The 66279-nt window shown below is 30.8% G+C and overlaps 6 protein-coding genes and 1 long non-coding RNA gene across 8 annotated transcripts in view; 5 read left to right on the plus strand and 2 right to left on the minus strand.

Annotated features, from left to right (window-relative positions):
* The window catches only part of LOC119662734, a 1865-nt gene extending 168 nt beyond the window's left edge, over positions 1 to 1697 (plus strand). Inside the window, exons 1-5 of the mRNA XM_038072471.1 lie at positions 1 to 131; positions 197 to 908; positions 996 to 1174; positions 1243 to 1433; positions 1498 to 1697. The exon at positions 1 to 131 is cut by the window's left edge and continues 168 nt beyond it. Coding sequence (XP_037928399.1) covers positions 1 to 131; positions 197 to 908; positions 996 to 1174; positions 1243 to 1433; positions 1498 to 1658 — 1374 coding nt within the window. The 3' untranslated portion in view covers positions 1659 to 1697. The remainder of the gene's footprint in view (positions 132 to 196; positions 909 to 995; positions 1175 to 1242; positions 1434 to 1497) is intronic.
* Positions 1698 to 7801: 6104 nt separating this feature from the next.
* Positions 7802 to 10459, plus strand: LOC119688299 (lipase 1-like). The gene is made up of 6 exons (XM_038102978.1): positions 7802 to 7930; positions 7977 to 8072; positions 8175 to 8352; positions 8447 to 8805; positions 9857 to 10000; positions 10070 to 10459. Exons 1-6 carry the CDS (start codon positions 7802 to 7804, stop codon positions 10457 to 10459), a joined length of 1296 nt encoding a protein of 431 aa, XP_037958906.1.
* A 560-nt stretch (positions 10460 to 11019) lies between these two features.
* On the plus strand, positions 11020 to 12702 carry LOC119690052. Its single transcript, XR_005253538.1, has 3 exons — positions 11020 to 11454; positions 11526 to 11591; positions 12661 to 12702. It is a non-coding gene; the product is annotated as an uncharacterized LOC119690052 (long non-coding RNA).
* A 10025-nt stretch (positions 12703 to 22727) lies between these two features.
* Positions 22728 to 23357, minus strand: LOC119690006 (acanthoscurrin-2-like). Of its 2 annotated transcripts, XM_038104979.1 has the most exons (2): positions 23108 to 23357; positions 22728 to 23074 (listed from the first exon to the last, which is right to left on the minus strand). In XM_038104979.1, the coding sequence occupies exons 1-2, from the start codon at positions 23340 to 23342 to the stop codon at positions 22785 to 22787; spliced, it is 525 nt and encodes a 174-aa protein (XP_037960907.1). In that variant the 5' UTR covers positions 23343 to 23357; the 3' UTR covers positions 22728 to 22784. The 2 variants fall into 2 exon arrangements, with proteins under 2 accessions (XP_037960907.1, XP_037960906.1); XM_038104978.1 differs by having other exon boundaries at positions 22728 to 23357.
* A 13219-nt stretch (positions 23358 to 36576) lies between these two features.
* On the minus strand, positions 36577 to 37587 carry LOC119689652 (RING-box protein 1b-like). Its single transcript, XM_038104526.1, has 2 exons — positions 36820 to 37587; positions 36577 to 36764 (listed from the first exon to the last, which is right to left on the minus strand). The coding sequence occupies exon 1, from the start codon at positions 37407 to 37409 to the stop codon at positions 36837 to 36839; it is 573 nt and encodes a 190-aa protein (XP_037960454.1). The 5' UTR covers positions 37410 to 37587; the 3' UTR covers positions 36577 to 36764; positions 36820 to 36836.
* An 11844-nt stretch (positions 37588 to 49431) lies between these two features.
* Positions 49432 to 52012, plus strand: LOC119688300 (lipase 1). The gene is made up of 6 exons (XM_038102979.1): positions 49432 to 49620; positions 49694 to 49871; positions 50079 to 50290; positions 50416 to 50565; positions 50684 to 50821; positions 51602 to 52012. The coding sequence occupies exons 1-6, from the start codon at positions 49432 to 49434 to the stop codon at positions 52010 to 52012; spliced, it is 1278 nt and encodes a 425-aa protein (XP_037958907.1).
* A 12056-nt stretch (positions 52013 to 64068) lies between these two features.
* LOC119688301 (lipase 1) overlaps positions 64069 to 66279 on the plus strand; it is a 4368-nt gene continuing 2157 nt past the window's right edge. Inside the window, exons 1-2 of the mRNA XM_038102980.1 lie at positions 64069 to 64251; positions 64619 to 64796. Of these exons, the coding sequence (XP_037958908.1) occupies positions 64069 to 64251; positions 64619 to 64796 (361 nt within the window). The remainder of the gene's footprint in view (positions 64252 to 64618; positions 64797 to 66279) is intronic.

A 66279-nucleotide genomic window follows, 5' to 3' on the forward strand; every position in this document is an offset into this window, starting at 1 on the left:
GAAAAGGTAAATTGTGTGAAATGTGGAAACGACGCTCCTTATGCTTGCGGCAATTGTGGCTCCTTTTATTGTTCGCTTTCATGTCAAAAAGTAGATTGGCATCATCATCGGAGTATTTGCTTCAGAACACCGTAAATAACATTTTATTTGCTTTAAATATTAAAGTAGTTATATATATGATTCTCTTAATTTATAGAAACTTGGTGCCGTTCGCAGAGCTTGATTACGCATCACAGCAAATGTCTAGAGCATTGCGAAATAATTACACGAAAGAAGATAATTTAACATTTGACAAAAATGACCGTAATGGCCAGTATATAAGTGCAAATGAAAATCAAAAGCGTTCTGACAATAGTTTTCAACAACAACAAGAACAAGAAATATGCTTGCCTTATGAAGGTAATAAACATGATAAGAAAAAGTCAAACCATTACTCTGGTAACATTGGTAACTATGGTAAAAACGGTCCTCAAATTACCAACAATGTTGGCAAAGACCAACACAACGCCAATATAGCTCAAGAAAACTATAAAAAGAAATCAAAACAAGATCGCAACAATGTACAGTCACGACGCAGCTCTGATTACCCTAAAAATCGTCAATACGGGGATCAACAGTATTGTAGTCAACAAGACCGAATTCAAGTAGTAGTTCAAAAGGTAAATCCTGATTCTAAAGAAAAAATGTGTGGTGTTCGGTTTTGTGATGAAGATCACCAGCAACAGCGTTCAGAAAATCAAAAGAGAAACCAGCAGAAGTATAATGATAATGAACAGATAAATAACGATGATCTCGCTCAGACTCAGGAAGTAAGTTTTGATAAAAAACAATTGAAGAGTCAATCGAATAGAACTGAATTAAAGTACCAAAATGATGAACAAAATTTTAATGCACGTGTACTTAATCCAGTAAGTTTAATGCAACAAACAAATTAGTTTAATTAATTTTTGTTTTTATTATTTAACATCTAATATTTATTGTTTGTTATTATTAAGCCTTTTGAAATAATCAAGTTCACTGAGAATCATACTAATTTTGAGGCGGTTATAATTGACAAAAGTTGTATTGGAGACGGAATGTTTGCTTGTATTCCTAATTTCTATTTTGAATCATTTATGGAAATGCAATCGTTTTTGGCTCAAATAAAAAAAGACGGGCCACCGTATAAACCAGTGTAAGGAATTTTTGAAAATGATTGGTATTCCAATATTATATAATGATGATTGTTATATGAAATCCTAGATTGCATGAATATTGTATCGCTTTGTTCGAAGGAGAATGGTATCGAGCTAAGGTAATAGCTGTTAAAGAAACAGAAATTCAGGTAGAATATATTGATTTTTGTAATGAGGATTGTGTTAAGCTGAATAACATTCGTCAATATCCTCTTGAATTAAAAGCCGTATGCTCTACAAATTTTTGTAAACTTGCAGGTAAATTTTCGTTATTTCACATATATATAAATTAGAATAATAAGTAAACATATGAACTTAACAGGTTTACCAAAGGTTCTTCATCCGCAGCTTTTAAATTACTTGGAGAAGATAATAGACGAGTTTCAAAAAGTATATGTAACAAGAGTAATAATGAGTGACAATATATGCGAAATAGAATGTCCAGTGCTACTAAAAGAACTTAAGGAGTTTGGTTTCATTTAAACCATATACGAGTGTGCTAAATTCTTTTTGAAGGAATTAGATATATACTTAAACAATTTTTAATTGTTTTTTTCTGTATTATTACTTGATTATTTCTTCTATATATAAGAAAGTTATAATGTTTGATATAATTTTTTATATAATATTTGATATAATTTTTTATATAATATTTGATATAATTTTTTTATAATATTTGATATAATATTATTATAAAATATTATTATATAATATTATTATATAACATTGTTATATAATATTATTGTATAATTTTTATACAATATTATATAAATATTTATATAACCCTGCTATGTAACTTTTTATATAATCTTAAATAATTTTTTATATAATTTTGATATATTATTTTTGAATTATAATTTACTATATTGCATTATTTTTTTTTTATATATTCTTATATAATATCTTATATTATATAAGAATTATTAATAATAAGTATGTACATATAAACATATATAATATAACTCGAACTATGAATATTTGAATTGAAAATAAATATCGAGAGACAATAATTCTCAAATAAACTGCAGAAAAATTATTAACTGTGAAATATTTTATTCTGGGTTGCCAATAATTTCTGGTTAGATGCAAATGATCAATTCATACATTTTTTTGATGTTTTGTCAAGAAAAGAATGTTATTTAAGATATAGTAGGCTGGTTATCGGGACCCTGCCTATTATCGTAAGCAGGGTTTACTTATCTGTATAAGTAGAACAGAAGCACGCTGAGCTAGGGCTCCGTATTTGAATTGTTAGATTGCAGAATAACATTTTAGTAAGAACAGAATTGTAATGAAAATATTTAAATAAATTGCTAATTGTTTATTTAATTAAAACTCCTGATATATAAGTATCAAGTTTTATGTATTCAAAAAAATACGACTGTTATTGTGTGTATTACATCTTTTCGATCATTTTCTTTCAGGGTACCGCAGTCTAGAGTTGTAGCGGTTAATCAGCATATGAATTTTGTGCCCTTTTTTACTAGGTTGTCTTTAAGTAATTCTTGTAGTTAATCCTTACATGTTGTCAAAAACGTCTAACGGTGCAGCAGAGCAAACTCGAATACTCGTGATAAGATGCATGCATTTAAAAATAGAAAGTAGAAAAAAATAAAAGCGAGAAGAACAACTTCTTGCATAAGAAAGCTAATTACCTATGAATGTGAAGAAAGTAGAATTGTTTGCAATATTGAACTGAAGCAATCGAAAAAGTTGAAGTATGAAATATGGAACTTGGGCAGCTGATGAGGTCGGAAGTATGACTTCTGGCACTAAGAGAATAACGCACAAAACTGATAACACAAGAAGTTCAACTTCTGGGAGATTTAGATACAATTTATAATACATAAAGGAGAGGTAAAACTTTTTGGTTGAGAAAACTAATTAAGCTATAAACGCGCGAAGGATAACTTCTTCCACTACGGAACTAAAGCAAATAAGGAAATTAAGTCAACAAGTTGGTTCTTGTACATTACATTGTCTCATTGAGTTTAACATATATTTGTTATTGTAGTTGACTTAGTTTGTATATATTTCCATGTTTCAAGATTATAGTGGGTCTGTTCCACAAGTTGCTTGTAGTGTCGTTGATTAGCTACGAGTACACACGAGTGCGTCTGGCGACTGTTGACACCAGACTGACTTAAGAGAAAGCTATGAAATTGCTGTGAAATTTTGTGTGAAGAGCGTTGCGATCTCAGTTGTATTTTATTCGTATTTTACTGCGAACAGTCCTCATGTTATCAGAAGTCAATATACGCCTAATAGAACGTATTCAATCTCATTCTATTGAATGCACTTTATTTCATATAATGTACCTATAAGCCTTCAGTCGTTCCTTCTAATATTAACAAAAAACTTTGGCTGTCAATAGAAATATATGTAATGAAAATGAAAGTAATATACAGCAACAGTTAGAATAAACCACTAAATCATTAAAGTTAGTCTATATCTCTGGTGTTAGCCGGAAATTTTACTCGATGTTATTTTAATCGCATTTTTAAGGTTTATCGTTTGTCACAATATTGATGTATCATTTATCACAGCAGAAAGCTCAAAAAAAGAATAAGATATGTTTCTAGATCAACGTTTTAAGGAATAAAAGACTTAAAAGATATTGCAAATGAAACGCGTTGGTTTTTGTTTTTTTATTATTTTTCATTTATTTTTTTTTTGTTTATTTCAAAATTTTAACTGAGATTTTAGTTATTAAAACTTGCTAAGGGTAACGAAATCCTTGAAATTCTTTGTAAAATTGTTATACTACCAGAAGATGATTGGTGATGTCATTTTTATCAAAGTCTTAGCCTAGTTAGGTAAAGTTGATTAGTTGCATATGTTACTGGTATTAATGGTTAGTCCAAAACATCTTTGTAAGGCGATCATGGTAGGCGTGGTAGGTCTATGGTAAATCAGATCTATCACGGTTGCTTGCATGACATTAAGTGGAAACAGTGTTTAGCAGATAATTCCATGCATTTTGAAGCTTAATTCGTATGCGTTTTGGAATTATAGCACTTATATCAAACAGATCATCCCCGCTGTTGGGTATATTTGTATGTTCCCACACAAAAGTTGCTTTCGTTGTATGAAAACGATCCCGATTGCGAAACTTACGAGCGAATTCAATGTGACGATTTGGTTTGGCTTTTCCATTTTCCATTTTTTTCAAGAAAATTTCTGAGAGTTGACTAAATAACGTCCTTCTTAAATATATTGTATCAAATATACTCGTATATATCGGTTTAGATTTTAGTTCCTCAAAAAAATATATAAACCGTCTTTAGAAGAATGCAGAATTGTAAAAGTAATTTTGGAAACTTATCGTTAATCCAAAATTTTATGCAGAAGAGAAATAAAACTTTTAATGAAGTTTCAAAAAAAAATAAATACTTTCAAATGTTTTTGAATTTTAATGTAAATAATTTTTTTTTTATACTGAATTACTGCACAAGTGAAAATAATTTAAAATGAATTTTCAATTATTATTGACTTAAGTGTCATGCTTTGAGTCTTAAACATTGAGTCTAAATTAAATCTACATATTATAAATTACATATATCATATATTTTACGTCTACTATATTAACTCTCAATTATAGTATTTCAACCTGTTTTTAAATAATTTTTAAACAACTTCTGAACTGGAGATTGTCGATTCTTACGAGATCGCCTTTAACTGTATACGATAAAATTAAACTAAAATTTGCTTTCCCTACGATTTATAAAATAAATTTTAGATTATTTAAAATAAATTGTCACCATATGGGTCTTTAACTTGAATAGAGTATGCAGTTTCTGAAGGTCATCGTTTGTAAATCAGCTTCGACATTTTCCGGTTATCTTGGTTGCTTTCTTTTTTTTTGTGGTATTTAAGTGCACTTTTGAAAAGCTCATTCTGACTACATATCCAATTTAGCTGAATCACTTCATTTTTAAAAAATGGAACATTGATTTTCTAGAAGATCCTCAATTACATCGTATATCTCAAGTATTATGTTATTTGTCCTTTATACAGTTTAGTTAAGCAGATGATAAGGTAATGTGGGAAGTGCTGTGTCAGAATTTTATTACTCTTACTATCATGCGGATGGTTTTTACATGATCAATACCGAACTTGCAGGGTATAATCCGGTTTGATAAGCTGAGATTGGAACCTTAGAGGGTCCGTAAGTGCACAAATTGATTTATATTGAATAATCATAATGCTTATAAGTTTGCGAATAAGCTACGCATACAGTTTTGTTTGTAGGCATAACCATATATTGAAAGTGGGAAATCTTCATCTGAATGTACCCAATCAGAGTACGTTCTATTAATTGAATAACCAATCGGTCTTAGTTTTTGTGTTAGCTGAATTTTGTAAGAATGGAAATGCAAATCCAATTGCAAATTATATTATATACTCTTAGACTAACTTTTTTTTCCGTGCTTTTATTTGACAGCTACCACAAACTTCGTGTCACTTCTGAGATTGACATAAAAATTTTGATGTAAATCAACAAAGGATCGCACTTATTGACGGATGTAATTGTAAAGTTATGACCTTAGTTAAATTGGGAAATACGCCGAGTAATAAAAACTAATTTTTTTCGAAAATTATATTTTATGTTTCAATATAGTTCCCTTTTAGCTCGACACACCAATTTCAACGATATTTCAATATTTAAATACCTTTTTATTAATACGATTTATCAAGTCATCCAAAATATACCTCAGTTTCATTAAAAAGAGATTTCACTTTATTCATACTCTTATTGTGATCATCAGTTGTATTGTCATTTGATTGCATATATAAATTCAGAATATTGAATGAGTTTTCTACTTCATTCTTAGCAGGCTGATGAACAAATACATCCACCGAACCCTCATCATTACTTTCCGTTACGCTTAAAATAAGATCCAGTAATTTAGAGCTATAGTGCTCAATAATATCGTTATCTGTAGGAAAACTCGATATATACAAATTTCATTGTCAAGCTCAATATAATCGTTAAGAGTAGCATTGGAAGTTATTATATTTACTTTAAACCACGCTACCAGCGACTGGCATTTGCACAAAGAAGCAACATTAGAAAGGAAAAATTAGACATTTGTTTTGGGACTTCCCCTTACAGCAAATTGCATTTATACTTAAAACAAAAATTCGATTTAAAGAAAGTACTTTACCACATTCCTATTGGCACGGAACAAAATTTTTGTTCGAGTTATAAAAGTTCATGCAGAATTGCATGTAATTTGCTTTCTAAAACCTTGGTGCACTGTTTTTGGTTCGAGTTATAGAAAATTCGAGTTATAGAAATTCAAGCTATGGAAGTTTGACTCTATTTGAGCAAAATATGTTATTTGATGGGTGATGCGAGTTCTATGAACGCTATTGGCAAAATATCTAACTTAATATCACAGTTTGCGTAAGCAACTTCATAATATGGGCGACGGATCTGTTTCGGATCTGTTCAGAGGTAAATGAGATTTCTGGTCATATTCTTTATGAATTTCTGGCTTTGATTTGGACTAGTAGAAGTTTATTAGGTTGGTAATTCTTATCTCAGTTTAATATTCGAAAATCCTGAAGAGTTGACATTTTGGGCTTTATTCGAAGAGCTGCGTGTCGTCTGTTCAGTTAGAGTCGGCTAACATTCCAAAGTCTTTTTGGAGATAATACTCTACAATATATTTCCGACAATATATAGTTTTTAGACTTTCCATTAAGATCTGATATATTGCATTGTACTATCTTTGGTTATAATGCAAAATCAATAACTGAACACTTAATGTTACTTAAGTAGGATAAATATTTTCTTTGAGTACTTTAATAAGAATCTATGTAATACTTTATCAATAATAAATTATAAAAGTTTTGTTATTTCTATTAATTATTTTTGTAATTATATTTTATTAAAATATTAAATTGAAAATTGTGCGGAGAGGTTTTCCATGGCAACGTTGCCAATAAATGAATTTAATTGAATATTTGTTTTAATTACTTTAATAAAACTATCAGAGTTATTGAATAATTAAATAAAAACAAATATTTATGTATGTATTTATTTCATAATTCATATATAGAAAAAGTAAACAGCAAATTAAAATTGTTTTAAGCAAAAAGTATTTACATTGTAGATCTGCTCATGTAGCCTCGCGAGTGCTTTTAATGCAAAATGTTTATTGAAATTAAAATTGGAATTATTTAAATGTGTTTTAATGAACTCGCGCAGTTAAAATGATTAAATGAAATAATTATGAATTTAAGCAAATAAATTGTTAATTACTCTGCGCAAATATGTTCATAAAATATTTTGAATATTTGTTTGCGAGCAGAAGTTTATTAACAACTCAGCGGAGATAAGTCTTCGGACCGCGGAATAATTTTTGCACAAATACTTGTCCACCAACGGCGAAGCGTAGCAATAATATTGCAACCTGCAAACCATTGGAATCGTCAATGTTTGTCCAACTAATGACCATTGTGCCTGGGTGTGCACCTTAAATAATTTCGATAAGTTTTGCTTTCATATTTTCCATTTAAACCGGATGCGTACAGGAGCAGCGCCGACCCTTACCAAAATCGCAGTGACCGTGATAAGGATGATAGTCTGGATGGTGATGAAGGTGATGTTGGTAATGATGGCAACGTTGTTGGCATTGCCATCGACAGGCAGCAAAATTGAATTACCTGCGAATTTGTTGCAAACGAGCAATTTAACAATGGCAGCGCTGATGCAGAATTTCGATATGGAAGAACTATGGACCACGGTGCGTTGGTATTGCTATTGCTATTGCTTTTGACCTTGGTATTAAGGTGCAAACTGTAATGATTCAGCAACGAGAGCTTGATGAATGGCTTACCGTTTTACTGATAATAGTGCCGTTATTGGATCATTGCTTTAATTTTTGTGTGAGTTAGTGTCTGTACTGTTCCAGATGCTCACTTCATCGCTGCTGTAACGAGCGTTGCATTTTAAATATTTTAAATTCAATTAATATTTTGAGCCCACAGGAAACGTTGATTGCACGTCAAGGCTACACCATGGAAACGCATCGTGTTGTTACGGAGGACAATTATATTTTAACAATGCATCGTTTGCCGCGTGCAGGACACCAGCCCGTGTTACTTGTGCATGGCTTATATGGTTCGGCCACTGATTTTATTATTATGGGTCGAAACATTAGTTTGGGTAAGTTGCACAATATTCGTCAATATTTTAAAAAATTTTTACTTGTTTTTTTTATTAGCAGTCTTTCATAATTTTTTTTTTTTTTATTTAACAGCATATTTACTTTGGGATGGGTATTACGACGTTTGGTTAGCAAATTGCCGTGGCAGCAATAACTCGCAGCAACACCAAAAGCTCACAGTTGATGAATTGCTGTATTGGAATTTCAGTTTTCAAGATATTGGCATGCAGGACTTGCCCGCCATAATCGATTACATACGCAGTAATACTTCTTTTCAGTATATGCATTATGTGGGTCATTCCCAAGGTGCAAGTGCATTTCTCGTACTGGCCTCAATGAAACCGGAGTATATTGAAAAGCTAGCGGTAGTCCAACTTTTATCACCAATGGCTTACTTTAAAAATATTCAGGTGGAGCAAATGTATTTACAGACAATTGCAGACTTCTTAAAGGTAAATTAATAACAATAGTGGCTACTCCTCTGTCAAAAAAGAAAAAATTAATCTATAATTTAAAGCTGTGTTAGAATTTAGGGAGGTTTCTTAAAAGAAAAAAAATTGTGCTGTTAGAATCAGGAACATGGATTAGCATCAAAACCAGAAAGTTTTTAGATTTCATTGAAAAAAGTATACTTTTGAAACTAGACAGGGGCCATAAAAGCGCATTATTATTATTATTTTTATTAAAACCATTGTCGTGAAATCGCACAACAACCGGTACTGCGGCCAAAATTGTCCTATTGTACCAAATTCACTTTTAATTACACACAGCCCTTTAAAGCTTTGTGAACAAAATCCGGAACTTAATCTGGAGAAGCCACAAAAATAGTGTTTGAGGAAATAGACTGTAGCCACAAAAATGATATGTCTACAGATATAAAATCTAAAAATTTATTAAATTCATAAATCTGGAGAGACATAGATAGGAGCAATAAAAACGCATTGAGAATGCAATTTTTTTATTTTATCTATATGGAATGTAAATAGACATATGATATCTGAATTTGTTAGATGTCTTACAGGAAATGGTCTTAGACCACAAAAGAAACTTATGAATAGGCATTAAAGCCCGAAATTTGTTAGACTTCACTTAAAAAATGGTACTTTGGAAAATGAACTGAAACCACAAAATTACATTATTAAAAGTTTTTAATGTAATGAACCGGAAATGTAAATAGACTTCAGATACAGGAATACAGGAGTATTACTAAGAATCTAATTTTTATATTACTTTTTTAGAATCAGAAATGTTAATAGACATTAGATACAGAATTTTGTTTGATTTCATTGAGTATTTCGGTTAACGGATTTAGATTAAGAATTAAAAATAAAATTAGATATATGAATAGGACACTAAATTTTAAAATTTGCTACATTTTATTAAGACCATATAGTCTGGTATATTATTAGAAATACTTCTTTTTAATTCTATTTTATTGTATCTTCTCTCTAGATCGTAACAGTCATATAAATTACAATTATCTAAAATTTATAAAACTTTTAGGAAAATAGTTCCCGAGAAATACGCAACTTTTTACCACTCGGTATATTACGACAACTGAATTGCCTTAGAAATGAGTTCCTTGAATTGACATGCTTACAAATGATATTTGAGTTAATTGGAAAAGATTTGGAGCAATTAGATTTAGTGTGTATACCAAGATATTTATTGAATTAGTAACGATTCATAATTGGTTATAAGTTTCTATATTTACAGACAAAATTGAATATATTTTTCAATCAGTATCCAGCCGGTGGTTCCGTAAAGCAATTGAGACATTTTTACCAGATATATAAAAGTGCCTCATTTCAAGCCTATGATTATGGACTCGAGGGAAACTATGATAAGTATGGCACAGCTTTGCCATTGCGTTATAATCTGTCCAAAATAACTGCTCCAATTTATATTTATTACGGCTTGAATGATTTGTTAGTTAGTAAAGAAGATGTCCTACTATTAGCTGAGCAACTTCCAAATTTGCAACAATTATATTTGGTAGCTCATAAAAATTTTAACCATTTGGACTTTATATGGGCTAAAGATTTAAAAAAATTAGTAAATGATCAGATATTAAAAGTTCTTAAGGATTTCAACAATAAAGTTTGATTTTAGGTTGGTACTTATGTTATTGTTAAATATATAATATATAAAATTTTTATATTTTTTAAATTACTTGATTTTTTTATGTATAGAAATATATTGTGAGAATTCAGACATGTAGACAGGGAAATTATTATACGTTGATACCCGAAGAATGTTGTATAGAGTACCCAAGCATGGAAAAATAAGTCCTTCATAGTTATCTCGTTTTATTATTTTTTTTTGAAGAAGCGTGTCCTAATTGTACCACCAGTCCATAAACAATATCAAATAATACATTTTTTAGTGTCCATCGATAATTGATAAATCAATTTTCTTTTCCCCAAAAATGACTATTTTTTTTTAATACAAATCTACTAAAAGAACATTGGGCTTCATATTCATACTCGCAAGGTGTAGTACTCAGCAAAAAGTAGTACTGAATATATATATATACAAGCATATTTGTACATAATAATTTATTTTTGATATTGAAATTGTAGAATTATTCGAGTTTTCATAGAAAATTTAAAAAAAATTTTCTACTCAAAATAAAAAAATTATATTTTTATAATCATATTTTGTTTCGTCTACAGCGTTTGAATTTCTTAGGCGGGACGATGGTATATTTTTTTTTTAAAAATTAATTCAAAATTATTGTTACTTTTTTGGATTATAAAGCAAAATAGTAAAAACAATTAAATATATTAATTGTTAGTCAAATCGAAATTCGTACGATGAGAACTAAACAATTTCCACTGTATAAACTCCGGAAGAGGCGAAGATTTAGACCAGGTGCCTTTATTAAGTACAAGCGTTTAGTGCCCGTGGCACCAGCTAAAAAATGTGTTTGTACTAGGTGTAAGACGGATTATCGCAGAAAAGATTATTTGCATTTTATTAACCGATATTTACCACACTTGTATTTATCTCTATATCAACGTTTATAGACGTTGATATCTCTGTTTTGGACATTAAATACATTGAAGCTGATAATCTCTATGCTTGGTTGAATTAAATTAGTAAGTATTGTATAAAAAATTTGATTTGATTTAACTATGAGAATTTTTAAAATAATTTCGGGTTCATACAGATATACCACCATGACTATATAGAGACAATATATTTTTAAATCCGTTGTTAATATTAAGACAAGAAGGTAAGTTTTTAGTTTTTAATGAATTTTTATTTAATTCATTTGATTTATATAAAAACATACATATATGCTTAAAACAAAATAAATGCAATCGCAAATATCATTTCATTATAGAGAAATGCTTGTATTATTTTAATGGGTGCATTAGACGGGTATCGGATATTTCATATACTTATGATATTTCATTCCTTTGAATGGTGTGGTGTTATTTGACCAGTTATTCGCACTTTGGTAACGATTTTGTCTCTAACCAAATATAATTCGAGATCTACATCCAGTATTAGACAGTAGGGATTATACAGATTTTAAATTACTGGATCCTATAACTCTCATAAAAAACTTTTTAAATTATTAAAAACTCGAATAAAATTCTTGGATCTACTACTTTAGAGAGGTTGAACTTCGCCCCTGTTTTTAGGGTGTACCATGTCTAAAAATTCGCTAATGACACACACATCTCAAAAGTGTGTAACGTCATAAATTGCATTTAAAAACCCAATCTGGCATTGTTAAAGACCGATTTACTTATTTAGTAGTAATAGTAGTATTAAGCCTTTTCTGGACAGTTTTTACTTTAAAAACTTTTAAGTTTAATGACAAAATGTGTTGAACACGCTTAAGAAATATTATATTCCATTAAAATGTTTAAAGTTGTGTTTATATTAAGTATTTGACAAAAAAAAATTAATAATGCAATATTGACTAAAGAACTAGGCCAATATAATATCCAGTATTATCACTTACCTATAATTTTGAAGTTAAATATTGGTTGTCGTGGAACATTATGAATTATTTTTTGTTGTTTTTTTGTTATAGTTCATTTATAATTTATTTTATAATAATTTATTGAAATATGAAATTAATAATAATTTTATTTTAACATATTTCTTAAAATATAATAAATAATAAATTTAATAAAAATATAATTTAAAAAATATTTTAGGTTCAAGTAATAAAAACTTTAATTAATATTTCATCAAATAGACCTAAGACCTTTCTTTATTAAATTTTTTGTATATAGACATATCTAAAAAATAATTTACTTTTTCGTGATTATTTTTTATTTGTTAAGGTAAAATTTTTTTAAAAACCGAAAGTGGAGAAGACTGGACAAGATTACTGGACAATAAGGCAACTGACTAGTTAGGACATAGGATATCAATTTAACGGAACAATACCACAACGTGAGAATGGATCAACTATACTACCGGACAATGATATAAGAGCTGAGGAATGTTATTAGGACCATGAACATATAGTTGCGTTTAAAACACCCGCCCTACTCAAGAAAACTATATAAAAATTATATGTTTAGGTTTATTGCATACCTTTAGGCTCAAATTAATGTACTTCCCCGCCATTTACTTTATTTTTTGTATAAATAAAACATTTTGGCATAGTTAAATATTGCATTACTATTATTTACATATATAATGACTTATATTAAACAAAAAAATGTTTTGAATATTATTTATGTTAAATAAGCGGGAGTATAGATGTGCTATAGTGAATTCGATATGGCGTTCTAATACTTAATAAAAGTGAATTATAATAAAGGTTTAATACTCATCTATTTTACCAATGAAGATAAGTAATTTTGTAAGATATTTCTTTAAAGGAATAACTATTTCACATTGTGTTAAAATAATTTTAATATTTTTTACTCGATAAAAAATTTCATAATTTTAAGAACACAGCCTTAGCAATCAAATACTCGATGAAACTATTTCAATCTTCTCGAACAGCCAAGCTGCCATTATATCACTGGGAGGCCTCCAGCCGCATAAACTATAGCTGAAAACTGCCGTGCCTCTCTTATCTAATTTAACTAATTTGGGTTCCTGTAAATAGTGTTATCTCGAGTAATTGCAAGGTAGATGAGCTTGTCAAGGCAGGCGCTGTTCTCTCTGATAGTGTAGATTTTAATATCATTGGTAAGGTTACTTTAATTGATTTAGATTAATAGTGTTTATTAGCAATAAATATAGTTTTTAATTGCAAACGATAATTAAATTGATTTAGGTGGAAAATGTCTATTAGCGATTTTAATTGTAATATCCCTGCTAGATAGTCCGATAATCGATTGTCTCTGTTGCTTCGGTTCTTTCTTTATCATCTCTTTATAAGCCTCAGCAATAATGTTGGGAATACAAGAAGCGAAGTTATCATTTCGTTGTTGGAAATTGCGACTTTACCTGGAATCCATTAGATCCATATTTTTGGATTATAGTTAAGGATGTGCAGTTTTTCTATATGTTGTATTAAGAATTATATACACCAATCCACGCCCTGTAGGTATTAGTTCATAACATAGTTTATTTCACGCTTATTTTTCTAACTCCGGAAAATGAAAGATACCTCGCTCAGTGAATATTGACGATGTCCATGGTTAATCCGTCGGTTTTGCTGAGTTGAAAATAAAGTACTACAAAATGAAACTACTTTATAAAAGCATTTGAAAACCATTGAAAGGTACTTCTCAGTATCATTGGTACAATATTAACCATAGAGTAAATGTTTTAAATTTTTTCCTTTTTTTTTTGTATTTATAATAAAATACTTATAAAATTTAGCGACCATACTTAACAAAAACACAAATGCAACAAAGCGAATGCATAAAGTGCAACTGTTGGCATTTACGAGTATTTTTCAACAATTATTTCCGGGTAGTGCTTCCTGTTTACAAACTCCAGTGTTGCTGTGTTACTGTGTTGCTGGTGACGCCATTTTGTTTTTGTATTACGTACATTTTTATTTATTTCTATTTTATCTTATTGCCTCATAAATTCATTCAAAGAAAAGCAATATTGTCAATAAAGCATGCTGCAGATCCTGCGCTGCTAGCTAACGCCGAGGCCGCCTTATGCAAATACTACTCTATTTGCATGAAGTGCAGTGTTGCGTTGTCCGTTTGCCAGCAATTCGAGGAATCCTGAATCCTGTCGCTACGTCAGCTACGGCAGCTACGCCAACTATGACAACACTAACCGTAACATTGGCAACAAAGCAATTTTGCAACTATTGTACAAGGAACTAAATACAACAGCAACACCGAACAATGGCACAACATTAGTCACAGCAACTGTTGCACCAACATTGGCAACGGTTTCCATTGAACGTTATCGTCTCTGTTCACAATTGCAATACTTTTATTTATTTTTTTTATTTTGTTGTTGTTGTTTATTGTTGTTGTATTTTGTATTTTGTAGTAAATTCAATTTTATTGCTTCTCTTGTTGCAAACACTAGTTAATGTTGCTGATTTTGTTGCTACTACGAGTATTTAACTTGCACCGCAGGAGTTCAGTGTCCTTGTGCAAATTGGACTTGGATTGCTGTGCCACTGGCAAAATGTTGGTAATGAAATGCATTTTACTACATTTTCTCCTATACATTTCTGCTGTTATTTTATTTGTTAAATTGCTTCCAACAAATTCGCAATTTAATAACATTTTTCAATTTAAAATATTTGCTAATTTAATAAAATATTGTATATATAAAATTAAGCAATTAAAATTCGAAGTAAATATTTGTTTATGCAATGCTTGCTTTTTACTTTAAAATGCACTATATTTTTTATATAAAAAAATTATGTTTAGATAGGGTTTACCGGCAAACCCAAGGGATCCACTAAGGCCTAAAGGCCCATTATGTTACAGTATAATTAAAAACACAGGGGTTAGCACCACTAAGAACCATTGATAAAGCTTATAATGTTATACAAGGGAAGGTCTTGTAGTTCGTCAAGATCTTTAGAAGAGAAAGGCCCTAAAGTGGTAAGACAATGCCTCAGATATGCTGGGCTGAAACAAAACAGATGAGAAGCACTTTCATCATCCTCTCCACAACTGCGGCAGGTATGATTGAAAGGGAGATTTAATCTTCTAGCATGATAACTTAAAATCCAGTGATCTGTAAGTAAACCTACTACAAGCCTAATATCTCTAAGAGGCATCTCAATGAGATAGTAGGATTTTCTTTTATTGAAGAGCGTGCCCTGACTGTATACCGATGCCTGCATATCGCTGAGTCTTCTCATTTTTTTATTAAAAAAGTTTGATACAATAAGAACTCCGGGACAGTTTGAATGATGTCAACGACAAAAACAAAAAAAAAAAAATAACTGTTGTCATCTCTTTTTATCTTCTGTATACATAACAATAAAATTAAATTAAATTTTTTAATATTTATTTTATGGCTTATAAGTTCGTAAGATGCAACACTTGCAGTGCCACTAAAAAAAAATTTATATAAATTTTAAAAAGTGGCAACTTTCAAATGATAACTGTCGACAACTTATTACTGCCGACAACTTATATTTAGTCCTGTTAGTGCTTGTTTCTAGGATTTATATATCTATATAAAGCAATGACTTAACTGGTGCACTTAAAGGAGGAAATCGTGAAATAACGATTTTATATAAAGAAGAAGATGTAAACTATGCAATACTGGAGAAAAGGACGATGTAATACATTTTCTTAGTAAATGTCCAATTTTAATGGAGCTACGGGTACATTATTTTGGAAAACAAACGTTAGATATGAACGAGTTAATGAGGCTGCTAAATGGTGAAAACTGGCATATGTTATCGATCTATGTGAAAACTGTAATTCGTTATAGAGAAAATATTATATTAGAAACTTTTTAACACTCATAGGCTGAAGTTCTCAATGTGTAAAAAAGAATACTACTACTACTATAAAGAAGAAAAAAATCCTCTTCCACCAAGATAATGCGTTGTGTCAGAAGTCTTTGGATATCACGCCTAGATTGTACGAATTACACTTCGAATTGCTTCCGTAACTAATATATTCAAACTTAGTTCCTAGCGATTATTATATGTTCGTAGATCGTAAAAGAATGCTCCAAGGAAAGAGGTTGGCTACCATGAAAAAGTTGTTTCGGAAAGCGATGCTTATTTATAACCAAAGATGAGGGACATCAAACTGTTGAAGAGGCACTGAAATAATTATATTTTTCTTGAAGGACACTACGCTGATGAATACATTCAAATTTTGCTATATAGTTGTTTTTCTTTTTATTAGTTATCGTGTACGAACTTATCAAATAATATGTTAATATTAAATCTGATATTGATTACGTGCTTTCATATTAAGTCTACTAAAAATTTATTAAAATCAGTTGGTTTATGCACATTCGACAATAAAATAGATCATATGTATCGTATACAACCCTTATAATTACTTATTTATTAAAATTATAATTCAATATATGCACCTAAAATTGTCCACTATTTGTTTACTAAACAAATTCAAGTTAATAAGAATTGAGAATTACAACTTGATTTGTAATTCTCAATTAGTTTAAAATAGTATGTATTTGGTAGAATTTGATCAAATTTCTGAGAGTACTGAATTTAGTAGAAACTGATTTGTTATTGTATTTCACTGGAAGGTTAAATTCGAACCTAAAGTAGTCTCCAAGAAATCACCATGAACGAGTTTTACTTAAAGATATAAATTAATTTATTCTTCAGAATGTTTGCTGTTAACGATTTGAGTAATTAATCACATTAATTTTTAATATACATTTAAAACATTTCAAGAAGTTGAATCTAAATTCATTCAAACTCCATAATCAATGATTGAATTTTAGAAAGCATACTCTATGTTGACTAGTATTCATCACAATAAAATAATATATGTTAAATAATATACAAGCGTTATGAACAAAGGTTTTGATAAAAATATATATAGTTAAAAAAAAGGAGATAATGAAATATTATACAGACGCAGATAACTGTCATTTAAGGTATTACGCTTAACTGTCATGCTTTTTACTATAAATCTAGTTTTGACATATGCGATGTATATGTAATAATATATACAATAATATAATAATAATAAAATTAATAATATTTATTAATAGTTAGCAAGTGCAAGTATATTTAGACTACATATCCATATAGCATATGAACAGATGTGATATAAACTATAGGGCAAGCTTATATGGAAGGCTTCTTTACTTCTTTTGGCTGTGTACAAAGTAAAAGTTTGTATAGTGAGCGATTTAGTGCAAGACTGACACCCACTTGAAGCAGTAGGTGTCTTACATGCAGACCTTACAACTTCGGAGATTTTTTAAATCGAATAAATAAATGTCACATATATAAATTAGCTCTTTTTCTTGCTGTGATATATGGGTCGCGTTGCCAGGGCCTCACGATTTTAGTGTGAATTGTATACGTTTAATCGAACCTAACCATAGTGAAGACATCCAGTTTATATTCAATTTTTTTTCACTGCAATGGCTTCTCAGCATTTGCATTTACATTTCTGTCTTAAATAAAGAAATATTTTTTTCTTGTTTGATCTTCATGATTCGATGATTATGCAGATATAGACATATGTATATAGCTTTTCAAATTGCTTAAGAGAATAAGGTTATTTTAATGTCTTGAAATTTTAATATTCACTGTTTATTTAAATTTAAGAGAACTATTCTAGTTTTCTTGTTTATTCAAAATATTGAGAAAAATCAAAAGAAATACTCATATCGATAAAAGATTCCTTGAATAGTTATCCATAACTGAGTCCGAGTTGAATCCATTTAGACTTGCCTTATATTTAAGTTTTCTTGAGTTCCAACTGTATTGGAAATTTTATATTTTCATGCAATTTCTAGTATCCTTTCCTCGATTTTTAAGTTTTAAGTCATATCATTGTTTATTTCCATCACAATGATTAGTTACAGAGTTTGCTTACTTTTATCAGTCTGGTTTTTATTATACTTTCTGTGGAGCTTAAGTGTTACCGCTCGTGGAATAAAGGATTAAACATGGGTAGCTTCACTACAAGAAACTCATAACACTTTTTATATTTTTTTTTTATTTACGTAGAGTTTAAATAAAATTTAATATTATACTTTCAAATTTTATCTGTACACTTTATGCGGAACATACTCCTATCCCGGGATTTCACAACAAATGAAGATATCCATATAACTAGCTAAAATATGTTGAAAAATATCATCACACATGGTTTCGTAAGTAGACAAAAGACAAAAAGTTTTACTGCAACTTAAGTTGAGAAGCAACAAACTTTTCCCTGCTGAAATGCGAGCTAACATAGATATGTTATTCCTCCCACACTCACACACCCGTACACCGATGAAATCCCAATAGCCACAATACCATGGAACCACACATCCGCAAATTCACTTGTGGAGACAAGTGTTGCGACGTAGCGCATCGTCTGAATCCTCGCGATATCATTCTTTGTAAAGGAAAACTTTTTGTACACGATAACTTGAAAACTTTACGAAGTGATGCCAGGACAAGTAAAAATTATGGCATAAAGTAAATAAATGAATTTTAAGTCAGTCAAGTTTCACTTTTACATGCTCTGCAAATTGGCAAATTAAATGTGGAGCATTGCTCTGGAGTATTGGTTGCGAAAGGTGCTATGTTCCTACTATGAAGAAATGAGAATATATATTGTTTTAGAAGAAGTGTAGAGCGACAAAAAAACATTATAGAATTGAAAGAAAATTCTGATTTCAAATTTTTAATATAAATCTATTATTTTTAAGACTTTTTTTTTAATTTCATACTCGTATAAAATTGTCAGCAGTCGATATTTGTAGCTTTAATAATATACATACTGCAGAGGCTCTGCCTATAAAACTAGCTATCGACCACGCAACATGCAACAGAGGCAAATTTCTGATATGTGCAGATAGTAAATCAATAATTGAAGCTGTAAAAAATATTAGTAATAAAAGCGAACTTATCTGTTCTTATCTATCAGAAATAACTGAATACGTTTTTTAAACAAAATTAATAACATGTGGGTTCCTGGGCACGTAGGCATCAAAAGAGATGAACTAGCAGATCAAGCTGCCCTTACCGCCATTCGCACTCCCTTATTCCAATTCACTAAATTCGAAAAAAAAGAAAATTTGAACTTAATAAACAAACATATGGAACACGAATGCTCAGTGTAAAACCATAGCTACAAGTCGATCCATACCAGTGAATTAATAGCAATATACCCACAATCATGTACTCGTTAACAATGTCAGCTTTTTATCCGATTGCGTATGGAACATACAAAGCTTTTTCATATACACCTTTTGAGTGGCGATCAGTCATCAAACTGTCCATTTTGCATTAGCACACCATTCATAGATCATATACTTAAAGATTGCCCTTCTTTTGATGCTATTCGTATTAGTATCTTTCCAAACATCTTACGTACCAATCCATTAAAAACAATTGCTGTTAAAAATATACTATATATATATAAATATATTAAAGCCTGTAATCTTGGCACTAAAATTTAATTTATAATATCCGAACTGAAGACCCTAACAGCAAACCTTAGTTTTTCCTACCTTAGTTATAAGATTTTATATTTTGTAATTAATTATAATAAATAAATAATCTTTCAAGCAAATCAGCAAAATGAGGTCCATATTTTAATTATATCTTTTGTTTTAAGACCTTAGACCAATAAAATTCGATTCTTGGTAGTGGACACGTTTCTGACAATCGAAATGCAAGTACAATCAAATTTAAATTGCATTTGCAAATAGTAGACTTTTTTATTTATTAAAATTATTTACAATTAATAATTAATTTTTTGTCTTTTAAAGTAGACACACATTGAGTGCTATATAATAATACTACTGCTGGACTTGAAACTCCATATATTTCATAGATTGATTGAGGTATAAACTGTAACTCATTTTGTGTTTTTGTTTTTAAGGCCCTAATCATAGTATTCAAAGATTCTATGTTAAGTAAGATGTTTGGTTAGTCGCAATCGTTTGCCATGATCGTTTCTAGCAACACAGAGCACTCAGAAGTATAATTGTGAAAACAACTGTTGTTAATTCACCGTGCAAGAAGATGCAAACTTACAAAATAAATATTGTACTACTATTTTAGGGATGATTTTTTCATAGTACTATTTTGGCTTACCTTTTAAGTAAAATGTATATAAGGTAAGGTGTTATGGAGAATGGTCGAACCTCGTATTATTTCTTGTTAAATAGTTTATATAATTAATACTATAATTGATTGTTAAATATTGCAGTGAGAGAAGAACAAAATTTTGGTGCTAAAAAATCTTTATCCTGAGTATTTTTATTTTTTTTGCCAACCAAAGTTTTGTCATTTTATTTACTGAAATTTCTCATTTTTGAAACAAATTTTTAGAAAAAATTCACTTAAGTTTTTTCATTCATTTTTCCAATTTAATATAATATACATTTTATTTTTAATATCATACATTTCCAGAAGCTTAAGTTTTGAAATTGATTACAGCCAAGCATTTCGCCTTTCTGGCTTTAATCCTTTCCTCGTGTATTTCGGACAAATGGATTACTGCCATCTAATGTTACACCTACTCAACTGGATTCGTATAAGTAATGAGTGTGTATTCTCTATTTCTGTGTGATATGGCTATCACACAGTCACACTTGCATCGCAACGATTAGATTAAAAGTTGAAGTTGACACTCGATTTGTGACAAACAAAAAGTCATGACTAACCAGGTCAACTTCAAACAGAAGGAAGAGTATTAAATCATATTTCTGTGAGCATGCACAAAACATATTAATCAGGATTTAATGGAACATGTGCAGTTAAGCCATATGTTATGCTCCTTTAATGACCAAGTTAAAGTGAAAAACTTAATCGAATTCAAAGTAAATAGCTAGTAATATTAAAGAAAAGTTTTATTCTTCAAAATGCTATTAAAAATTTTGACATGGAGTTTTCAAGACAAGATAGAGGATAAGTAACATTGATTAAAAATTCTGTATATTTTGAAGATTAAATAATTTTTATTTTGATATGTAAACACGACTTATTCGTGACAAAAATATATAAGTTCAGTAAAGTATATGGCACTTCAAGCCATATACACGCTTCTAAAACGCTATTAGTTGAGCAATATCTGAACATAGCTGACCAGTCTTAAGCAGTATAATAGAAAATTAAATCAATTTAAATTTAAAAAGGAAATACGAAACTGTTTATGACTCTCTGACGTTTACGAGCTCTATACCGAATCAAAAATTTTAATTTTCATGAAACCCAAAAATCTGTTATAGACAGCAAGTGATTATGAAGAAAATTTCATTTAAATTTCAAATCAATATCCTAAAATGAAAACCACATCTGTTGGAAAGCCAGGGTTTTCTGATCAAAAAGCCATTACATCTCTTAACATCATAAACTAGAGTTATGTAGTAGTAAATACGCTTGTATACAAGAGTGAAAATAAGAAGGTCAGCACTGGGTTCCAATTGCAACACTATTAAAGAAGGAGAGAGATAGAGAGAGTGAAAATGTTCTGAGTTTTTACTTGCTTACCTGCCTCGTTAGCTCGACACCTCGGTATTCTAAACAAACGTAATGTGCTGATACATGCTTCTAACGAATTCTGCCGGTACCAATTGAAGTTATGTGTTTGGCATAACTTTCTCCTTGGTAAATAGCGCGGTCCATCCAACCTCTGCTGATGTTTGAGTCATAGCATTCAGTGTGAAACTCTACCCTGAATGAAAGGAAAGAATTCAATCATTCTTTACGCGTAAATTCGGGTTTTAGCCACAGCTACCACGATACTGCCAACCTCAATTGGTCAGGACAGCCGAAGCTGCGGGTACTAGATACATACCTTCACTATCATTACACTAACCTCTTACCCACAGAGGGGATTAAAGAAGATGAATAGGTGAAAGAAGAAGAACAATCTTTGGCGATTTAAATTTGCGGTTAAATTGGTTGAACAAACCCAATAAATTGCATTCATTTTACCTACCTAAAAACCTATGATTTCTATACCATATAGTTAGTTAAAATGATTGGAAAGTAAGCAATATCAAATTAAAATAAAAGTAACACTTCGAAGGATTTAAAAGTTTGTTTTAAACAAATTAATACAAACATAACAAAATTATTTTGTTTGAGAAACAAAATAATTAAATATTTTTAAGCCAACTCAACCAATGTTGTATGTTTGCAAACTAAAATAAATTACATATCTTTATATTGTAAATCTCTATGATTATCATTGAAATGACTTACAACATATTCCATCGTTCACTTCAATGGAACTTCACCTTATCGCATATTACCGAGACCACAAAAATATTTAAAAAACTTGAATATATTATTTATAACAGAAAACTTTATTAACATTTATCACAGCCTAACCGAAATGTCTTAGCGTCCGTAGCTTCCTACAGCAGCATTAGCAGCAGCATTTGCTGAAGCAGCACCACCGCCGTGACCACCACCACCATGGAGTCCACCGCCATGACCTCCAAGGCCTCCTGGGCCACCAAAGCCGCCGCCGCCGAAACCACCTCCTCCTAAGTGACCACCGCCAATGCCACCTCCTCCTAAGTGACCACCGCCAAAGCCACCTCCGTGACCGCCTCCAATGCCACCTCCTCCTATGTGACCGCCGCCTCCAAAGCCGGGGCCGCCTCCAAAGCCACCTCCAAGGCCGCCTCCAAGGCCGCCTCCATGACCTCCAAGGCCACCTCCATGACCTCCAAGGCCGCCAGCATAGCCGCCACCACCGAGAGGAATGCCACCTCCATGACCGCCGCCACCAAAACCGCCACCTCCAAAGCCAGGCCTTCCACCAAATCCACCGCCACCAGAAGCTGAAGCACTAGAACTGGCACTTGCACTGGCTGAACCACCACCACCGCCGCCACCATAGCCAGCATACGCTGCCGCTACGAAAACGCTAAGCACAATAAATATTTTCATGTCGTTTGTATCTTAACAACTGATTTCCCTCATACAAAATCAAATGCTTTTATATTCAATCTGAAAATTAGCGAAACCTATTCTTACAAGCCAAAATCAAACAAACACTCAATTTCCCCTGTCACAAAAAATCCCCATACAAAAATACTTACTCATTAGTAAAAAGTAGCAAAACAACGTTACGCTACTTTTATTTTATTATTTAAATTATTTTTCAAATAAACTAAAGTTGCGAATAAAAAAAACTTCACCACCAACAGTTGAGCTCATCCTCCTCAAAGATACAAACAAAATCTCGTTCCAACCACAAAAACTCTTCCACAGCTGAGAACCAGATTTAGTTTTGATAGCACTCCAGTAACAAAGTATTGTGGACGGCAGAAGCAGTCAGAATAATAATAAAAAATGTATCTCGCAGATAAATAATTATTTTAAGCAAAACATAAATATTAAATTAGTAAACCACCAGCAAAAAACTTAAAAAATAATATATAATAAATTATTTTTATGCTAATTTGGAAGAAGCTTGAAGCAAAATAATTACGGTAACAAGTTGAAGAGCAAACAACAGAGTTTAGTAGAAATTAAAAAGATACACAACCTCAACTAGAGTTTGTATTTTTGTGTCTCGTACAAATAAATTTGATTTGTAAATACAAAATACGGCAGTCACGTAATCATTTATTGATTTCATTCTTGAACAAAAAATACTCACAACAAAGGATCACAACTTAGGATCAAACTATACTCGAACGAGTATACACTGCCCTGTGCACTCTAGAATATAAAATTAGTTTTAATACACAAAAAAAAAAAACAATATGCATAAGAAGTATAGTTTAAACAGCGAGCCCTGAAAGAGAGTCTAATCAATGATCTATTATTTAAATATTTTAACCCAGTCTCAGTAGTAAAGTGTATACCACATATACTGGGTTTCATTGAAATCGAAGTTAAATTATACCAGTTGTGTTGCGTACCAGGTGTACGGGGTCAGGCGATTGAAGTGTTACCAACTGCATACAGGTATATATGTCAAACTGGTAATGCCAATTATGAGAAATTCGAAAGACAGCTCGAAAGACTTTATATTGTTTACAAGTTACCACCTCTCATAATATAGACTTTTGCATTAGATTTGGTGGGAAAACCACAACGAGGTATTGCACCTCAAAGTTAAAAAAATGTTTGTATATGGCACTATAAATCGTTATAATAGCACAGACAGTGTCGCCAAACGATAGATGGTAAAAAAAACACCTGAAATAGATCGGAAAGTGAGGGTTCGAGTTAAACGAATTCCACGTCATAGTGGTAATCAAATGACGAAAGGACTGAAAATATTTCAGCGAATCATCCAATGCATATTCCAAAATGAGTTCAAGGTAACAAGTTTGTGCCTTACAAGTTTCAAAAGGCACAAGATCTTACCATATATCAAAGCAACAAAAAGTTATATTCGAAAGAGCAAAGAAGTTGTTACGCTTTCCCAAATGTGGCAAATTTTCAAACATTATGTTGTTTGTTGAATAAAATTTCCCCACTGAGCAGTTCTTAAACTCTAACTGCTCAAGATGACCATGTTTACTTAACTGAACGCGCTGCCAAAACTTTGACTCTACGAATTATCACCCGAAGTAATTTTCCACCTCAAGTAATAGTATGGGCAGCTTTGACCGCAGATGGACGCTCTTCAATCGTTTTTATCGAGCTTGGTTTAAAAGTCAATGTCGATTTCTCATCGGGAAAATGTTTTGGAAGTTGTTTCAGAGTCCTGGACACGCAAACATTTCGTTCGTAGACTATAAACATTCCAACAATATACCAACTCGGCGCCGTCTTATAAAGCTCGCTTTAACCAATAATGGTTAAGAAATCATGTTACAAACTTCATATCGTTTACACAATGGTTTTCGACTTCACCAGATGCAAATCTGATAGTCTATTCCATTTGAGCAATTTTGGAGAGCAAGGTGAGGACTAAAAAATATGTCAGGATGGATAAGCTGAAGAAAGTAATTTTTCAAGATTGGGCTAAACTACCAGAAGATCACGTGAAGATTCGTGAAGCATGCAATTCATTTTTTAACCGTTTGAAGGCCATGGTCAAGGCAAAAGGTGTCTACATCGAGCTAGAGTGAATGGATTCTGAAATTTTGATTATTTCCACAAATGTTTGTAATTTCAATAAATAAAAAATAATTTCACACAAAAAATATATGGTCGCTTGAATAGGTAACATTTCAATCGCCTAACCCTGGAACCAATCATTTACAATCTTAAAATATACAGGTAATTATTGTGTTTACCTGTATAGTGTTGAGCCTTCACATCTCATTGCAGTGCTGAACTACTTAGGTTGCCTCTTACAGTCTATCAGAGACCTTCCAATTGTTCAGATCTTATAACTCATGAGACTATATTTTTGGTACCCCAGTTTAATTTTTGATAAGCCTCGCAGACACACAGCGTTTGATTTCAAGAGGTTTTTTGATTTATTGATTTTAAACGGTTATGATAAATTATCGTCTGTAAGATTGTTCCCATAAAAATTTTTTTATAATACGTATGATCCTACGCCATTTTTATTTGATTGAAAATAGATATTAATATTTACTCAAGGTTGCAAACTGATCGAAGATTGCATAAAATACCAAGTCAAAATATCGAATTGTCAAAATAATTCGTTCGACAGTAAGTAGATAAAGAATGCACCATTTACCCACAGATGTCACTGCGCTAAGAGTTTTTATGCAATTAATCTCGGTGTAAGAACCTAGGATAGACTGTGCACAACATAAGTAGAATATAATACTAAATTCCAATATGTGCTTTTTATATATTGTGTTTTTCCTATACTGTTATGGAATTAGTACATGCATTTATAATTGTGCAGGTCTTCACAGAAGCAACAGTTATCTGTAAAAAAACTGTTTAAGATCACGTTCATTATTTTATGGATCTATCTACTTTTTATAGATCCATCTACCTTTTACAGAGACATACTATATCTTTTCCATTGGCTTACATAAGCAACATGCTTCCAAACAGTCCATATAAGTCTTTCTACCTTCATTCATACCAGTGCAGGTAATATATGTATTCAAACGGACGAGAAGTTATGTATGTTTTGCTTGGGAGCTCCGATGTTGGGTATAATTTCTTATAAGTGTCACAAGTATTTCTAGATTTTCACTTATATGCCTGAGGTGTTCTTTGAAGTATATTAAATAATCTGGGAGTACTTTGTGATTTTTAATATGGGAACTGTAAGTAATGCTCAGGCAGCAAAATGGATTGAATAGTATTTTTAATTTTCGTATTTACTGACAAATTTCACTTTTGTTCACTGTTTTAATAAAAAAAAGATAATATTTCTATAATAAATTCTTTACTTATTGAATTATATCATTACAATTTAATGGCATGATTATTTTGTCTATATCAATATTGCTATATTATCAGAGTAATTATTGAACATTTTATTGGTTTTAATATCCTATCAAACAGCATATAGATGTGTCCAAATAATAGCTTAAATGCTGATATATTTCCTGAATGTTATTTCAGGTCTAGTATAAGTTTCAGTATGCAATCCATTTCGCTTTAATTAAATGTATTATATTAAAGGTGGACTACAAAATTTATTTTCTGCAAAACCATTATGTGTTATTCTTTTATTGAGAATGAATACTTCCTTCCTACTTCCAACAAACTATTTTAGTCACAGTGAACTATACCAATATACTATACCTATGTAATGTAGTGAACTTGTTTAGTTCGAAAACCTGATCAATATATTTGATCTACAAAGCAAAATAGATTAAGTGGTAGGTTTTGATTTTTATATTTATCCTATCAATTATCATTCCGAACTCTTATTGCACTACAACTGATGTGTGTTAGTTATTGTGGTTTATGAATTTTAAGCAAAAGATTTTATAATTAAATATGTGATTTACAATAAATATCTAATGATACACCCAATCATTAATTACACTTAATACGTCATGACGTGCCAGCCGGATCATTTTTTATTCGTGTTTGTTATTCTTTTAAACCGCTTAAGTGAACCCATCCAGATATTTAATTAAGCTTCGATTAATTATGTATATTAACTTAAATGACGTAACTCATATTGATATGGATGTGATATTGATATCAGGTTTTGAATTGTTTTTATTTTTAAATTTTTGTATGCTATTTACTTGGTCTACTGAAGTTATGGGATTTTGTAAATAAATTTTGGATACAAAATAAACAAGATTAAAAATTAAACAGTTTTGGATAGAGTTTAGTCAAGCGCAGAAAACTGAAAAGAATAGGTCTATGCCTCATTGAACTATCTAATTTGTTCTACTTTAGAACGATAGTACATTGTGTACTTATGGTGACTATAGAAAAAGAAGAAAAACGTTAATATATCTATTAAAAATCTTTATGATAATTGTAAGCATAAACAAAGTACAAGACAGGTATGGTACCTTTAGTATGAATTAAAAAGTATTATTAATAATTAATGATAAAAAATTACTAAATGTTAATGCATTCTGAAGAATTCTTCTTCTTCTTCTAAAACAATAAATTTTCGGTTCTCATATTTGACCATTAAGGTTCAAGACCAATTAGGTCACTTTTCCTGCAGGAGTGGAGTAGATTACTGTGATCTCATCTTCTGTCTGAGAGAGATTGCGTTGATTGGACATCTCTTAGCAATTAAAATGACTATGACTTAGCATGGTACTAACCTTGTAACCGTAAAGTTTCTACAGCATTAAAGTTGTTTTTTGGTTAAAGACCAATTAGGTCACTTTTCCTGCAGGAGTGGAGTAGATTACTGTGATCTCATCTTCTGTCTGAGAGAGATTGCGTTGATTGGACAGCTCTTAGCAATTAAAATGACTATGACTTAGCATGGTACTAACCTTGTAACCGTAAAGTTTCTACAGCATTAAAGTTGTTTTGTAATATATTCTTTAATATATAAAAGCGAGGCTCTTTGATTTAAAGCTAACCAAATGCAACAGGGAATATCGAGCGTTTGTGAATGCATCAAGATTAAATTGATAAATCGATTAAGCTAGATAAATATATCATACGTTTCCCATTATAACTATCACTGTTTCAAACTGTTGAAACATTAAAAATAATTTTGATTTATGTTCAAAGTTAATCACTTTCAGATTCCCGGTCTAGAGAATGATTTGTTATCCCTGTCTAAATTATATTCGCTAATGTGATAGATTGCAAGTTTCACGCAAACCCAATATGCCGAATAAAACCTTAGTGAATCTTAGTTAACTAATTAATAATGAAATAATATTTTTTAATAAACAAACAGAAGCAACTCTGCTAATTTATACAGAGACTTAAATAAAACAAATTAAACGCTAATTTGCAATTAATGGTTAAAGTGTAAAAAATGAATTTACGAAAAAAATTCCACACACCTGCGGATGTCTTTAATTGACTTAAAATTATTGTAAGCCGACTTGAACTATTTTAACAACAAAAAAAAAAATCTGCATGTTTATTTTTAATATATTACAACTGATTCAGATAATATAGTATGTTTATAGTGGAGAGTATCAAGTATCTTGTTATGAAATATTGTATTATTTAAAAATAAGATGATGTTATAAATTACTAGGAGATTCTAGTAAGACGTACACTAGATACAAGACAATTTCTTAGGTGATTGTAACCCAAAGTACTTATTTTCTCCGAAAAAAAGTTCTCCACGCAATGATCCCTAGTAACATCTACTAAGCGGCAAATGCGAGAACACATATCTTCACAGTTTTATCCATAAGCACTTCAATATCCTACCTTAGACCTTCTCTGGTTTTATTTGATACAGGATAGCACATATCTGTCCGATTTGTTTGCAGTAGAGATTAACGGATTGTATTTTAGCGACGCATCTTATTGATATCTTCTCACCTCTGTGAATAACCATGGACTTATCTGTAAGGGCGGAATTCAACTTTAACATAAACATTGAAAATAAATAATGTCAACAATGTGATCAGTTAACTAATCATTTCCAAACATAAATCCAACGAATTGAAGAAACATAATAGTAACAACGGTATTAACATTGCACTGGCGGCAATGGAGTTGGCAAACTCAAGACTTGATTAAAAATTAAAAAAAAGTTAGTAAATGAAAATTTTTTGACTAATACCCACTTCTCTATTTGTAAAAGAATTCTTGTCATAGAACAATTATAATTTCTAGACGGGTTCGAATAGTAAAAAAAATACAAGGACAAAAATTTTATTTAATTTATTGAAATTCTGCGTTCTACTGTGAACGCTGTTTCGAGTATTGCCAAGTACTTATCAGCAGTGGTCTTAGGAAATATTCGAATCTCTTCATTAGTTTATAGTCCGTATATAATTTGTTTCGACTGCAAGTGCCAGGGTTAGAACTCGTGCCTGTCAAATTAGAAAGGATGACTAAACGTGTTTTTCCACAAACTCTCAATGCTCAAGTTCCAAGTTTTTTGGTCACTTTTTATTTAATTAGTACGTCACAAATAATTTTTAATTAAATTTTGATAAATCAAGTAGAATTGATGGATACAGATAGAGTATTGAAGTACAGATATGCGTAAGTGAAATATCTGAATATTTAGATGAAATTATAAGTTATATTAAAGTGAATATTTTTCTTATGTCTCCATTCACTTACAATTTCCTTTTTCTAATTTTTGTCGTATTTACTGAAAAAAATGAGCAAACACTTTCAGGCTTATTTACTGATTACTTTAAAGCCGACACAGCCAATAATTATCAGCTTACGAGCATTGATGAATGCTGTGATTAAAAACATTACCAATAATCACCTTCGCTTAACCTTTTATTACACGATATGCAAATAAGCCGATAAACACAAATTACGTCCAACTGCTGCCATTCGAAGGACTAAGAAGAAGTGTCGTTCGTACGTCTCGAAATACACGTACAAATTGTCTAGGTAACATAAATGAAGCTTAAATCGGACTAACATAAATATTACTTAATGTCAATATGCCTGCCTGTCTGTCTGTAAGGATCTGCACGGTAAAGGCCATTAAATGGAAACTGTTAAAAAACAAGCCATAATGCTGTCAACATCGCAAACGGTATGGCAAAGGAAGCCGGAAGATTGAAAGCGCACTGAAAGGAATAAGGTGTGCTTTTCATCCTGTACCAGGACGATGTGATGTGAGCTATTAAGGATACAAATAAGAAATTATAATAAATAAAGTGAAAAGGTAAGAAAGCAAAGGGATCACGGCAACCTGCAGTGCAGTGAAATTAAAGTTTCAACAGCTATTAGCAAACATTAGATTTATTTTCGCTTGTGTGGCAGAGGGCAAACGGGGAGACGCTAAAAATATTGGCAAAAAGTTTCTTGAAGTTTTATATTTTAAATTGAAAAGTTTTGCGATTTTCGTCTTGTATTATTGAAAAATAGCTGAGGAGTAGAGTGAAAACATTGTTTATTATTAAATAGCAAAAAATTTCTAATGGGCTTATTTAATCGAAAGTTAGAGCTGCTTTGAAAAAAAATCAAATCAATTACTTTTATACACTAATACAAGGAAGGCTTGATTAAAAAGTAATAGGGTATTCAATTTTTTCTAAAATTATTTATTTAGCTTTCCATATTTATACTATCATGGATTTTTGCATTCCATTCATGGAATAAATTTTTTTATCTCATCTATTGAGAAACGTTATTTTTTGATTGTTTTTCAAAACTTTGAGAAGTAAAAAAGGTACGATATCACTTCTTCTTCATTGACACTTTAGACGATATCCTATATGTAGAGCATTAAAAATACCAGCACAAACCAAAGGAGAGCTTTCACAAGACCTAGAATTCGCCGATGATGTCCTACTATTAAATCACAGACCTGGTGAATCACAACAGATGATATCCATATCATCTTGGATATCATCGCCATAAGCGAACAAACGGTCTGCCGGTTTAAGAATAAGTATTGAAAAAGAAGCACGGCGAGCGGATACATAAATGGTCGAGAAGAAATAGAATGGACGAATTGAAACCATTGCGACAAATAAGAGCGGTGCTGATGAAGATGTTGATGTTCGTGTCAACAAAGCGAAAGCTGTGTTTGGTGAATTTAACAACATATGGCTTAACAACACAAATGTAAAATTTATCTTATCGACTGCGAAAATACTGAAGTACTCCAGACATATAGAGAGAAAGATATGGTGGTCAGATTGTATATCAAATGAACCCCTGCCGAACCAAACGAATCAAAAATCAGCACGAATTGAAATAAAAATGAAAAATTGCATGTGAATAGATCATACAATTAGACAACCGAGAATTTACATAGCGAGGCAAGCTTTAGCATGTCATCCATCTGGTGTGGTGGATTCCATCAAAAGAGAAGTACGGTCTCTTCTGAACAATGGCACTGATTTAACATTTTTCTACACAAAAAATCACCAAATAAACTAATGTCCACCTTGTTTATTTGCTAGTTAAATACAAACTCTGCATTGTAGCTGCATTAAAGTAAACACTCAAGTTACTAACAGTGCAACCAATACACAAAAATAAACTAAACTCTACCATATATATAAGATTAACAATATTGTTTGTATGCATTTACAATAATTCGGACTTTTTTTGTTTAAATGATTTCAAGTCAAATTGCATTTTCATTGAAGATTAAAATCGCTTTTTCGTGATATTTTTAAACTTTTTTTGAATTAATTAAAGTTTTAATTAAAATTAAATATTTTACCAAAAATATCTTATGAAAAATGTTAATTGTAATAATTTTTAATTAAACTCAACAATGTTTAATACAACATATATCCATTTAGTATCTATGTGACAGATATGTGCGAGGTTTCGTCTCATATCCTTCGACTTGCAATAGTCGCCAAGTCATTGTCTTCCACTCAGCTCCTTTTAATGGAACTTCCTTAATTCGTTTTTATTACATTTCCTTTTCGAAATTTTTCAAAATAATGCCTTTCGTATTTCAGAGATAATGTTTGCTGTTTTCGTATACTTTTTTTTTTGAGTTTAATTCCTTTTATCTTGAAGTGAACATACCATTTGACAAAGGCATTTACAGAAATTCATTTCGCAAATATAATAACTTTCATTTATTTTCCATTTTTTCCTTATTATTTCGATTACATTATCTTTTTCCTCTAGTATTTCAGAAATAAAAGTTTATTTGCCCAATGACTTTCATTTTAACCTCAAGTGATGACTTGATTAGGAAATACATTTTTTATGATTTTGGTAAACAATCAAGTAATGCTCGCGAACAGTGGAGCAAAACCATCAAAACTCAAACAAATTTTAAGCAGTTGAATTGTATGCAATTTAAAAAATAAAAGCTAGAAAAAATAGAAAATAATAAAGTAGAAAAGTAAAAATGTTTAAAGTCGTTAATAATTTGAGTTTAAGACAAAGTCATCTTAAACATCACTTAAACATCACATCACTTTTAACTGTTTGAGAAGTATAGGGGTCAAAGCGAAGAGGAAGTGTATATAGGAAAAAAATAATAATAATATATATAATAATGCTAAGTAATTAAAAAAACTCATAAAATGAAGTAATAATTTAAATTGCATTTATGCAAATTGATCGAGATTTCAATGTAATGCGTTAGACGATAAAAACAGCTGACATTTTCTACGCTGTATTTCAAAGTATTGTTCATTTTTCTTTTAATATAGATTTCCTATTTAAGTTATCGTATTAGATTAGTTTTCAACAAGTTTTGATAAGTTGCGATAGAAGAAAGGAGAATAAGGGTCAGTATCGATGTTGTTCCTAACTTGTATAGTTTAAAGCAAGGCTGTCCAGACCAGATAAGATCGCGGGCCGAAACAAATAGCTGAATAGGTTGGAGGACTGCAGAAATTAATACATACGTTCATAATTTTTTCGAAGAAAAATAAAAATATAGCGATAATGATAAATTTAGTTCTATTAATCCTTCATTAATTCATTTTTTACAATTCTATGTGGATTTAAGTTTTTTTAACCAGTTGTATAAAGAAATATGTACTAAAGTCTTTGTCAATTAAGTAAATTAACGTGTAGTGTAATAAATTATTTAAAATATTTTAATTCATTTATTTAGGATACCATAAAAATAAAATAATGTTCATCATGTATGACTATACAGTCCATGTAGGACCTAATCCTGTTTACGAACAGTTTTCCATTTTTCTCTGTTTCTTGCTTTTCTTTTCCAATTTCTTATATGTATTACTTCTATGTCCTGCTGCACACTTTCTTTCCATCGTTTTCTTGGTAGCCCTCTTCTTTTGCTGGTTCCTACTTCAAATAATGTTATGTCACTAAAATATAACAAAGAAAGGTTGACCTAATTGTAATAGACTGGAAAAATGTTGCGGACCGTACAAATATTAACCGCGGGCCACATGAAACCCGTGGGCTGTGCTTTGAACAGTTCTGATTTAGAGTATGGAATGGTTATAATATATATATTCGTAATTGTAAAATGGATGTGTAAATGATAAAAAAGTAGATTGTTTCACGAACGATGATCTTACTTAGAAATGAAGTTTGTTACTTTTAGTAAATAGAGGAAAAATTATGAAAGAGAAAAAATAAGGAAGAAATTAAAAAATTATGGACTTAAATCACATCTACAATGGTATTATTAAAAAATGTTTATATTATTATTTGAAAAAAAATTTATTAGAAGAATCATTTATTGGTTAATAAATGTCTCAAAATTATGTTATTACTATGATTTGTATACATCATAGGAACTTTGCAAGGAGATACATATCTGAAACATTTTTATTATAATTTTTAATATTATATTCTATACTTAATAGCTAATGTTTCTCATATCTTTTTTTTAGATGTGGAGAAATTTATAGGAAGTCAATCAATTAACTTTGTTCGTGAACTGAGACAAGAAAACAGTGACAGCTTTAACCTCGTCCGTCTGAATTATTTGGGAAATGATGTTCACATAGCCAACAGACTACAGAATCAGTTTAATTTTATGCGTTTTATCTCATCTATTAACCCAAACTCGCCAATTTTGCTAATGGGTAGTACACTCAGTGCGTTCTTCCCTTGACATTACCGACGAATATTGAAATTAATCACCTTTAGAATTATAATATAATTTTAGATTAATAATGTGTTTGTTTAGAATGGTTTGTAAAAAATATAACGAAATAAAGTTAATGAATAAGTTAGTAAATATTTTGACAAAAATGTTTGTTGTTGTACAATTATATATCATGTGTTTGGATATTTTTTAAATTTATACGAGGTAGATATATTATGAGTTCCCACGACTGATATAATAGCTAAATATAATTGTCAATGTAGAGAATATTAAGTCTAAAATATTTGGAATTTTTGGTAAATACAATTTTCAAACAAATCTCAGTATTTCCGTACTGGGACCAATTTATTTTTTAACGAAATCATCTAATCTATGTAAATAGTTCAATTAATTACAAAGAAAAATTTCTAGTACTTAATCTCTAAAATGCTATTCGACGTATTGTCGTTCCACTGCCAAGAAATTCCTTTCTACACTGAGTTTAACTTATAATAATGTGAAATATAAATTATTCTATTTATAGTGGCTTACATTAAGAGATAAATATAATAACAATAACCACAGTAATAACAACCAAAACAAATATTAAGTGGACGAAACTAAAATGAAATCTTTTTTTGAGGCAAAAGAACTTTATTAAGGAGTCGTAAATGTAATTCATTGAACGTTTATGATTAAAAAAAAAAATATCCTTCACTAGAATAAAATCGTATCTAAAAATTTATCAGCAATAAAAATCGGAAAGCAGACGAAATAACACGGAAGAGAAAAGAAGTCCTCAAACATTCCACCACGGATTATAGCAAATGGTAACGTAAATGTTATATACTTCAGGTGCAATGAATCGAAATACAGTGGAATTTAAAATAAATGTTAATAAAAATATTAGCACATAAAACTTTTCAAATGACATTGTAAAGTAGTGAAAATTGAGCCTGCGATAGCACTACCAATCTCAATATTCAGACGTTCGAAGTACTAATGAACAGATATTTATCTTATCCCGCAGTCTATACTATGCTAATAATTTCGAATTGTAATACTGGATTCACACGAGAGTTTTGTTTGTAATTTAAGCTGTCAAAAATTTTAATTTTACATTGAAAGCAACAACAATTGACAGCTAAAATTACAAACAAAACTCCCATGTAAATCCAGAATTAAAGCGAAAATTTAAAAATATTCGCTTTATTCGTTTTATATCATATTCCTTCTTGCTAACATATATATTCTCTTCATAAATATGTGAAGTTGTTATGGCATACATATTCTCTCGTTACTAATTTGCAATAACGTTAGAGATAATTTAAATATTATAAAGTGTTGGGAATTATTGATATAATAAAATTTTTTATTTATTTTCTTTAGTAATGAATTAAAAATGATTATAAATGTAAATTATTTATAAATGCCACAACGATCCTAGTCATTGTTCTCTCAAAGTCGCCACATACCCACCACGGGATCCTTCTAGATAACTACAATCATCAGTGAGTAGTGAACTAATGTGTGCAGCGAAACCGTCCTCACTAGCACATAACGTTACAAGTTAGAAGGAAGCCTCGGAGTTGGCCACCCTAGCAAACGCTATAAAGAATAAAGTCTCCTCCCGACAAACGAAAATCTCGCTCTACAATCCTCTTACCATTCCTGTCCTGCTATATAGTGCTGAAGCGTGGAAAAATAATTGTAATGAGAAGGCATTTAGAGTATTTTTCAGAAGATCTATAGTCTCGTAACATGTAAGAGTCGAGCGTAAAAATTAGTTAGCGTAATTACATCACACAGAATCGGTAAAAATGCTACAGAAGTATTTAAATTCTTATACACTGATGGAACATGCGGTAAGGGATCTATATTTTTGGTAGATAGACTATGTGAGCAATGATCTGCAAGCACTCTGCACTACCAACCAGCTATTATAAGCCAGTGTTGAAGTCAAGCTCACAGGAAGATGTTATTGGACTCGGCCAAGAAGGACTCACATCTGTAATTGCAAATGGATTTTTATTTAATGGCAAATTTTGTAAATATTTTTTTTTTGGCATTTATCATTTACTTTTTATTTTTTTAAAAATCAGAAAGATTATTTAAATAGGTTTTGCTGTAAAAAATGGTCAAAAATTTATATTTTAACGACTGCAATTCAATTTATTTTTATTATCACGGCGATTAAAAGTTGATGGTGTATAAAATAAAATAAATGCTATAAAGTAGTAAAATATTTTCTTTTCCGAATCTCAACTGCACAGGATGTTAGCTAGGTTTATAATTAGATAGGTTGATGCTCTTAATTGATCGTAAAAGACCATCTAAACAAAAGAAGACAATTATATAGAAAATTTGTTGAAATAATGTTTAACGTACCAGTCGCTTTGTCGGCATTATTTACGTTTCACTTTTGAGTTCCCAATTTTCTCATACTCCCACACAGTGTCATCTAAAGGGCACACGCTCCGTTCCTTGAGAAATCTGGAAACACAGTGGTAGTGAAAGGCATGACTACACTTCCCCCAGGCAACCTTACATTTCTCCTTTTTCTTAAGAATCTGACACTGGATACATTTCTTTGTCAGCTGATTTCGACAAAATGCACAACGTACATTTTTAATGTCACAGAGCCAAACTGGTGGTTCCTCTGGTTGAGTTTCAGCGCACGCATCAGATTTTCCGGAAGTATTTTTTACGCTACTTGAACAGCATGGTTGTTCATCGGAACAACACAAACCCTTGACAGTCTTATTGATTATTGTAGTGTTCGCACTTCGTCCAATATCCTCATCGCTCATTAAATCCTTTCTATCAATGTCGATTTGGGGACTTGGACATAATGGTTCATTGCAAAGTATTGTTTCTTTTCTATCAATATCAATTTCAAGCGTTGAACTACTACTAATGGATTTCTCATCACTGCTGTGTAGTTTGCTTGATGTTATATTCTTTTTCTGACTCGACATATTCTGAATAATATAATATACAGGTATACTAACGACGACTGATATGTAATCTAGTTAAGCTCAATTTCCTAAATTTTGACATTGAAATCGCCGAATTTCAAATATGTGCGAGATCCGAACGAGAAACCAAAATATTGAAACGCAGCTATGAACTTCTGTTTATTTTTAACTTGAAAAAGTTTTTATTGTAAAATTTTATTTTAATATAGAATAAAGAATTTCTATGCCGTGTTGATTATTCAAGAATTCACTATTTGGGACAAATACATTCGGTTTCAAGCCGAAGCTATTGCTGGTTAGATGTTAGAAAGTCATCGGAAGTTGCCTCAAAAGGATTCAATAATGTATTGTCTTGTGGAAAATATTTTACTGGTGTTGTACTTAACACCTAATAACGAGGTCTAAAAAATATATTACATTAAGAATTTGGTTTAAACCTCAATCACATGCAAATATTTTTTAGATTAATTTTTGGAACCACCAAATGTATAATCCTTTAGTAACAATATTATTATTATTTTTTTATTTATGAAACATATCTCTTATATTGACAGTTTGCTTTCAAAAACCTTATAAGATATAGCCTATTTGCGTTATGCAGCAGTTATTTAGGATGAATTATTAAACCTCATATCCACAGTACTTACTAGTAAAATTTTATTTAATTTTTTTTTTTATTGAAGAAAGACGCATTTATTTCAATTGAAAACACATCATGAGTAAAGACGTTCAGCCAAATCTAACTTTCTTCACTTCTTTTTAACTAAAAGTTTAAACGTGTGAAACTTTTTGGTCGACCTGGCATTCGTATAATAAGATTGAGAAGTGAGAGCATTTTAATAGACATCAAGTCAATGTTACTAGACCAATAGCAGTTCTTTCGAATGACAAGTTTACAGAAACTTATTTAGAGAAACCCACAAATCAGGCAATCCTTCCATTTAATATTGTAAAGATTATGCAAATTTTAATAAGAAGAGAATCACATATTTTTCTTGCAATTATCTAGTTTTGATAGATAAAGATTGTAAGAACTAATGTTTGGGTTATTAATTTCTTGACAGTCTTTTAGACGACTCATCAAGAAAAATAAAAAATCTGTTTATAGACAAGCTGTTGTCTATAGGATTTTCTTATGAAGAACGTAGTATTAAAACTGATAAATCAGTTTATTATTATCAGTTATTATTATTAATTTTTTAATTTTTTGACAGTCTTTTGGACTACTCATCCACAAAGATAAAAGATCTGTTTATAGACAAGCTGTTGTCTATAGAATTTTCTTACGAAGAACATAGTATTAAAACTGATGAATCAGTTTATTAATTATTATTAATTTATTAATTTTTTGACAGTCTTTTGGACTACTCATCCACAAAGATAAAAGATCTGTTTATAGACAAGCTGTTGTCTATAGAATTTTCGTACGAAGAACGTAGTATTAAAACTGATGAATCACTTATTGCGAGATGAGGCAGAATATCTGCTCATCGGTCCTTGCAACTTCTCAAACAATCGAACTTTTTTATTTGTTTGTACTTATTTAATATAATTTTAATTTAATTTTTATATAATTTTTAAATTATTTCTTTAATTTGTAATTTAACGTTATCAATAAATTAGTTGTTTAAGTATCAACTGTCATGAGTAGTGCAGAGGTGGTGATTAGAGGAAAAGCGTTATTTCTGGCCTTGACACTTGATTAACTTTGACTTTGATAAATACTTACTCGCAGTGTTGACAGACTGACTTGCTGGTTTTGATGTCCATCAAAAAAGTAAAACTCTGTTTGCTCTTCTTCTTTTTTTTGACATTTTAATATTTTAATTTTTAATTTCTACTATTTTTATGCACTGTGAAGCATAAAGAACGTTACTAAAATTTAATTGTGTGATTAAATGTTGTATGTTTGATAAAAAATTTTAAAAATTTATTTAAAATGTATACTCTTTTTATAGCTTGATATTATTAATATATTCAAAAATTATTAAAAAAAGTTTCAATTTAATCGAAAAACGTCAAATATATGTAATATGCAATTTCGCAGCTTGAAATACAAATCGGATATTCAATCGCAGCAAAACTAATTAATATCTCAGCGCTCCGAATTTAATTAATGTTGTTCATTCGCACTTGGTCAGTCAGCAAAAAAGCCTTTTAAAAGCCTTTTAAGCTTAAAAAATTGCATATTGCACACCAAATAAATTAATTTTAATATTTACACTGTAACACTGTAAAAGGGGAAATCCATTGCCATTTACAGTCAAAATAAGTGCCTAAAGCATCGCAAAAGCAGTTTGTGCAAAAAGCAAACTATTTCAGTTTTATTCCCTCTTTTACAGACAAAGATGATCCAAAAAAATTGAAAATATTCGCATAAAAACGCCTCAACTTATTTTCGGATGCCTTATGCACTTTCCTTGCAACTGCAAATATAATTTTTGATTATTCCAGAATCTCCCTGAGTCTATGAGTTCCGTTCAATTCGTGTCGTCAAAAACGAATTCATTTTGCATTTTTGGATCATTGCGAAATTTTTCACTGATGGACCTTAACGTTGCACTGTGCTGTGCTGAAAAATGGCAGAAACTGTGATACCATAAAATCGTGGTGGTCATGTTTTTCGCATTTTATACAAATAAAAACCATTTTTGAATATTGCCACAGTTTTCCTTTGAGCGTGTTAAAAACTGACTGGGGAGTTTGGGTGGAAGTCAACCATTAACTCACAGAGCATTTTATTACATTTTTATTACGCTTCACTTACGTTTCCCACATTGCCTTTGAATCTCGAGATTATTAATTCCACGAATGTACACAAATTTGATTTAATGATGAAAAATAATTTTTAAAAAAATTTAAAATATAATTCTATAATTTTTTTATATAAAAATATATTATTAACTCAATCATAAAAAGAAAAATGAAACACAAGTCATTGGTTAGACCCGTGCCCAAAAGTAACGAGCAGTTTGAATTTCTTCAAAAAGTATTTAGCTATTTTGTAATGTTTACTTCATTATCTTTCGAATAGACTCTCAATTATTATGGATAATACTCACCATAGATCTACGTTTGAGAAAAACTATTGCAACGCCATTCTAGATATGGTGTTATACTCGCTCACTTTTATTTCATTTATTATATTAATTTGAATGAGATTAAATGATTAACTTGTACTGCGTTGTGGGTCACAGACACATTAATGGCAACTGCAATCCTCATGAATTTGACTGTACTGCGGTATAGCTTGCTATACACTGTAGGTGTGAACATCCCAACAGTTACACTCAAACTAGCTGTACGAAATATCTAAAAAAAACGAATCGAAGATGCCATGAAGAGCACACTTACGATATGGCCCACCCACAAAGTAAAGAGAACTGAACTAATTATGCTAGATGCTACTATCCAATTGCGGTTATGTAAGGATACTGTCTCATAAAAAGGAATTTCGACCTATAAGGGGCTCATTCCAACAAGAGCACACTTGTGGCATAGCCTACCTATAATCAAAGAGAACTGATCAGCTAATTACACTAGCTTACAAATAATTCAAAGTTTTGTTTTCCAAAGACGAGACCTATATTTCCAATGGGGAAATTTTCTGTAAAATTCGAAAATCACAACGTATTTTTTTGCCCTGTGTACTATTTTCGAGTTATTTGCGAAAAACCGTTATTTAGACTTTTCTTAAAACATCACCCTGCATATGTTCCCATAACTTTTTTTTTTGTGAAGTTTCATCATAGTGTGTGTGTGAGTTACTGTCTCATAAATGGACATATCAATCGATTAATCCCTTCTTCTAACAATTTGTGTGACTCATAAATTTAATTTTTAGATAAAAATTAATTTTTAAAAAAGTTATAATTTTACTAAACAAAAATATATAATTCAAAATTGTGTACTGATATCTTAGTTAAATATATCATTATATATATAACAAATATAAGTGATGCGCCGTTTCGTTATAAGACGCTTCACTTTCCGCAAAAAAAGAAATTAACATTCAAAAACAAACAGAAATTGTTTGTGTATTCCATCCTCTTCAGAGTAGTTAACTTTTGATCTTATGCACTTATTCCGCCAATCATTCCTTCACTTTTTTTGTTCAGTAGGCATATATCCTCTTCTGGCTAACCGTAAATTCCTAAAACATCTGTCCAATATCTTCAAAATAAACATTGCTTGCTTCATTAGTACGTTAAAGTGGTTTTCCGGTTCGATCTTAGACAGTCAAATAGGATAATGGGATCTTTGAGTATCTTTTTGGGAAGTATAAAAAATTGTGGAGTGCCATGTTAAGGTATTATAGTGATTTTATGTTTTAGTGCCAATTGTTGGATATAAAAAAATTTTGAACTGTGAAAACAAAGTTAAATATTACAAATAAGACGGAAAGCAACAACAATAACAGCTTAGAACTCTAATAATATAATATGCCAAGCAACTGAACAAACGAACGATATGTATATTTCAGAGAACTGGAACTCGAATATTTTAGTTATACTTTCCAGAGCTTGTTTATTTCGATTCATTAGATTTTGCCTAACTGATCTTATTATTATGACCATTATTTCTATCTTTCTCAATTGCTTTAACTGCCGATGTCAAGTTCGTTAAGTCAGGAGTTAGTAATAAAATCATATGAAGGTCAAGTCTCTTAGTATGTTTATACCAATTTCGCTTCTAGTAGTCGAAATGTAGGTAAGTAAATATTCACAGCACATCAGTGAAACATGAAGTAAGGTTATATTAAACGATTGTTACTTGTTAAGGCAAAAATATATTTATTAAATGAAAGGATGAAAGACTTGTTTGTGTATCTTTCTAATATGAAAGATATTATGATCTATATGAAATATTTCAAATATTAATTATATGTGAAAGATATAATCAATATTTGAAATATTTTAAGTTCTCTTACTCAAAAATGAGTTGTATTAAAAAATAAATAAATTTTGTTTAAAATTTTTTTTGAAATTAAATATATTAAATATTATTATTTCACAGCCAAAAACTAAAAGTAAGCGCAAGTATTTAATTATTTACCATATCGCATACAGAATATGCTACGAATATTTCCCATATTTCCCTATTTAATATTTAATATTCCTTCATTTACTTATCAAAGGATTACAATTGAGTATAGCAGATGAATAATTCGTTATATTTGCCATACCTGCGTGCAAGGAATACATAAGCCGAGAAAGACTAGCCACAATGGAGCAGATTAATTCGAAAGTTAAATGAAAATACGTGATTTCATTCCATACATATTTCTCCTTTATATGGTTACCCATTTATGCATGAACATATTCTTCCAATCAAAACGATAATACCAATTGCAAGGACTGCGTGCATTCACCAGCAAATAACAATAAAAGTAACAGCTTTTTTAAGAAAACTGCCATCGCAGCAATGGATCCTGAATTTCACGAAAGCGAAGGACCAAGCTGTGGATGAATGCAGAATACGAATGCAGTTATGGTTCCTTTGTTGGACAACCTGCGGACAAATGCAATACTAAAGTAGCATGCAGCCGGTGGTCAAGTACCAGGAAAACAAAAAAAATTCTTTGTTTTGAAATGGTAAGATGCCTTATGTACAGTTTGGTACCAGTAAAAATCAAAGTCTGTTATTAGGTATAGGCATAGGTGATCGCTATTAGGGAAGCTATAGTTTGTTTGAAAATGGATGCTATATTCAAAAAGAATGTATAAATACTATTAAAAAATCAAGCTGCTTTAAATACCTTGAATTTAGTCTAGTTCACATCTACGACGGTTTTTGACTGCTACGCATTTCTAAAAGGATTTGTCGAAATGGATGCTACATTCAAAAATAATACATAAATACTATCAGATAGTCTAGCTGCTCCTGAGATAAGGTATGCCTGTCGTAGTAGGCGATTAAAATACTTTTTCCAACACCCAACACTGTTTGAAGTATATAAGTGGTAGTAAGTGAGTTTCATTTGCAGCGGATGACCGAAAGTGTGAATTTGGTGTCACGGGAATCATGGCCCACAGCTTTGGCTGTCCTAAGCAATAAGAGGTTAGCTTCTTTAGTGTGAATATTGTGGTAACTATGGTTGAAACCTAAAATTATACGGATAGAATAACTGAATTTATTGTTTTCGTTCGATATGAAGTTGCATTTAACTAGTGAGTGTTGTGCCTCAAAGAACTGTCAAGGTGCTTGATTGTTCTGGGTTCTCTTCGTGGGGATAACTATATCTCCAAATGTATAGCTTTAATTGGTATTGGCGGAATTTCTTGGAATTTCACTAAGATTCTTTTATCGTATGTTAAGAGCACTGTGGTGTTGTGCCTCAATAATTTTATACGCCCTTTACGAATGTGATCGTTAAGTGAACGATGTTCACGTTTAAATTCGTTATGTTACCTTATCACAGTTAGGGAGGAAAGTGCTATTGGAGGTAAGCTTAGTGATACACTCTTGTTTTGCTAGTCCATATATAAAATTGAAATAAATTACAGCAAAATTATTTTCATGAACTAATCATGGGAGTTCGTTAGACAGAACTCCTAAATGTTGGAACGTTATGGGTACTATAGTGCTAAAAAGTGTGAAACTTTGGAATGAAAATATCAACTGATATGTATCAATATAAATATTTGTTCCAATCATCATTATTAATTGTAATTGTAATACAAACTTCGAAAGATGATTTGAGTTATTAAATACGAATTGATTATATATCTTTTTTACCAATAATAATATTAGGACTTAAATATTAGTAAATACTTTTCGAAAACATGCGACCCTTATCACAATAATGTTTTAATCCATGCGAAAGGCCGTCATCATGGCAAAATTAAACAATTGAGAAAACAGCACTTATTCCAATAAAGACTGCCGCGCGTATGGCTGCGGTTAACCAAACAAACATTATATGAAGCAGCGAATTTATTTTTGTGAAATCACGCATTTGGAGGAAAAAGGAAAATGGAGACCGGTAAGAATGGACGTAGACCGCATAGAGGCGGAAATGCAACATATGCTCTGACTATCAACCGATATTAATATATAAAAATGCGCAGAAATGTATAAAATTCATTTGTATTGTTATTTAATAAAGCAAACAAGCACATACAATCTCAATTACTCCTGCGAAATGAAAAAACTTCGCATCTGGATGCACTCGAGAAATTTCAATGGATTTACGGTTGCGAATTTCTTTGCGAATATTATATGAATTGCTCGATGGCAGCGATGCTGTGGATGGCAGCCATTACAGATCCCGCTGTGTTCTCTTCATATCAATTCAAATGATGTCCTTGCACTTAAATTAAATTTGACTGAATCCGCTTTTTCACTGTGGCACTTAAACAACATTCCACATATCGATTTACTTTTATTTAAATTTTTTTACCTTTTTAAATAAACTTTTTCTACCGCAAATATTATTTGGTAATAAAAACAAAAATGCAATGTTAAAAAACCAGTAAAGGAAAAATATTTATGAAAGTATTTTTTACCATATTTACTTGTGGCGCAAATGATAAAAAAATATCTCTCCCGAACTGCACTCGAAAAACATTAATAAACTTTTTGCGTAGCGAGTACTTTTACTCGTCGAAATTGTGTGCATGAAATGCAGTGGCGAGTGCATAAAGCAAAGTTCATTTGAATTGCTGTGGACTCGAGTCCCGGTTGCAAATGTGAAGTAAAATAATCCTTCTCTAATGTAAGCCGTAATGTAAACCACTGTATTTTTCGCTGGGTAAGTGCCGACAGTTATTCTGAAGTACAGATGCAACTCCTCTGGGCATCCTCATATTAACTTAAATGCAGCACAGTTTTGAATCCGTTTTATCTTTTTGCACACAGACAATTATTTTTGTTTAAAAAATGCAAGTTAATGAACAAATATGCACAAAAAACCGAGTAATCTAAAATGATTTTAAATGAAATTTCATTTCGAGTACACCTTTTGCCAGCTTTTGTACATTTCCACTAAACTCGGGCTATTTTCACTTAACACATTTAAGGAAAACCAATTACCGTGAATACAAAAAAAAACATATATACAAAATTAACACTTATTTATCAATGGATAAAGGAAAAAATATTTTATTAAACAAAACTTTGTGCTTTTATTCATTTTTTCTTACAGCATTTTATAAATATTGTATAGCAAATATTAAAGCAGATACTTCATATCTACATATATTCAAATGAATATATTATAAAACGATCAATTTTTTAATACATACCTATGTATACGCCTAACCCTCGTATAGGTTTCGGCGATCGAAGTAACATTACCTATTAAAGCGACTATATCTTCTAGTGTGAAATCCATTCACTCTAGCTCGATGTGGACATAAAAATAAGTTGTATGCTTTACGAATGTGATCTTCCGTTATATTGGCCCATTCCTGAACAATTACTTTCTTCAGCGTATACATACTGCATACTAGCATATCGTTTAGTCCTCAGTTTGCTCTCCAAAATGGTGCAGATGGAATAGTTCATCGGATTTGCACCTGGCGAATTCGAAACCCATTGTGTAAACGAAATGAAATGTGGAACATGATTTTTTAACTATTCTTGACTTACAAGAAACGGTGCCGAGTTGGTGTATTGTTGGAAGCCCATGATCTACGATCGAAATGTTTGCGTGTCCACAGCTCTAAAGCAACTTCCAAAATATTTTCCCAAAAATAAATCGCGTTGACATTGACACACGGTTCGATGAAAACGATTGAAGAACGTCATAGCTGCCAATACCATTACTTGAGATGGAAAATTACTTCGGGTGGCCATTCGTAGAGTTAAATGACAGTGAACGGCAGTGCGTTCAGTTAAGTAAATACGATCATTTTGAGTAGTTAGAGTTCATGAACCGTTCAATTGGGAAATTTTTTTCATCAGAGAACACAATTTTTGGAAATTCGGCTTTTCTCTTTCAATTCTAACTTTTTGTTGTTTTGATGTATTATGTTGTATCTTTTGGAACCTATAAGACACAATCTTGTTTCCTTGAACTCATTTTGGAATATGGGTCGTATGCTTCACTGGGATATTTTCAGTTAATTGGTTATTTAATTACCACTACGACGTGGATTTTGTCGAGCTTTCACTTTCCGAACTATTTCAGGTGATACTGATGTTTTTATCGTCCACCCCCATAGTTTGGCGACGATGTCTGTACTATTATAACGATTTATAATACAATACGCAAACATTTTATTCACTTTAAGATGTTTGAGCTCATGAACAAAAGCTGGTTCGTTTAATATCAGTGATTAACTTAACAGCTCTCTCTGCTAGATCATTTAGAACTGTCAGGTTTTTATAAGGCCAGAAGAATAATCACCACTTTCACCACATGCTGATGGATCGTACTTTAAAAAATCAGAGTAAATTTCCAACCGAAGTAAAAATCAGTCTCCAGTTTCCCTGACGATGACTATGAAAGATAGTCAAAATATTGAAAAATATCTTAATAAAATAATTTGTTTTAAATATAAATAATAAGTTATAGTTTTTTTATTTTTATTTAAATTAACAATTGCTCTTTAGGTAAGTTAAGTTTAATATATAGGATTTTTACTGAAGCTGCTTGTCTCTTATAACGAATTGATTGAAATTAAAAATAGGTATATATATATATATATATAATTAGAGTATATGAAAATCCGTCTGTCCGTCCTTATGAGTTTGTTTATTGTATATATTTTATATAATATTTAAATCATAGTTTACGTTTAATATTAAAATTAAATGTACGATTGAAATATGAGTTTGCAATCAAAGATAGTCGAATATTCCAACTAAACACTAAATTTAAATCCAACTAATCACTAAATTTAAATGTATGTGCCGCATAATCAAATACGTACGACAGGTTCCCAGCTCATAAACAGGTTCCAAACTTAGACTTCTTAACTATAGTAATAATAATATATTCATATACTAATGGCATAGTATATTCAAGACAATATACCTATGTAGTTAAAAAAGATTAAAAATATTATATTCTATTAATGTTGATGTGTTAGCTATTATTTTAATAATAAATATTATATATGTTAATATTTTAGGTGTTAAGCAATAATTATTTAATACTATTTTCTCAAATCATATATTTTTGATAACAAAAACAATTTCTATTAATTTAAACAATGTTCAGTTTTCGCGAACGCAATCAGTCATTTTTTAGCCAAAACCAATATTCTTTTACTATAGCTTTCCGATGTGATCTGTAAAAACCGAGCTTAACTGCTTTTTATAATTTATATTCAAGGTAAAGTTTTATATCTGCAGAAAAATATTGCAGCAATCAGAACGATAATCATCTGACTGAACAACATCAGCACCAGATTTCCAACCCAGATCTTTAAATGACACCAACCGCTATCTTAAATAAATATATTACCTTCAATTTTAATCAATTCCGAGTACTTTTAAAATTTTTTACTTCTACCGTATTGAAATCTGGCAACAGATATTCGTTTCACTAGTTTAGTAGTGCAGAAGTGCCATTTAACAGCACATAATCTAAGAATCCCAGCAAACAAGATTTTACATTTCTCGCTGTGAGACTCGGTTGCACCATAGTTCGTCAAGTTGAACTCATTCTTGATTAATACTGCATCGGTTCGATATAAAATTATTACCAGACTTTGCAAAAGCCGAGGGACTTTCTTTAGTCTAAGGATTAGATTGATCTATTAGATTAGATCAGATTTTATCTATTTTTAAGGGCATCACCATGACTTCAATGTGTTTTATTTCACTTTTTTTTTAATCTGAAACAATTAGTACTATTTTCAACTCTTTCCAACAAATTATATTCGTTATATTATTTTAGATGAAGATGAAGAGGAAGTAAAATCTATTAACCACTTCCTATAACTCTGTCCAGAAGTGCAGACAAGGTGATTTCAATGTCTAGGAGATCATTTTTTTACTGGTTTGATAAAAATAACGAAACCAAACCTATCGGATCTGCAAAACCAAATGGTTTAACAAGGATAACAAAGGTTAGCAACTCGCCTCTCCCGGCATAATTTTTGAGGGCATCACAATAGGCAATATATGTCACCGAGTGGAAGTGCTGACAACTGTCAGCAAGCGCCTTCTGAATAACCCATATTATTTTAAAACTCAGATGGAATGACAGACATTTTCTTAAAAATTGACATTTATAAACATTGCGGGTAATTGCAAATTTTTTGTCTGAAGCACAAGATATGATTCGAATAAATAAAAAACATCAGTATAAAAAATATATTTAAATTTAATTAACTTTATTATGTTTTTTATTTTGGAATTTTAAAATAATCTAGCTTTGCTAGAGATTTGATGGAGTCACGTATCATTGCAACCATATCTACCTAACCATTTAACTAGAATGAAATACCTTAAGATATCTTATGATACAATGAGATATGAATTGTTACTAACATATATATCTCATATAATATATCTCACATATCTCTCACATATATCTCACAATAATGATGATATTGATTGCTTTTCCTTGTTGTGATTACCTTGGAATGAAAATAACTCAGCCGTGTTCAGTTCACAATTGACTTACTTTTATAAATAAAAACTGTTTTATTCATAACTAATTATTTTATAATTATTTGCTCATATTTAAAAATTTTACCTAAACTTTAGTAAATGTTTAAAATTTTACTTCACCTCGCCTTCCTCTGCATTGCTGTCAATCACAATTGGTGCTGATGAAACAATTAAAATGGTTAAAATACACGATTTCGAATTTTTCTATTTTTAACCCTTAATTACAGGCAAAGATAATTTAAATTGATAACCAAAAAATAAAAGCCACTTAACCACTACACACCCATGCGCCCCCGAAATCGCTTAATATCGAAATGGCAGTTAACAATGAGCATCGCTTTCGAAATGACAGTAAACAAACTCATTTCTGTGTAAAACAAATTAAATGAAACTGAACGCCGCAACACGGACGACGCTGCTACTGATGACATTCACGATTTTCGGAGGATTTAAAATGAGTACAATTTCGTGGGCGGCACTGGCCTGTTTGCCACGTGTAGGCATGTCATCGGGCAAACCGCTTTTCTGGTCATTTTTCGGCCAGAGCGGTGACACGGACGGTAGTAACGATGGTGATGGCACTGGTGCCAGAAGGAAGAACGGCTACGACAAGGAGACTGAGGAGCACGCACAATGGACAACAGTAAATGTCGCAATGTTGAATTGGAACACATAAACTAGTTTGTTGTTATACCATAGCTTATTTACCATTTAAGAGCGATTGGATTCAAAAGCATAAATACGAATTAGAAACGCACAATGTCAGTACCGTGGACGGGTATCATTTGACATTGCAGCGCATGCCGAGGCCAGGATGTCGTCCGGTGTTATTGGTGCACGGTTTGTTGACATCATCACTTAGTTGGGTAATAATGGGACCCGGCAAGAGCTTAGGTTAGTTAAGATTACCGCATATAGCATAGAACACATAGAGCACACATCACATAGCATAGACAATGCATAGCACATATACTATACATATGCGAGCATACATACCTATACATATGCAATTGAAAGGCGTGCCAACTGCACCTTCCATGCAATTCATTACGATTTGAATGGGTAATGACTGCTCATAATTTGCTTCCTTTTTGCATATAGCATTCCTGTTGTTTGAAAAGAGCTACGATGTTTGGTTAGCAAATCTACGTGGCAGCATTTATGGACGCAATCATACGCGTCTTACCGTTAAGGATGCCGATTTCTGGAGCTTCAGTTTTCATGAAATGGGCGCTTATGATTTGCCTGCCATTATTGACCATGTACGCAATGAGTCGTCATTTCATCAAGTGTTGCTAATTGGACACTCTCAGGTTTGATTAGAGTTCTCAAAACAAATCAAATAAACCAACATACTGACACTAACACACATACTAACACAATACCATGCTCACACGTACTCAAGTGACACACTCACAGCACTTTAAACACTTTTCAGGCTCTGAATGCATTTCTAGTGTTGTGTACTCTGCAACCGGAATACAATGAACGGATTTTATTTATGCAAGCCTTGGCCCCAATTTTGGAATTGCGAAACTTCACCAAATTTAATAATGACGATGTGAGGAGAATCTCAAAATTTCTAAAGGTAATCAAGAAAATCTGTTGCACCTGTTCGTATGTGTTATTGAATATGACATTTTCGTGATTTATTTTAAATTCTTTTGAAATAATGTTATTTCGTTTGAAATTGTATATAAATTAAGGCAAAAATAAAATCACAATCATATGAAGTATTTCCGGAAGGATATTTGCAACAGAAATGTGTGAAATCGAATGCAGATGCACGCAAAGAGTGTTCTGAGGTGCAAAAAAAATTTCTAGGAAGTGGACAATACAATAGAGTGAGTATATATTTGTAAATTTTCAGTCTGAAGGTTAGTTTCAAATAAAACAAAGTGTGATTACAATATTAGTACTTTGTACTGAGAGTGACCTCTTACCACATTAAATAGAAGCTATCCCTGTTTGTTCTTTTGAAATGAACAAATATCTTGTTGAACTTACTCTATGATTCAATCTTGACCTCTTGTTAAAAATATTGTAGTCTCGGAAATCGGAAGAAAGGCGCAGGTCTAATGCATCAGACAGGCACAGCATTACAGTGATGTTATGTTATACGATGAACTATTGGATCTATTGTGTCCCTTAGTCAGATTAGAGTGTTTTTCCAAATCCGATTTCTTAAATGAAAAACAGTATAAAGCCAATCTTTCCTAATCTTGGATTCTTATGATCAATGAAATACCCAGCAGCTTGATGCACAAGCGAAAGAAACACTCCCGGGCACTCCCCAAGCACATGGTATGCAGTGTCTGTCTTTTCTCTATCTGCAGTCTGAGTTGGATTAAGTTCTTTATTTCGACAGGTATCTAAATCTATGTAAGTTGTTCTTCTTAAAAGAGACACCGTGCATGTGAGGCTTCGTATTTTTATATTTTTTATTAGTCTTTCAGATTGGGTATACGAACAGTGTTAATTAATTTTAGTTGATTTTAATTAATTAAAATATGTAGCATTTTTAATTCTCAAGACTATAACTTCAACTTAAACATAACAAATTAAATAATTTTAGTTAATTAAAATACATAAGAAGTAAAATTCTATTCATTTTGTACATTTAGTCTCTGGAACCCATTATTTATGGCAAGCTTATACAAGGAGGTTCCTTAAAGGAAATACAACACCTACAGCAAATATGGAAGTCAGGAGATTTTGTTAGCTTTGACTACGGAGCTGAAGGAAATCTCAACTACTACAACACCGTCAACCCTATTATTTACGATTTGAAGAAATTAACAGTACCCCTTGTGCTGTACTTTGGGGACACCGATGCCTTCGCTACACCTGGCGGAGTACACCGGATCTACTCGCGCCTGCTAAGCACAGTAATTGGCGTTTATCATATCTCAGCGCAGAAATTTAATCATTTGGATTTTTTATGCGCAAGCGACGTGAAGAGTTTAGTGAACAATAAACTAATTGAGACAATGGAAAATTATTTGACAGCCAAGCTCAAGTACATAATTGAATAATTGAAAAAAGAAGACGAGATGGAAGGGAATAAATATAATTTGAAACAAAATGCTAAAGTGTTTAATTAAATTAAATTTAATTAAATTTGATGTCTTAAATACGCAAACAAGCTATTGATAATGTACCTCCATGTTTCGGGACCCAAAAACAAAAACGGTAGAAGAAAGCAGAAGACAGAGGGCAGAAGAAACGGTTGCATAATTTTTAACTCGGTCATTAAAAACTTTTACTTTCAATCCAACCGAACAAAAAAAAAGGTTGTTAAACTATTTCAGTAGCCCCAATTTTTATGAGCAATTTTTTTCCGCCTTTGCTTTGTTTGGTCAGAAACAAACAAAACTCGTCTTTTAACGCTCAACAACTTCATTTTTCTTTTCTTATTTGTCATTTTTCCTTCTTTCTCTTCTGTCTTCTGTTAAATTTTCGTTTTGTCTCGTTAATTGGGGTCACATTCATTTACATAAATTGTCTTAACCACCGCGGACGCTACTGCGGCCTCACAACGCGCTCTATGGCTGCTTTCTCAACAACTTATTGTCTTTACTTCTGTCAACCGTCCGCCTGTCAAACGTTTATTTTTTCTTTTTTTTTTTTACATATAATACATTTTCGTCATTTCTCTTCGCTAGGCTGTTTTGGGTTTACTTATTTGTTTTTGTTTTTAATTTAACACCTTTTTAGCTTTGATAACGTTTCTGAAGGCCCAACGCACAACAATGAATTATCTTTTATTCAACAATTACGGCAAGTGACGAAAGTACAAAACATTTTTCATTTCTTTTTTTAATGAAACAAATGCCTTCACTAATTGCTACAAAAAAGTTATAAGAAATAAACAACAACAATCAGATCCCCCAGGCCACCTAAGTTATGTCACACATCAAGAACTGGGTTAAGATAAAGTAAGCACTTCTTCGCCGGCGCTACAATTTATATAATTGGTCGTTTCGATGATATAGAAATGATAGTCATTACTTTGGTAACTGTAAACATGTACCGAATCCACAGTTTTTAACGTTCTTACCTTATGTTAAGGCTTAACTCAATAGTGCTCTTAACACACGTATAAGTATATTCCAAGAAATTCCGCCGATACCAATTCCAGCTGAAGATTTGAACATGGGTTCCTCATTGTTTGAAAACGAGAGCAATTCAATACATCTACTTACCCTGTACCCGGTTGGAAAATGCAACCCTAAATCAATTAAAAGTACATTAATGCAGTTGTTCTGTCGGTTTTAACCACAGCCACTATGATACTCCTATTAAAAAGGCTAACCTCTATTGGTCAGATAAGCTATTGTGGGTCCTCACCGTCGTGGTACCGAATTTACTCTATCGGTTGGATGATGGTCTTCTGTTTAGTTTGGGTCTGTTGCAGCACAAAAGATCAACAAAAGTCGCAGTGCTCTGCTCTGTTGGGAGCTGGTACTCTGTTCATTTCTATTTCTATGTAACACTATTTTATATATGTATCTATATGGTTGTGAATTCGGGGACAATCTTGCAAGAAATAGATAAACCATTGAAATTTTTAGCTGAAACCGTGTTGTGGTATAAGTTGGTTAGCAACTGAGTTTCTGACAAAGAAATTGTTTCTAAATCAGGGGCTTATTATGGAAAAAGTTAGTTCGCAACTAAGCCTTTGGTAGAAAAGTTGTTTGTAACTCTAGGTAACTGCTAGGCTAAATACCTGGATCGTGCGCTAAGCAATCGTAAGGTATCGGTCCGAAGTAATATAAGACTGAAGCTGTCTAAGCAGTCACCATAATCTTGCGTTGCCACTTTCATTAGATTGATCTGTCTGTAAAAAACAAAAAGTTGACTAAGCAGATAAAACCTTTAGTCATATTCTTTGTAAATATTTAGCTTTGATCTTGGCTAAATAGAGATTATTTATCTTACAATTCCTTTTTTGATCTGATATTAAGCAATCTGCAACATGAAATTTTTCTTTTATTAAGTTAGTTCACTAATCCGTTTTAAATATAACTATAATTTTTAATTTTTAAAGTCATTAACAATACGTTTGTTATGGTTACTTTATAAAAATGTAAATAGATAGTATCACAATAATTTTTTTAAAAAAATCCATTAAAATTATTAAACGTCATAAATAATTCTATCCGCATGGTCTCATATTTGGTAAAATAGTTTCTACTTATTTGGATTTCTACACTTTCGCACAGCCAAGTAATGTGTACAAATGACCATAATTATTGGAATAGCTGCACCAGCAATATCTTTTGAAGCCTTAATGACTTAACCAGGCAAGCTTAAATTACAAATTGGATTAGAAAGAAGAAAAGAAAACAAACAAAGTTTTTATTTATGCATAACAATAGCATAAGAGCCATGGCTTGTGCTTACGCATATTAAATGCTACGATCGTTTATTATATGAACTGATAATGACAACCTATTCACAAGAGACCTGTAATAACGAATGCCGATATGAGCTACACAACTCAATACAATATGTAGTCGGTACACATTGTTAGCACTACAATTTTTGTGAGAGAAATATATTATACTAGGTGTACCGGTATGAAATGAGCGTTTTTTGGTGAAAATAAAATACTAATTATTAATAGGAAAGTAAAAAACATTTTATTCAAAGTATTGGCCATTGCTTTCTACACATTTTGACCACCTTTTTGGCAATTTGTGGATACCACGACAAAAAAATTGTTCGTCTTTTAAAGCAATCCAACCAGACACCCAATTTTCGACCTCCTCGTAGGAATCAAAGTGCTGCTCAGCCAATGCGTGTCCCATCGATGAAAACAAATGGTAGTCGGAAGGAGCCAAGTCTGGTGAATACGGCGGCTACCAGCCAAGTGTTTTGATTGCATCCTGAACCCGTTTTGCTTTGTGTGCAGGTGCATTGTCATGGAGCAGAATTACCTTGCCGTGTCTTCTGGCACATTCTGGTCGTTTCTCGATCAATGCATGGTTCAAATTTATCATTTGTTGTTCATAGCGACCAGCATTGACGGTTTCACCAGGTTTTAGGAGCTCGTGGTACACCACACCTTTCTGGTCCCACCAAACACACAGCATTGTCTTCTTGCCGAATCGATCTGGTTTTGCAGTCGATGTTGATGGTTGTCCCGGATTAACCCATGATTTTTTCCGTTTAGGATTCTTAAAATAAATCCATTTTTCATCGCCAGTAACAATCCGATGCAAAACCGATTTTCTTTCGTGTCTTTGAAGCAAAATTTCACAAGTGTTTTTTCGGTTTTCCATCTGTCTTTCATTCAATTCATGTGGCACCCATTTTCCACACTTTTGGATCTTTCCCATAGCTTTTAAACGGTCAGAAATTGTTTGTTGTGCAACATTTAACATTTCTGCCATTTGCTTTTGACCCAAAGTGTCATCTCCATCCAATATCGTTTACAATTCGGCGTCTTCAAACTTTTTTGGCGGTCTTCCACGTTCTTCATTTCTCACATCAAAATCATTATTTCTGAACCGTTGAAACCATCTTTTGCATGTTGCTTCTGATAGAGCATGATCACCATATGCCTCGACAAGCATTCGATGTGACTCTGCACCACTTTTCTTCAAATGAAAACAAAAAATTAATGCTTTCCGCAAATCATCACTTTCTGGTACAAAATTCGACATTTTTAACACGATGAAAAAATATGATGTTGTCTGTTCAATAACTTGATGTATACTAAATATATTTCACTTAAACTACAATTAGTATTATTATCATAAAATACTATAATAATATGTTCAAAAATCTGACAATAGTATCAATATTTTTAATTCGGATTAAAAATTTAAAGAACGATGAAACCTCACTGGCTATAATAATATTGCTCACATCACTAGATTTTAAACTTAGTTCTGACTCAATACTTCCAATGTACGAATTGTTAACCTTTCGCCATATTATATTGTTTATATATTATATTGTTTATATTTATATTTTTATCATAAGATAAGTACCGCAGTGTGATGAGTATTAACCATTTCTAATTCACCATATGTAGAAACTCTCCAAGTATTTTTAAACAAACTTTTATATTACATTTTAACGCCAGTTATAATGGCGAGGACAGTTTTACTCAATAGAAACAACTGTATTTATTAGAGAGGTTTCGAACAATAATGAACTACAATAACAAATATTTTTAGTTATTTTTAATTAATTGAATTTTTTGACTGACTATATATCTGTTTCGTGTATTGCCAAATGTCCATCCATTGGTACTATCTAAATATTTGCAAATAATTTTTATTTGAGTTTGCAAGAACTAATGCTTTAGTCTTGTACCCTGCCAAGTTTGAAGTACAGAGTTAGTGTTGATTATCCAACTGACACAAATCCCACTTACAATGGGTAATACTCAAAACAACTATATGGTTAGCCAAAAGTACCACAGAATTTTATGATTGATTTAATCTTTGAAGAATTGTCTACAAACTTCTTTCAGTTAATTCCACACTGCTTCGGCACCCAATCACTCACGTATGTCATATAAGTACGTCAAGAGGAAAAAAGAGTGTGTCAGAAGAAAACTACCAAGAGTTTATAGCTTCAAATGCAACTTGATTACTTGCGAAAATATAATCATGGACGATTGCTTTAATTGCAGATCTTTTTAGTTACAAGGGCAGTATTGCAGATAATAGTTTTTAAGTTCATCTCAAGGAAAACTCTTGCATCCATAAAACACTGCCATTTATTTATGTTTCTAAGCCTTACGATCAGTAATAAAAATGTCGAATTTCCTACAGAAAGTACATGTGATGTGACGTAAGTTTGTTTATTCCTATTACAGATGACTTTGCCAAGAACCAGTCTACAGATAAAATATTTTCTACTAAAACTACCACACTTATTGATCAGAAACTGCCATCTGATTGAACTGAAATTTCGTAGCGTTATTACAAAGAGATGCAGAGATAAATTTCACTATGAAATACAATTGTGAGACAAGTACTTATAGCATCAATCATAGGCCATATTTGCAAATCTTTAAAGCCTATTACATTAGCGTATTGCATTTTGTTTTTCCGTATTTTACTAATCAAGCGGCGTATGAGATACTTTGGATTTAGCCATTGAATAGGGTCTTAAGAATTTGATCTAAAATAGTACCGTAGAAATTTTTCTAACTATTAATTTGTATGTCTATAATTACTGCAATTTAAAATTTTGGAATATATTAATTGAAAATTAAATGCGTTTTAACTATTAACGTTTATTTATTTTGGATGAAAATGTACACCCAGAACTTATATTTCTAGGGTAGTTGAACTTAATTCCATGCAATGTGTAATCGTAACTGCACTACTTTTTGATTCGAAATCTTCGTTATATGTCAAATATGTTATTTTGATCGGTCCTTACTACTTTTCACAAGACACAACAAAAGTTAGGAAATTGAAATACAAAATTCTTCAAATAGCATGCGGTTCTTTTTGCTGAGGCTTCAACTCTTCAGAAATGTTATAAATCAAATTATTACCACCTTCCATTATGGGAGCACCTTTAACTATAGGCTGCATTTCTGTGCTAGATGGGAGCACTACGTCAATGCTTCCTGCAGGTTGCTTCACTGCGAATTTCATTTTGCTAGAACCATGGAGACAATTTAGTAGTTCCTGTCTTCGTTGTTCTTCATAAGGAGTGCCTCGCAAGAGTATCGGGGACCAGAAATTACTCTGCATTCTTCTGAAAAATTTTGATCCGAACCTAAAATGTTGAATATGGTTTTAATTTTAAATAAAAAAAATTTTACATTATATTAATACTTCTGAATTGTTAAAATGTTGGCCTACTTAGATCAAATAAACATGAATATATTCTATGACATTTGTTTATGTAATTTCAGTGACACAACTGTTGACACTTAAATTTATTTTTATACATTTACAATATTTTATTATTCACAAAAGTTGATACATTGCCCAACCCCGCCCTAACAAACCTTAAGTCTACATCAGGACGCACAGGAAGAAATGCTGATCTACGGTCTGTCATCAGTTAGAAAATAAATAAATGACATTGATTCTAGTATAGTTAAAGTTTAGTGAGTGGCAGTGATAAGCCCCCCAGTCACAAAACAGTAAAAGTGCGCAATAGCACTAACTCAAATCACAAAAACAACAACAATATTGTGTCAGACAATATATATAATATATCATTTAATAATAATACAATACAATTTTTTTGAACATAATTTATTTGTTCATTTGCATTGCAATCCTATCGATTATATTGTATATATTATAAAAAAGAGATAAAAGTAAGACGTAACAAAAAAATTTAAATGACAAACATTCATGAGCACCAAAAGATACATTAGTTTGATCCCCAACATCACTGCGATATTCAGAATACGATTTCAAAATTGATTAATCCGTATCGTTCTAATAAGCATTCTTTAAAAAACAATATATTGTTTAGGGAAATAAACACAGCCAAACTAATACGTAACAGGCATTATAGAAATATACAATGTCCGATATATATATATATATATATCTCATTGACTTTTCATACCTTGATTATATTACAGAAGTAAATGCTCTAAACCAGATATTCTATTGATTGGCAAGACCACATTATGGTGATGTTATGCCAATGCTAGTGCTTTGAAAATATTCATTCATATTAGCAAATATAAAGTGAGTTAAAAACATCTTTCTTAATATCATATGTAATAAATTTTGAACTAAACATTTAAATTACTAATAAACGTTCAAGTCATTTTTGGGTCAAAAAACCTCCGAATCTCTCTCAATTGCAATCATTTCTTTTCTCGCTTCCATAAAGGCCGTGATATTGTATACACCATTGGAGTACTTAACTGTGATAACATCGTGGTAAGCACATTAAATTTAATAGATCTTAGCATTTTTATCTTAGCATTATTTAATAATTATATTTCTCCAGATAAAAGTTGAACGATGGAATATTAATGTAGTATTATACATCAGTATGGAATAGACCAATTAAAAGCAATTGTTGTATAGAATAATTAACTATTTTTGTAAACCAAAAATGAAATAAATAATACATTTATTATATTACTAAAATAAAAAAATCAATGAAAGGAAAATTTATTTTAAATATTTTCAAAAAAAAAGAGCGTCTACGAAAATCCTATGTAGTCAAAAAACACCCAGTGTGTCGTACGTCATATTGTGTAAAAATTGTAATATTTGATATGTATTGTATTTGTTATAACTCTTAATCTCTTTTATCTTGGCGCGCTGATATCTACCTCGTCTACACAACCTATCCGCGTGATATTCTGCACGACAAAGAACTTTCCATTGATCTTCTCGAAGTTTTGTTACATAGGTCTCCCCAATTCCTTGGTCTTTACTTCAATGAAATGGATCGCTCCCTCCATAATTCCCTTGTGCATTCCGTAATTAACTCCACACAGTATACTCCTAAGCAGTTCTAATCTTTTGTAAGTCCCCATCATCGCACTTAATTAAAGTTTGTACGTTCTCACTCCTAGCTTTGATAACTTTAAAAACTCAAATACTAAGCTTCTAACATCTTCACACCCTGATTATAAAATCTGTAATAAGATCTAGACCAGATGTCTCTCACAGTCTCATGGCTGAGGTCCTCTCTCATTTCTAAGAGACCGTTTGATTTAGTTCCGCGTAGAGCAAAAAAAGTATTAAGCCTTCTCAAACTACTTAGCGCAGCCATTCGTACATAAAGTAAGATATGACCCATTTTGATTTTCTAGATTTCGTAGGGATAGAACACACGTAAAAAAAATTTATATAGAATTTATAAATATACTTAAAGTGTCCACAATATACGAGTTGTGTTTATTTATTAATATTACAGTTTTAACAAAAATTTTTCTTTGTTTCATAAAATAGAAATTCAATTTGAAAAATGAGACTGTTTTTATTTGTATAATAAGAACACATCTGAGAGAAAAGTTCTAACTAAATATCTTCCTCTGCATTGAGACATATTTACACTTTTTCAATGTATATGTTCTACTCTAAGAGCATGTTGTTGAAAAACACAGTATCTACTTCTGCACCGCTTGACCTTAATTTTTTTTGCGATTACGTCCGGTATATAACCAATCATATCATTTGGTCTATTAATATACAGATGTCCCATAGGCTAACGAAGTTTCGTAACAGTCTTAACTTTTTAAGAAGTACTTCATGGCTGATAACATTTATAACTCAACAGTGATTGAACACAAGACAAGTGTATGGAGTTTTTGCAAATCTACAAGTTCCGTTCGATAATATAAATAGATTTATAATTTGCATCAATAGAATACCATAACAAATGCAATTACCGTCATTTACAAACAAACAATTAATAAAATTTAGATTAAGATAGAACAAATGAACAATTTTTTAGATTTAAATAGAAATGTCTAACCCTTCTCAAACACCTCACGGGATTGAACAAGGGTGCCTATTTGCACCACTTCCAATCGCTTTATATATTGAATACCCAAGTGACGGATTTGGTTTGTAGGCTTCAATATGAAGTTTTTGATATATGTTGATGATGCAATAAATGATTTGCTGTCTTGAAGCTTACTGCGAAACGATAAAGTATTATGCAGAAATTGCACATCCTTCAAAACCAATATCTTGAATTTTACATATTTTAAAAATACGAATATTTATTATAGATATAAACATAAAGAGATAAACACAATTGATAAAATGGAGCAGTAAAACAAAGTATTCCACAAAAAACAATTTTCACTTTCACTTATATAAAAGTCTGGAGTAGTGAACATTACATATAAAGACATGGCGTACAAGATATATCGCAACAAGATATATCCACCGAATAATATCTCCTTAATTATTAGAACTCAAGCCGATATTTATACAAGATCTATAGCGACTGTTCACTATATCATGTTCAAGAAATAAAACATCTACAGCACCTTGTACAAAATCAATCGTTGGTCTTTAAGAGTAAATTTAAAAATGCTAACTTTAAAAATACTAAATTTAAAAGTATTAAATTCAAAAATACTATATTTAAAGGTACTTAATTTAAAAATATCAAACTAAAAATATTAAATTTGAAAATACTAATTTTAAAAATACTTATTTTAAAAATACTAATTTTAAAAATAGCCAATTTAAGAATACGTAATGTAAAAACACTAAATTTGAAAATACTAAATTAAAAAATACTAAATTTAATTTAAAATTTAAAAATATATGATTATGTATGTACTAAAATAAACATCTAAATTAAAATTTTAACAAATGTAGTTATGTACAGATTTTTAAAAATAATTAAAAGTATCCAATATAAGTAGATAGTTTTAAAAAGCCATTTTGTGAAGGAGGTTGATATGTTAAATATATTATATATATGAATAGTGAATACAGCTGAGAAAACGTTTATAATTGTGTTTAATAGTAAATGCATATTATCTAAATAATGATAAAAAATTTCTCATAACATATTTTAATTAAAATATTTATGTTCTATGACAAAAAAAAAAAAAAAATAAAGGAGATAATAATTATAAAATATTTTATTTAAAAATTTAGTTTTTTATCTAGTAAATTTTTGGGGTGACCATAACGCTGTTATAAAATATCTATTGATTTAATTATTCGTACATATTTTTGGATTGCAAATTTCAGGAATGAAGCCCCATACAATTTTAACCGTGGACTTTTCTGTTAATAAATAAAGCCAACGTACATACCATATATTATTGGTGTTATTCTAATGTGAAGTTTTGTTATTTTTTGCTCTTCTTTCGCACAAAACAATTGCACTTGTGTTGTTTATAGAACTAATGCATAAACTCCGGTTATATAAATTTCCTTAACTATTAACCAAAACTGTTTAAACGTTTAAACAGCTTAGCGCGACTTAAGCGATCTATAGCAAAATGCAGAAATATTCGCAATTAATTATTTGTTTAAATTTAAAATTATTTTAAAACCTAATTTAAAACACAACAATTTACAATAGTTAAGATAGCTGGTATTTAGGCTTTATATATATATATATTATTTTTTATATATTATTTGTTTAAATTAAAAATTATTTTAAAACTTAATTTAAAACACAATAATTCGAAATAGTTAAGATAATTTATATAATAATATGTAATAATATGTATATATTATTTTTTATACATTATTTGTTTAATTTAAAAATAATTTTAAAATTTAATTTAAAACACAACAATTTATAATAGTTAAGATAGCTGATATTTAGGCTTTATATATATGTATATATTATTTTTTATATATTATTTGTTTAAATTAAATATTAATTTAAAATTTAATTTTAAAGGACAACAATTCACAAATGAAGATAATTTATATAGCTGGTATTTCCGCTTTATATATATGTATATATTATTTTTTATATATTATTTGTTTATATTCAAAATTATTTTAAAATTTAATTTAAAACACAATAATTCGCAATAGTTAAAATAACTTACATAGCTGGTGTTTAGGTTTTGTATATATGTATATACATATGTATATTACTTTTATCAAATATATCTTCACATTTTATGTTATATTAACAATGATATCAATAATAATATATAGCTGGTGTTTGGATTTGGTATATAAATATATACATATATATGTCATATATGTATAAATTCATTTTATCAAATATATGATCACATTTTATGTTATAATAGAAATAATACCATTGTTTCATAGAATATATATTTATATTTATTTAAGAACTCTTTTTTGAGGCGAAAATAATTAATTGAAATTTATAAATCAAATTTGATTAAGTTCAGTATTTCTAAGCTTATAAAGCATGATATATGCCGGATATATAATAAATTTTTAAAGTGTAGTGTGCAGAAATGCCCCAGCAGCTTTTTGTAGCGTGCACATTAATTGGGAAGTGTTAACTGCCAATTTAACGCTTAATATTAACAAAACAAAAACAAAAACAATATCGAAATCAAAAGAGAAAAATAAATAATATTTATGTTTTAAAACCAAAAAAAAAAAAAATAAAAACTATTTTTGTTTTATTGTTGTTTTGACTTGTCACTTGTCGTTGTTTTTATTTTTTTATTTCGTCAAAAAAGCGGAAACTTTTTTTTGATCTTTTTTTTTGTAATTATTTTTTTTTTTGGTTTTCGGAATTTTTTACAACATTTTTCGGTATTATCGAAATGCATTTCATAAACCAAAAATGCTACCGCCGCCAACACTGCGTCAGAAGCCATTTAAAATCGATCGAGTAAAGTACGCGAAACGTTGCCGAGAAGCGGAGCCCAGCCAAGTTCGAAATCAACTGTGATCGGTGTGATCGGTGATCGTAAAAATTTTCACTTTCATTCAAGACGAGCCCAAAATATTGAACCAAATTTCGTTAATTTAATGCAACTTTTTTCCTAATTCGAAATCCAAACGACGCAAGCAAAAAGTGATCGGAAGAAGATATCCATCCGTTCAACATAAATGCGAAATTTTCTGATGGCAATAATTTTAAAAATTCAAAATAAATTAATTTTTATTTTATAAGATCATGTAAAACAAGCAGTTATACACCAAAAAAAATTAAAAATAAAGTAAAACACATAATTTGCAGCGGAATTTTTGTTATAAATGTGGTCGCAATACCAGAAAGGCCGCACTTGAGGTAAAGTGAGTGCTACAAAACTTTTACCACAAAATTCCCGAAAAAAGAGGTTTTGGGTTGAAAACGGTGCAAAATCAACTTCGAAACGCTAGCAAACAATACGAAATTTTTTTCAAGTTCATGTGTTTACTCAAATTATTGTTCGAAAATATTTTGAAAAAAATTTGAAAATATTACGAAAAAACTAAAATTCAAAGAAGGAAACGAAACAAAAAAAAAAATAGAAAGCAAAGTCAAAACAAAAAAAAATAAAATATCAATTCAAAAATTTATTCAAAACAAAAAAAAAAAATTATCAAAAATCGCATTTAAAGTGTCGATAGTGGCGAAAGAAAGTTTTTTATTGCACTTTTTAATATTTAATTGGATTTTGTTAAATTTCCATTAGTGATCTTATCTAAACAAAAATTAATGTCAGATGCGTCCATTTAGTTTTGGGGCTATAGTATTACTGCTATTACTTTACATAATTTCACGGTTGACACTGTCACAGGCGCAACTACTCATCGATGATGAGGAAGATGACGAAAGTGTTGAAGATGAAACACCAGAAGAGAAGGCACAGCGCAAAAGCATCAAAGAAGACTCCAGTTTAACTGTGGTAAGCTAGACTTTCCTAATATTTCTAAAATCTAATACATCACTTAAGTTTAACTGTGGTAAGCCAGCCTCTTCTAATATTTTCAAGATATCCATTAATGCTGTTATATACTACCTACAAGACGAAGACATATTTAAATCAGAACTAATCTTAAATACAATCAATTTACAATTATCAATACAATTAACAATTTATTTGCTTTTTTGCATTGCTATGCAAATTAACAAGCTTCCGCCGTATCTCCGAGTGACCCAAAACACTTGCTAATGTCAGCTTCAAATTAAACTATTCAGAATAAAATGAACAAAATTGCAATTTACTTTGCTTGCCTATTAAATACGCTACAGCATTTATCTTTCATCTGCAGGATAAATTAATTACTAAATATGGCTACCAGGCGGAAGTACATCACGTCACCACCGAAGATGGCTACATATTGACCATGCATCGTTTGCGCAAACAAGGCGCTCAGCCGTTTTTCTTGCAGCATGGACTTGTTGACAGCTCGGCCGGCTTTCTTATAATGGGTCCAAATATCAGTTTGGGTAAGTGTTCGTCTAATATTCACACATCTCACAGCCTGCATTGTGGCTGTAGTTGTAAGAGGACTTGTAGCATAAAATGCAGTGAAGCGACTGCCTTTACATAAATACAAACTGCATTGCTCGTTTAGGTGTGAATATTTTGTGTGTCATTCTTCTCGCCTTGGATGGACGGATAGATGTCTGTGTGTTTGTAGAATGGTTTGCCATATTTGTCCTTGCATTGTATTCCAAACTACAAAGCGAACTTTCCTAGTTGTCTTTCAAGGATGATTTATAGCCTGCATGTAATTAAGTCGCATTAAAAATCATTTAATTTAAAGTTGACAACATCCGAAACATCAAATTATGGTCTCCATTGGAGCCATTCACGGTTGGGTGAGGTCAAGTTTATTCATTTAGATAATTGCATAAATTTGTTTACTCACATGAAGTACGCAAATAGGATATAAGTAAAATTATTGAATTATAAATAAGTGAATTTCATTTTCTAACAGTAGAAAATTCAAATTAAAGTACATAGATGTGTTTTAGAAAAGATATACATAGGGGACTGCAACTAAGAAAACATATTATAATTAATTGCAAAACAGTTAAGGTTACCAAAACTCAAGAAACTTAACACGAACAGTAGTTAATGGCTCTGAAATACAGAATTTAAATAGTAAAGAGCCTTTATGCCCTTTATATTCATAAGTTAGAATATATAACCCATTAGTTCAGACGGTAAGTTAATATTGTTGTTGCGTTTTCTCTATTATTATCTTAAATAGAATATGAATAAAATTTTTAAAATAAAGAATCTATAAAGAGGTTTTTCGAACAGTAGTAAACTACAACAACAAAAAAATCATTTTTAATGTTAATTTTTTCTTGCCAAGAATTCATTTTATATTATTTTAATTAATTGAATTTTTATTGCCAAATACCAAATACCATCATGTGGTCAGTGGTCTTGAAAATAGTTCTTGTATTTAATTATTTGTAAATAACTTTTTGAAATTCAACAAAACTCCAGAAAAATGTGCGAACATAAAATAAAATCAAGTACGGCTTTGGCTCAGTTTGGCAGGGTACGAGTATAATCCCTGGTACTTGTAGTCTCAAAAAACTATTTACAAATAATTAAATACAAGAAATAATTCCAAGACCACTGATGTTAGATATTTTGCAATACTCTAAACAGCTAAATGGTCAGCCAAAATTTCAATTAATTAAATTAATATCAAAAAAACTTTTGTTGTTGTAATTTACTACTTTTCGAAACCTTTTTATTAAAAAATAATAAAAAGGAAATATTAAAAAAAAATGTGAAAGAAAATATTAAAAAAATTATAAAAAAAAATATAGTAAAATAAAATAATAAATAAAAATAATAATAAAAAAAAAATTTTCCACTTAAGCAAAAATAGTTGACTGATAGAAATTATTACCAATTTGTAACAGATGTGTCTTCTGATCTTACAAGAACTTATATTCCTACCAG

Source organism: Teleopsis dalmanni, chromosome X, assembly GCF_002237135.1.
Source record: "Teleopsis dalmanni isolate 2A chromosome X, ASM223713v2, whole genome shotgun sequence".
Taxonomy (NCBI): Eukaryota; Metazoa; Arthropoda; class Insecta; order Diptera; family Diopsidae; genus Teleopsis; species Teleopsis dalmanni.

Bases quoted from the DNA above. Each gene is read 5' to 3' on its own strand.
- LOC119688299 (XM_038102978.1), top strand. From the start codon at position 7,802: ATGGCAACGTTGTTGGCATTGCCATCGACAGGCAGCAAAATTGAATTA. The intron at 8,073-8,174 runs GTGAGTTAGTGT...TTGAGCCCACAG, and splicing joins ATCATTGCTTTAATTTTTGT to GAAACGTTGATTGCACGTCA. The intron at 8,353-8,446 runs GTAAGTTGCACA...TTTATTTAACAG, and splicing joins GGGTCGAAACATTAGTTTGG to CATATTTACTTTGGGATGGG.
- LOC119690006 (XM_038104978.1), bottom strand. From the start codon at position 23,342: ATGAAAATATTTATTGTGCTTAGCGTTTTCGTAGCGGCAGCGTATGCT.
- LOC119689652 (XM_038104526.1), bottom strand. From the start codon at position 37,409: ATGTCGAGTCAGAAAAAGAATATAACATCAAGCAAACTACACAGCAGT.
- LOC119688300 (XM_038102979.1), top strand. From the start codon at position 49,432: ATGAGTACAATTTCGTGGGCGGCACTGGCCTGTTTGCCACGTGTAGGC. The intron at 49,621-49,693 runs GTAAATGTCGCA...TTACCATTTAAG, and splicing joins AGCACGCACAATGGACAACA to AGCGATTGGATTCAAAAGCA. The intron at 50,822-51,601 runs GTGAGTATATAT...TTGTACATTTAG, and splicing joins GAAGTGGACAATACAATAGA to TCTCTGGAACCCATTATTTA.